The 72,089-nt window shown below is 35.9% G+C and overlaps 4 protein-coding genes across 4 annotated transcripts; 2 read left to right on the top strand and 2 right to left on the bottom strand.

The window, feature by feature from the left end:
- Positions 1-7,970: 7,970 nt before the first annotated feature.
- LOC145039103 (phosphoglycerate mutase-like protein AT74) lies at positions 7,971-9,335 on the top strand. The gene is made up of 2 exons (XM_078987229.1): positions 7,971-8,539; positions 8,788-9,335. The coding sequence occupies exons 1-2, from the start codon at positions 8,077-8,079 to the stop codon at positions 9,204-9,206; spliced, it is 882 nt and encodes a 293-aa protein (XP_078843355.1). The 5' UTR covers positions 7,971-8,076; the 3' UTR covers positions 9,207-9,335.
- Positions 9,336-9,690: 355 nt separating this feature from the next.
- On the bottom strand, positions 9,691-10,797 carry LOC145040608 (uncharacterized). The gene is made up of 3 exons (XM_078988515.1): positions 10,701-10,797; positions 10,090-10,334; positions 9,691-9,981 (listed from the first exon to the last, which is right to left on the bottom strand). Exons 1-3 carry the CDS (start codon positions 10,795-10,797, stop codon positions 9,691-9,693), a joined length of 633 nt encoding a protein of 210 aa, XP_078844641.1.
- Positions 10,798-11,979: 1,182 nt separating this feature from the next.
- Positions 11,980-13,026, top strand: LOC145040609 (uncharacterized). The gene is made up of 3 exons (XM_078988517.1): positions 11,980-12,357; positions 12,460-12,697; positions 13,010-13,026. Exons 1-3 carry the CDS (start codon positions 11,980-11,982, stop codon positions 13,024-13,026), a joined length of 633 nt encoding a protein of 210 aa, XP_078844643.1.
- Positions 13,027-45,846: 32,820 nt separating this feature from the next.
- Positions 45,847-46,680, bottom strand: LOC145039104 (putative GPI-anchored protein At3g06035). The gene is made up of 2 exons (XM_078987230.1): positions 46,563-46,680; positions 45,847-46,481 (listed from the first exon to the last, which is right to left on the bottom strand). The coding sequence occupies exons 1-2, from the start codon at positions 46,642-46,644 to the stop codon at positions 45,979-45,981; spliced, it is 585 nt and encodes a 194-aa protein (XP_078843356.1). The 5' UTR covers positions 46,645-46,680; the 3' UTR covers positions 45,847-45,978.
- Positions 46,681-72,089: the final 25,409 nt, after the last annotated feature.

Raw genomic sequence — 72,089 nt, forward strand, 5'->3', positions numbered from 1 at the left:
ATAGAACCATACTCGTAAGTTCCCAACCTTCCAAGGTACCCCATAAGTCAACTTGTCAACTCATGGTCAAAGTCAAAGTCAACAGTCAAGGTCAACAGTCCATGTTAAACCCAACTCGTCGAGTATCCTCAGCTACTCGCCGAGTTCTTTGAGATACTAGTCCACTCTCCGAGTCACCAGAGTGACTCGTTGAGTTCCTAAGGCTCGCGATCGAAGCTCTAAGACAACTCATCGAGTTTTCCTTCTTGCAACTCGACAAGTTCACACGCATCCAACTCGTTGAGTCTGCGACAATATTCATCGGACTCGCCGAGTTGTTCATCCAACTCGTCGGGTTCATGCTCATCTTCATATGACTCACTGAGTCGACCATGCGACTTGCCGAGTCCCTTCAGTCCTTTAACCATACAGACAGTTTTTAAACCATGCCAAGGCTCCAATTTGCAGATCCAACTTCCTTAGGCATGTTTATCACGTAAAGTTGCAAACTTTACGTGCATGCAAGGCTTTTAAGACCCTAAAATGACAAAACTAGGCTTGCAAGAAGTTACACACTTGAGGGAAGGCTCATACTAAGCAAAGCTGATGACTTTATGAATCTAGAGGCCAAGGGGAGTCCAGATCTGAAGTTACAACTTCAAATCTTGGCTTAAGCACACAAAACCTTTCTTAAAACTCATGCTAAAGAGGGTTTAGGTAAAAATGAGCCAAGGAAAACGGTTTAGTACCTTCAAGAGAGTGCTTATTGATGTACATCTTGAATCCCACGAACTCTTGCTTCAATTAGCTTATTTCCCCAAGTGTTTCCTTCACCAAAATCCGTCCTCCAAGTTTAATCTCTCCGAATGAACACACACTCGAATTAGGGTTAAAGAGAGACAGGAGGTTGTAAAAGGGAGGTTGGGGGGGGGGGGGAGGCCAATGATCCGTTAAATATGGTGCAATGCCCCGAAACTTAGGGTTTCATTTGCCAACTCCTACTCGTCGAGTCCCTTCTTGGACTCGGCGAGTAGGTTACTAAAATGTGTGGACCATCCGACTACTATTCGATGAGTATGGCGACCAAGTCGTCGAGTACACCCAAAGATCAAGAAGGATTCATATATAATTCAATACCTGAGAATCGGGGCATTATAATTCTCCCCCACTTGAACTAGACTTCTCCCTCAAAGTCTATAGAGGTAAACAATGCCGGGTAATGATCTCGCATCTCAGCCTCCAGCTCCTATGTCCACTCGGATCCCTTCTAATGTTCCCATTGCACCTTCACCAAAGGTATCTCCTTGTTCCGAAGAATTTTCTTGTTCCTTTCCAAAAAGGCCACAAGCCTCTCCACGTAATTCAGGCGCTCATCGACCTGAATATCATCCAATGATACTACTGACTCCTGGTCCATAATGCACTTTCGCAACTACGAAACATGGAATGTGCTGTGAATCCGGCTAAGCTCCTCTGGTTGCTCTAGTATGTAAACTATCATTGCCACTCCTGGCAATGATCCTGAACAGACCAATGTAACGGGGACCCAATTTTCCCCTCTTTATAAAGCAGATCACACCCTTCCAGGGTGAGACCTTCAGTAGTACCATATCACCCACCTGGAACTCTAACTCATATCGACGTCTATCGACATAGCTCTTCTGCCGACTCTGAGCGGTCTGCAATCGCTGCCTAATCTGCTGAATCTTTTCGCTAGTCTATCGACTCTGAAGTTGTTTAAATAGGGCGCAAACCCTGAAAATTAGGGTTTCACTCTGGCAGCCCTACTCTTCAAGTCGAGGCCCTCTTGACTCGTCAAGTAGGCTTCAATTCCGCGTCCAATCCTTCATTCCTACTTGACGAGTCCGGGGCCTCCTACTCATCGAGTCCCTTTGCAAAAATGAAAGTTTTAACTTAAAATACAAAGCAGGAACCAGACTTTACAATCTTATATGTATTCAACATAACACCATTCGTATTTAAGCATACACTCATACTCTATCTTTGTTTCTAATTCTGGTAGCCCTTGTTTTAATAACTGGAAATCTTATTACAAGGATGATACCTTTGTATTTTAGCTACAATCAAGCCTACCACTTGGTCCAATATTTCTGATGCAATAGGCGTGCCATCATCCATCTTTATGCTACAAACAACTCAACATGCCTATATCTTCCCATCATCCTACATCTCCTCGATGCCAAACTCTCCGGATCCCTTTAAGGCTTAAATACCAACAATATCGGATGCACATATTTCCTTTGGTGGTTATGTAACTAGTTAAAAAGAACTACTTTGTATACCGATTTAGCTTCCATTTTCAATAATTTTTTATAAAACAACCACAAGACAATAAATATGACATGGATTCTTGTGAAAGATCTCATATGATATTCAACCAATGTAATATGCTTTCCCTAATTTTGTGTAATAATTCTAAATCTATTATGGTTGGAAAGGTGCCCTCGATTGCATTCAGGGTACTCTTTCACATGATCTTCATCTTCACCCATCTTGTGCCGACCATTTAGTATCTTACATTGATGCTGATTAAGAGGTTTGTCCACAAACTAATTATTGGTCCACCTCTGGGTTCTGTGTTTGCCTTGGTAATAATCTCATCTGATGGTCTTCCAAAGAAAAACATGTGGTCTCTCATTCCAATGTTGAATTTCAGTACATAGGGTAACTAATGTTGTTTAAGAAACTACATGTCTTTGACACCTCTTACTTGAGGTGTCTTGTCCTCTCCCTCATACCACATGTGTTTTTGTGAAAATGCCAATGTAATGTATTTATCTTTTAACACTACAAAAAACATATCATTTAGTGGCATACAAAAAGTGCCACTAAAAGCCCAAAAAAGTGCCACTAAAGGCTTCTCAAAGAATCAACAACAAACTTAATAAATACCACTAGAAACGCTCCCACTAAAACCTTTTAGTGACACTTTTTGTTTTTGCTGCTGCAGTTTTTAGGCTTTCAGTGGCCCTTTTTTATTTATCACAGTAAAACAAATTTCTTTTGTGACACATATTTTGTGCCACTAAATTTGATTTGATTTAATAATTTATGTTACTTTTAGTTACACATTTTAAGATTTTAGTGGTTTTTTTATGTACCACAATAAAAAATAGTGGCATTTTTTATGTGTCGCAGCAGAAGAAAATTTTTTATGGCATATATTTTATGCCATTAAAAGCTCATGTGATTTAAAAAATTCATACTACTTTAGTTACATATTTTAAGATTTTTGTGACAATTTTATTTGCCACAATACAATTTCATCTATAATATAAAATAAACTGAATAATTAAATTGTAGCACATTGAAAATAATCAAAATTTCATTGTTTTTCATCAATATTTTTTTAACTTTTTGAATCGAATATCTAGGTAAATATCAAATATGTCTAAGTACATGCTGAACATAAAGTAATGAACAAAAGTTAAAACATGCATATAAAAACAAAATAAAATAGAAAACAAAGACATGATATGTTGAATAACTTGTGGTATCTCATACTCTAGAATCAATTCTAGCAATTCCCTATGCAAAAAACAAACAAAGATAATCCAGAATCCAGTGAACTAAGGCTTAGTTTAGAAAATAAATAATATAACACTCAACACAAATAACTATATTTATAAGAAAAACAGTAACAGAAAAGCTCATAAAATGATTACCATCATTATGATGACTTTTAGAAGATGCTCTCTGGTTAACTGAATTAGAGTTGTGTGGAACTGTAGAAGTGCTGCCTGGCATCTTAAACAAATTAATGAAAACATATATCATTAATGTCCAACTCTTGATACCTTATACTAGTCTTGTATAAATAAACAAGAAGAATGTGTTTAAGAAGATGCATATGTGCACCAAGAAGGTTATTCAAAAGGGCAAAAGTGGTCAATTTTTAGTCCAATTGGAAACATGATAATGGAATAATTTTAATGAATGTTTTTTTTTTCATAGGGTAATTGAAATGGAACAATGCAATTATAGATGGCATATGTACCTGTATGTTCATATTGCTAAGAATTAGAGACAAGTTTGCATTTGGGATATGTTCTTGGATGATATTCGCCATAACGCTCACCATAGTTTTTAGTTGTTCGACACTCGGATCATTAGAACAAGAAACAACATTCTCTTTTACGGTAGGCATCCTTCCAACACATCTGATACACCCTCTTTTTTCAAGAACTTTAACTTTAGAGTAGTCATCATTTGAAAATCATCTACAGATCCTAGGGTACTTGATCCTTGGGTATTTGAGGAATCGCTTGCAATGGCTTTTAGGGAAGTCTGCATATTAGCAACATACAAAAAACATGACAAGTGTTTCTCACCCATTGTTTTTGTCCCACTTTCAAATTCATAGCAATATACTTTGAAAGTGGTTGCTATACTATCATAGTATAGCAACCTACTTTAAAACTATGTTTCTAATACTTTGAAAGTGGGACAAATAACAAGGTTTAAAACTATGTTTCTAATATGATTTTATATGATTAAAAACATGTATTTATAATGTCTAGGGAAATCATTACCATAACTTGAGCGACCTTTTTATTCACAATATTTCCATTTTTACGAGTGCGAATTTTTACATATATTTGTCCTCGTGTTGGGTATACACCATTCTTCAATGCCTATAACAAGATGTAGTTATGTTTGATGAAAAATAAATAAATTAATAAAATAATGTAAGTCAAAATAATAAAATATAATAATACCTTTTCGTGAGCAAGTCGAGCAAATGATTTTGTCCCAGAAACATTGAGACATGAGAATAATATTCCATGTTGGATGGTTCCATTGATTTAGTTTATGTGATTTCTAGTTTTCAGTTAGTGGGTCCCGTCCCGTCCCGTCCCAATTCAGTGATTTGAGATTATGGAGATGGAACCCTAATATTTTCTGGTTGTTCGTTAGTATTATCATCTGGATTACATTTTAAATTTAAATCATTGTTAAGCTAAAGTAAATCAGTTTTTCAAATTTCATTCCAATTCAGTGTTGCTTACCGAGGATCAGGTGGATGGAATCTTGTGAAAAAATAGATGGTATAAAAAGTTGTCTACCAGCAGAGGCGATGATCAGCAAAAAATGGTTACCAAACGGACTAATGAAACCCTTCCCACAAAACTGCATTTATCTAATGACCATTAGTGGTGCCAAGGGTAGTTCGGTAAATTTCCAACAAATACCATTTTTACTCGGTCAACTAGAGTTGGATGGGAAACGGGTGCCCCAAATGGTTTCCGGGAAGAGTTTACCCAACTTTTCACCTTGGGATTTCACCACTCTGGCAGACAGTTATATCATCATTGACCAGTTTTTGACCGGGCTCCACCCACAAGGATACTATTTTAATGTACATATGTTAGAAATGTGTCCTACATGTCTAGTTATTTCCATGTGACATTCTTAAACATTAAAAGAAGGAATGTTTGATAAGCTCCAGAAGGAAGAGCACATAAAAGTTGACAAATCTTATTCTGTGGTTGATCCTCATAAGAGGTATTAACATACTTGTGTATTTTTGTTTCTTTGCTTGGGTTGTTTTATCAAAGTAGAAAAAGAAAAAGTATGTAATGTTATAATGTGCATGAAAAGATAGGGATGAGAAGCTTGAGGTAATGGAGGAATTTGAGGAAGAGAGGGAGAGGCTGATGAAATCAAGGCTAGTCATTGGAAAGAGGAGAGGACTGAAATCAAGGCTAGTCACTGGAAAGAGCAGAGGACTGAAATCAAGGCTAGTCACTGGAAATAGAAGATTGAGGTGGAGAAAGGGTTTGATGCTGTGTTGCTCAATTGATGGACAAGTTCACCAATAAACTTGAATTATTTGAGCACAAACTTTACTCATTCTTGCACTTAGTTGAATTTTAATTTTAACCGTCTCTACAAAAGTCAATTGATGTTGGGATATTAGCAGAGGTTATGTGATATGTTTTTATGGAGTACATGGATTATAGTTTATATATTTTTTAACCTGAGAAAGTCAAAATGCAATCACCAGTTCTAATAATCGAAAACTATTAGACTTTTAAAGGTACTAGTGGCAGCCTCTCATAAAATCGATAAACCCTAGCAGTTTGGGCAATGATTTTGCAACAAATCGAAAAGTATACAACTTCAAATTTACCAAAAAATGAAATTTGTAAATACGCTTATTTGAGCAGCAAAAATACCTAACCGTGAGTTTCACGATGTAGCGGCGACGATCGAGGAAGTGACGGCTATCAAGGAAGCGATGGCGATCGAGGAAGTGGCGGCGATCGAGGAAGCGACGACGATTGAGGATGCAACGGATGCAGAGGTGACGATCGAGGAAGTGGCGGCTATCGATGAAGCAACGACGATCGTAGAAGCAGCGACCCACAGGCCGATGACAGGGTGATGGTCCGTCGACGAAGAGAGGGTGGTGATAGTACGTTCAAATCATTCGTCAGGGGTGAGAGAGTGGGATTTGGTTGCTGTACATGTATTTTTTTGACTTTCGTATCTCCAAATAACGTTGTGATGATAATGGTTATCTAACCCAAATTATTATATTAGAATCCATTTTTCAAACAAGAAAATAGATAAATTAATGGAAATATTATAAATTAATCCCAAATATAAATCAATTTTAGTTTTCAAAATAATAAAACAACAAAATCAAAATTTAAAAGTATTAACATAATAAATTTCAATAAATATGTAATACCGGATTTAAATGAGAAATATAAAATAAATTGTTAATATTATAATTAAAATTTTTAGTTATTATAAGAATTATTTATACGGTATCTTTAAAATAAATTTTTTTTGTGATATATCAAATCATTATACCACTAATAACTATGAAATTTAGTGATAAAAAAAATTAAATGTGATTAAATATATTAATTTTTTATTGGCATATAATAAGTGTCACTAAAAACAATAATATAGTGGCACATTAACCATATGCCACTAAAAATATATGTTACTATATGTTATTTTAATATGCCACTAAAAATATGTGTTACTATATGTTATTTTATTTGTAGTGTAACCTCTTTCAACACCAAAGAACCAAATATATGAAAATCGATTTACATTTTGTTAAATAACGATTTGTGATTAGACATATACATGCTTAAATGTTTCATTTGCTCATCAGTTTGCAAATATATTTACAAATGTCCTTCATACGCATTTATTTTTGGATTTTAAAATAGTTTAATCCTTTGACAACCTCCCACTCAAGCCGAAGAGGTGTGTTAAAGTATATTATATAGTGATTTTATTCATTAGTTCTAAATGTTTAGAGTATAAGGTCTATTTTGAAAATTATTGTTTTATATATTGATTGCATGCAATACAAAGGGATTATTTCCATATTAAAACAAATGCAATTGCATGCAAGGTTCTAAAAAGCTTGCTACGGCTCCGTTATGATACGCCAAGGCTTGTATGTGCCGCCAAACTTTATCAAAACGCCGCATTGACTTATATATGTGTATAAAAATAAATAATAGTTAAAAATACATATAAAAATATGAATCATGTATAAAATTTCCGCCTTAAGTCACGCCTTACAAACGACGTGGCTCGCCAAGGCTCGGAAAACCTTAAGGCTTGACATTGCCGCCAAGTCACGCCTTACATTATTTAGAACCTTGATTGCATGTGATCACCAGCCTAGCTGGTTGTGATGCATCATGGGTTATAGGCCTCAGTGGGTGAGGTCAAGAGTTCGATTCTTGGCTAAGCACATTTGGAGGATTTTCCTTGGATTGGCGTGGGTTCGATTCTTCGTTCCCCTTGGTTGTGATTGGTGCCCCTCTTGGTGGTCCGCCAGACATTCCTGATCCATCGGGTCGCGTTATCCTCTATCTATCTATTTGCATGTTAAAAAAAAAAAACAAATGCAATTAATACCACAAAAAATAATGTGAGACACTACGATATGTCGATAAAAACATTATTATTTCTTACCTTTAGGCGTAAAATAACATGGATTTACTATGATTTCACATTTGGCATAATCGAATCATCGAATGATATCATTCGCTTCAACGTTAATTTCATCATAAAAGTTTTGATTGTTGAGATTGAAGAATGACGAAACCTGGAGTGACAGATCAAATCAAATTTCTTCCAAAGAGAATAATATTAGTCCGCCATGGCGAGAGTGAAGGTAATATCGATGGCTCCGCCTATTCCACCACCCCCGATTACAAGATCCCACTTACAAAACAAGGAATGGAACAGGCAAAGCTCGCCGGAAGCCAGATCCGAAGTGTAGTCTCTGACTCCGGCTCCACCAATAATTGGAAGGTTTACTTTTACGTATCACCTTATGCACGATCCCGATCGAGTCTACGTGAGATTGGAAGATCGTTTCCTAAGAAGAGTGTGATCGGCGTTAGAGAGGAATGTAGAATCAGAGAACAGGATTTTGGGAATTTTCAGATTACTGAGCGGATGAAGATTATTAAAGAAACAAGAGAGAGATTTGGTAGATTCTTCTATCGAATGCCTGAAGGTGAATCCGCTGCCGATGTCTACGATCGTGTTTCGAGTAAGTAATCTGATCATTCTTCTTCAGATCATGTTATATTTCCATAACGATCTTTATAATAATCACGTATAACTATAAGATGCCATCATATCTTCGTATTACAATCTACATTGAAAAAAAACTAACTGTTGACACTCAAAATCTTCAAGGGTTTCGTTAGTGTCATCATATATAATCTAAAAATATCATCTTTCGATGGTAGAAAAATCGCAGTTATATCTTGTTATAACACGCATCAAACTATGCAGGTTTTCTGGAATCTTTATGGCGTGATATAGACATGAACAGGCTTAACCATGATCCATCTACTGATCTAAACCTCATAATCGTGTCACATGGGTTAGCTTCACGTGTGTTTCTCATGAAATGGTTCAAGTGGACAGTCGAACAGTTTGAGCACTTGAACAATCTAAACAACTGTGAGTTTCGCATACTGCAGTTGGGAGACAAGGGCGAATACAGCTTGGCTGTTTACCATTCCGATGAAGAGATGCAAAAATGGGGATTATCACCGGAGATGATAGCTGATCAAAAATGGCGAGCCAATGCTACTAGTGGGGAGGGGAATGAGAAATGTCCATGGTACCTTGAAGTGTTCTTTGATGGTCTAGGGGCCGACTCTGATGATGGTGACAATGACAATGACGATAAAAAAGTTGTTTCATGATTTTTCAGGTGATCTACTTGCAGAGAAGGTTTGGTTTTGAGGTGTTCGGTGTTCCGCATTAAGTTTTGACATTCTAGAATCTTGCAATTATTTGTTTTAAACATTCTGTCAAAAACCGTATACCCATTGAATCGAATCAAATACTAGTGATGTTTGTTGCTCCATCTAGTTGAAATAAAATATGAAGCTTCTTGCAACAACTTTTGCTTGAACATGCTTCTGGTTGTGGCAGCCATAAATTCATACGGATTGTTTTTGTCACAATAACTTTCTTTTAATTCAACTACCTAACAAGACCGATCTAGTCTGGAAGTCAAGTGGGGTGCATAGTTGACCGTTGACTATGTAAATTAATAATAATAATAAATACTTAAAAGTAGAATAAAATTAAAACATTCAACTTAATGTCATTTTACAATTAAAATCTACGATGAGACATAGCTAAGAAACGTTTGATAATACTTTCATTGGTAACCTTGGAAAATCATTCTCTTTCAAGCATGCAAATTACACAATCATTTAAAAATTCATCCGAAATCCGATTCCGCAAATCTGACTTGACAAGCTTCATCGCCGAAAAACATCTCTCCACCGTTGCGGTTGCAACCGGCAAACACAATGAAAACTTCAATAACCGGTAAACCAAAGGAAAGTTAAGATGCATATTGCTTTCCACCATCACTTTAGCAAGGTCAGAAATACTCTTCAAAGTAGCAAATCTTTCATCTTGTTGCATAAGAGTGGGGTAAACCGAAAGTTCATTAGAATATTCAACCTATCTTTAAAGCTAAAATCATGTGGACAGAAATCAATCAACTTCCGTAACATTGATAGGTCAAAGTCACAAAATGAATCATGTGGATTCAAACCTGTTATAAAATACCGAACTCTTGAATTTGTACATCCAAAACCATGTTGGAAAAAAAAAATCGGTGTACTGTCTTCGGGCTCTTGGATTAACATAAATTTCCTTCATGTTCACCATTTGAATGTTATTATTCTCACAAAAAGAAGTGATATCCAATATAAGTGCATCAAACCCATCATTTCTCATCTTTTCTAATGTTGCAGTGGTTGATTTCACCAAACTTATAGCATTCACAATATCTTGTTCATTTCTTTGTAGAGCTTGTGACAATATGTTTATGATCCCCAAAATTTTCAACATAAAATGCAAGTGGTATTCAATGTATGGGAAAGGGGGGGGGGGGGGGGGGGGGGGTGCATGACCCTCACTTAAAAATGGACCCCAATAGAAATACATATTAAAAAAATCTACTGGTCCCCACTCAAAATAGATTGGTCGCCACTACTCCCACTCATCCTCACTTCTCTCTCTTCTGATTTTTCACTCATGATTTTTCACTTATTTCTTTAGGGTTTTGACCTAACATAACAAATGCACTGAGTCACCAAATGCACCGAGTAAGTGATGCAATTTAACACTCCGCAACTACCTAAATTTAGTACTCCATAATCGTCGGCACCGACTACAATCGTCAGAACTTATCACTGCTACACAACACCGCTGCAACACTGCCAACGCAGTGACAGACTTGCTCACTACCAGCTGACCAACACCATCTACCATAGCGCGCAAACAGACCACCATCTTCTGATTTCACTCGCCACCATTGTTGTAAGTTTATTCCCTTTATTTAGATTGATTTTCCAAAATGGGTTTGATTTGATGAACCGATTTGAATGGTTTATGAATTCCGATTTGGGATGTTTGGTTTGTAAACATATTTTATTTTGCTTTAACACTCTTAAAATATTAATTTGTGCCATGGATTTGTTAGTTTGGCTTGGTTTGCTTTCGATGGTTATTTGGGATAGGGGAAACGAACTAAGCTTAACAGAGATGGAAAAAATTAATTTTCTTTAACTATTTTGTTTAATGGTGTTCTCTTTAAGTGTTTTGTTTAATGGTGTTTTCTAATTGTGTTTAATTTGTGGTATGGATTTGTTAGTTTGGCTTGGTTGGCTTTATTTAATATTTAACGGTTTTGGTAATTCTATCTAACATTGTTTAATGTTTTTTTTTGTTTAACCCAATAACATGTGCAATTGAAAGATTTTACAGTAGAACATCCACATCAGGACCATCTTCAACTCAAATTCCGCAACCTAGTTTTATCCGATTGATAAGATTTTTTTTTTTTCTTCAGATTATCACCCTAATCAAAGAGAAAATATAAGATAAAAATATTTGATTAAAGGACCTTGTCAACCGCGTCTTAAGAAATACCGTGTAAGAATGTTTGGAAATAGGGGAAGACGTTTTAATCCAGCAAGGTATGATGAATACGGTGATTGGTTAGAGTATCGTTCAAGAGCAGATGAAGCCTTTCTGTTTGTGTTGTTATTTATTTAAAGATGAACAAAATAAAAGGGGCGGGGGTGATGCTTTTGTGACAAAAGGCTTTACTAGTTGGAATAAACCGGAAAGACACTCATGAGGAGGAAACTGTTAATAGTTCCCATTATATATTGCACTTAAAAAATGTGGAGACTTAATGAGACAAAATCAATCAATTGCTACACCTCTTCATAAGCAAAATGAGGTTGCTAAAAGTGAATATCAAATTCAATTAAATGCTTCAATTGATGCTTGTGGATGTTTATTGAAATGCGCATTACCTTTTCGTGGTCACGATGAGTCTGGAATTTCTCTTTTAAGAGGAAATTTCTTAGAAGTATATAATTTAATTCAGGATGAAAATGAGAGTGTATTTAAAGTTACATTACAAAATGCTCCGGGGACACTCAAATGGTGGCTCCATGTATTCAAAAAGATATTGCTCATTGTTTTTCACAAGAAGTACTTAAATCAATGTTTGAAGAAATTGGTGATAATGTTTTTACTTTATTAGTTGACGAGTCCATCGATAAATCAAAAAAGAAACAAATGACGGTAGTTTTGCAATATGTTACATGTGGGATTGTTAAGAAAATGTTTATTGGTCTAGTTCATGTGAAAGAGACATCTGCGTTATCTTTAAAATCTGCTATTGACTTTTTATTTTCTGAATATGGATTAAGTTTAACGAAGGTCAGGGGTCAATGTTATGATGGAGCAAGCAATATGAGTGGGAACTTTAATGGTCTAAAATCTTTAATCATGAAAGAAAATAACTATGCATATTATGTTCATTGCTTTGCTCGCCAACTTTAGCTAGTTATTGTCGCGGTTGCAAAAAAACATCACGACATTGGAGTCTTTTTTGATATGATAGCTGTTCTAATGAAGGTTGTGTGTGCTTCTTGTAAACGAACATATATGTTGCGTGAAAGTCAAAAAGATAAACTAGAAGAATCTATCGGCCGTGGTGAAACTGAAACCGGAAGTAGATTAAACCAAGAACTTTCTCTTACTAGAGCCGGAGATACGCATTGTAATTCTCATTACAAAACTCTATCGCGTTTGGTTGGTTTGTTTTCATCTGTTACTGATGTGCTTAAATATATTGAAGATGAAGGCTTTAATGGTTTTAGTCAACGTCAAGCAAGTGGTCTTCAAATATATATATATATATATATATATATATATATATATATATATATATATATATATATATATATATATATATATATATATATATATATTCGATCATTTCATTTTAATGATCTTGTGTTCCACTTGCATCATATTTATTTTATCTACGAAGTGAATAAATGTTGCTTGCTAAGGTGCGCAACACACCGTTGTGGATCGAGAACGAAATCTAAAAGGAGTTCATTATCAACAAAAAAAAGTATAAATCCTGAAAATTTAAAGTATTTTTGCTTTTTTTTTTCAGTAAAAAATATGAATTGAAGTATTTAATGTAAAAATAGTTGCCAAAAACACCGACTTTTAGTAAAAACAACTTTTTGAATAACTTTTTATAGTAAATGGGGTGGGACTCATCCGCAAGGGTCCATGGACACAACATGAATTAAGGATGTGGAAAACAAAACTTCAAATAAACAAGTTTAATTTGCTTTTAAAAAATCGAAATAACAAATTGATGATTACCTGATAGATTTTTTTATCTATTTTTTTTTTATCTCATCTTACATTTATATTATTGATTTTTTGTTAAATTATTTATGTTTTTCTAAATCCTACCCCTTTACATTTTTAGTATTATTTATTAATCCTACCCATTTCACTTATTAGTTATTAAAACTTATAGAAAAAACTAACAATGTGTGTTTTTGTGTATGAGTGAGAGAAGGAAGCACAATCGTCCACCAGAGAGGAAAGAAAGTATCCATCTCTTTCCTCCACAGTTCGACGTTCTGACCAAAAGGAAAGTGGGGAAAGATAAAGAGAGCATGAAGGTGAGAGTCCGTAAGAGCCAACACACACACATAGTGGGGATATATATATACATATATATATATATATATATATATATATATATATATATATATATATATATATATATATATATATAGGGTCCTACTAATTGGATCCCAGATTTTCTTAAAGGACCCCTCATTAATGATCTTTTAGACATAAAATTCCGTGCATTTATGATATCAATAGCTTTTATGATTACTAAAAGTTAATTTTTTTTGAAACTCGTACTTATCATTTAATTACTATAAACTTTTTATTTATTATATATTTTACTTTTTTATAATCAAATAATAATGCAAACATATCAACGTTTTCTATATATTTTAATATTTATATAAACCAAAAAATAAAAATAAAATGATATTAAATATTTAAATGAAAACTAAGTATTATTATTATATCATATTTGAAGTCACTTATTATTATGCTTACGTATAAAAATGATTTTAATAAATTGCATTAAAAAACCAAAAATAAATTAAATTTTTTTTTGTTTAAAATATTTTATTTTATATATTTGAAAAAATATATATGGTTATTTTAATACTTTTTAATAAAAATAATATTTTTTTTTCTATACACAAATCTTTATATTGAGCCATTTTATTATGTAATGATTCGTTTTATTTAAAGTAAAATATAAAATAATTATGAGGGTCTAATATTATGCAATGATAATTAATAAAAAGATAATTATTTTGTAATGATTAGCTTATTTTAAGAAAAAAGTTAAAGTAATTATTAAAATAATTAATAAGGGTCCTTTAAGAAAATAATAAGTATCCAAATAGCTGAACTCTATATATATACGTTAGCTTGGTTAGGCTTCTGATATGTTACTTTCCTTTTTTGTAAGAACTTTTCATGACCTTTATATGGGTTTTTGGGGTGCTAAAGTGTGAAATCATAAACCGTGAACTTAGTAATCAATAAATGAGACATTTTGGCCAAGGTTAATGGTTTAAAATGAAAGTTTTATCATATTCAAGGAACCATGATCATAAAGTGTCGCTAACTTGTTGTGTGTATATATATATATATATATATATATATATATATATATATATATATATATATATATATATATATATATATATATATATATATATATATATATATATATATATATATATATAGTATAAATGAAATATTTTTCATTTCACCATATCAATTTGAAACTCCCAACTATTTATATTTCATATAATTTACTTAATTTATTAACTTAAATATGTTGTTACTTATAAACATGATGACAAAAGAAATACATCTTGAGTTATCAATGTGATATACTAATTTTGTTGACTTCAATAAAGTGTAAAATACATAACCCAAATTAATATATTAAATAAACTTAAAAATATAGTGTAAAAATTAAAACCTAAACTAAAATATCAAATAAAGTTTTAAAAATTCAACATATACTTTTTAAAATATTTAAAAGGAAAATATTAGATACGATAAATATAAAAATCTTAAATCTAAAAGTCGAATTAACTAAAAGATGTTCAAAAATATTTTTTTATAATAACTAAAACTCAATTAAGTTATTTTTAAATTAAATTATAATAATAATTAAAAATAACATAAAGTTATAAATTAAATTATGTTACATCATAAACAGTGGTTGATAATCTATATCATATTATACTTATAAATGAGAATTTTTTTTCCAATCATCTCATGCATTTGAAACCCCACAAAAATTTCTAAGAACCTCATGCACATTAAACCTCCATACATTTTCAACTTCAAAGTAATTAATAACACATCACACTTTATATAACTAAAATTTTGAAGCTACGAATGAAACTATGGATAGTGAATTTAAAGCATGACATGAATGAATGATTGATTTTTCTCCTATGTACTTACAAATACGTTTTCAAATGAAAATTTGACAAGAATGATGAAACAAAACCTTTTCCTGCACGGTAACTAAATCATTTTATATCATTCTTTTCATACCTTCCACTTCTTTAATTTGCTCCTGCTGCATGGTAATTAAATCCGTTTACATCATTCATTTCATAACTTCCACTCCTATAGTTTGTACAATTTCGAATACTCTAAATGGATTATGAATATATGGCATGTGTAATGGGATAATATGGACTCGAGATAAACTAAAGCATATACTATACCCCAAAAATGAATCTAAGTTTTCCGATCATCAACCGATAGAATAACAAAACCTTTGCATTTTAGATATGCTTCCAGAACTATATTTTTTCCAATCTTACTAAAGAATGCAAGAACAGGAGGTCTACCCACAATTCTTTAAGAATCTGAAACTCCAATAACGAAAGAAGATTTAAAACCTGTAAAATGAATGAGAAACTTGAGAAAAAAAAAAAGACAAAACTATATGTCTTAAATTACCAAACATTGCGGGCAATATGTAAGTTCTTTAATCCTATTTCAATAATTTTCAACAAATGTAATTCAACAAAATTTTAAACTAATAATAATTTTGCATTATTTATTATCTAATAATACTAATGTGTACATAAACATTACATTTACAATTTTAAACTAATAATAATTTTTTTTATTTATTAGTATAAATTATTTGTAAATGAAAAAATATACATACTATTTACCCTTATGTACAACCTATTCTAAATAGATTAGATCATATCAATTATAATGTAATAGTTTTGTTAATTGCATTATGTTAGCATCTTATTTTTTTAATCATAATTTCTCAATTAATCATATGCTTAAAATAATGTTAACTATTTATTTTGCCATAATATATATAACAATATTAAACAACATAATTATTCCACGGCGTAATGTGCGGGCATTCGCCTAGTATGTATGTATGTATGTGTGTGTGTGTGTGTGTGTATATATATATATATATGTATATATATACACACACACACACACACATCATAAATCTTCATCAGTGTGTACAAATCATGCCGGCACCTTCCCGTGATCCTCGCTAGTACCTAAAACACATATCACATAACACGGTAAGTATAAATGCTTAGTGAGTTCCCCAAAATACCACATACAACACATACGCCACTCAAGGCCATATGTGACAATAGTCAATTTCGGGTCAAGTCAAAGTCAACAAGTCAAACCGGATGACTCAATTAGCCCTTGTGTAACGTCATAAAATTTCTAACCAAAAATTTTCATTTTTACAACCATCAAAACATGAGTAATAAGTTTAGATTCCAAAGTAACAATGTAGTCACAACCGATTACATAACAAAAGATAACAGGATAGTTTCCCCGAGTGTGTGTACGGTCACGCTGGCGCCTTCCCACGGTCCTCACTAGTACCTGAAACACATAATGCAACAACTGTAAGCATAAAGCTTAGTGAGTTCCCAAAGTACAACATACGCACATACGCCTTTCCAGGCCTTGACCTTCCGGTCCATGTGTCTCAGGGGACTTCCGTCCCGACTGGGTAAACCTTCCGGTCCTACCCACATCAACCCTTACAGTCCAAATAACCACGCCTTCCGGCCCATATCATGTTGCCTTCCGGCCCGGATCAAACATATCATACATGACACATATAACAAATAACTTAACACACATAAGGCATATATTTCATATCATATTCGACCTTCCGGTCACACAGTCAAAACCCTTCCGGGTACAGTATAGTGAGAAGACTCACCTCGAATGCCTCGCTAAGTCGCTAATCGTAAATCCTGAAATCACTCGGGCTCGAACCCTCGAGCTGCAATCCTCCTATGATATTATAAATCTATAATTATTACTTGTACCACAAAGGTGGGCCATCCTTATCAAGTCAACACAGGTTAACTTGGTCAATCGTCTTTAATCAATTTGGACCGGACTCGGCGAGTGCACACTAATGACTCGGCGAGTCTACGCATTTTAATCAACTATCAGGGTTATTCCCCTTTGACTCGTTGAGTACTCCCCCGACTCGACGAGTTCCCCTGGGCCTGAATCACAGGGCCACCGCGACTCAACTCGCCGAGTCGAAGGTCAACTCGGCGAGTCCCAACCTGACTCGGTCCACCTATCAAAACCTTTCCAACTCTCTGCGACTCACTGAGTCGCCCACAACTCGGTCCGGACTACACACAGGATGGTCTCAAGGACAATCTTCAAGCGACTCGTCGAGTCTGTTCTTCAGACTCGGCGAGTCCATGCCATGCACCAGCTAAAACTGGCTTTTACGGTCAGATCCGTTCCATACATACATAGATCTGGCCTTCCCAAGCTTATTTGTCACGTAAAGTCTCAGTCTTGGTTGCCATGCAATGCATACAAGGCTTATTTTGAAGAAACAACCTCTAATATGGCAAGTTTAGCTTCTAACTCAAAAGAATGGACATAAAGCTTGTCATAAGGGGTCTCCTGGACCTGCTAAAGTCCAGATCTAGGTTCCATATCTCCATGGGACCTCTCATACTTCTTATTCAAGCCAAGAAATGCAAGAAGAAACCCTAGATTTGGCACATCAACACAAAACACGAAGTTTGGCTCTGAAAATTACCTCAAGAAGACTCCCTTGATGAAATAGCAACAGATCTAAGCTCCCCAACACTTCAAGCTTGCTCCTCTCCCTCCTTTCCTTGCAATATCACACAAAATGATGAACAATGGCCTTCAAACACACTCACAAGGGCTTACAGACGTATGGAGGCTCTTAGGGTTCAAGGTGGCCGCAAATGAGGGCCATAAGGTCCTTTAAATAGGGCTTAGGACCGGGAAATTAGGGTTTCATTAAACAGCACGGACTCGTCGAGTCCATCCCTTGGACTCGCCGAGTCCAGACGCGAACCCCCGCCCAAAACCGCGACCCGACTCGGCGAGTTCGACCTCCAACTCGCCGAGTCCCCTCACAGAATGACAAAAATATATGAAATGAAGATACCTGGGGATCCGGGCGGTTACAATTCTCCCCCACTAAAATAAGACTTCGCCCTCGAAGTCCCGCTAGGAAAAAAGCTCCGGATGCTGCTCCCGCATCTCACGTTCCGGCTCCCAGGTCATCTCTGATCCCTTCCGATGCTGCCACTGAACCAATACCAGGGGTACCTCCTTGTTTCTCAAAACCTTGATCTTCCGATCTTTGATGGCTACAGGTCTTTCAGCATAATTCAGGCTTGCATCCACCTGAATATCCCCTAACGGAACCACCGCTGATTCGTCGGCTATACATTTCCTCAGTTGCGACACATGGAAAGTATCGTGAATCTGTCCTAACTCTGCTGGCAAGTCTAAACGGTAGGCTACCCGGCCCACCCTTGCGATCACACGGAAATGACCAATATATCGGGGCCCCAACTTGCCCCTCTCCCTGAACCGAATCACTCCTTTCCAAGGAGAGACCTTCAGGAGTACGAGATCACCAACTTGGAACTTAAGCTCGGACCATCGCCTGTCTGCATAACTCTTCTGTCGGCTCTAAGCGGTCAACAACCTTTGCCTGACCATCTGAATTTGCTCGATCGTCTGAAGTACGATCTCCGTGCTACCCATAACCTGCTGTCCCACCTCACCCCAACAGATGGGGATGCGACACCTCCGCCCATACAACAGCTCAAAGGGCGGCATACCAATGCTCGAATGATGGCTGTTGTTATACGAGAACTCTGCTAACGGTAGATAGGTGTCCCAGATCCCTCCGAAGTCCAACACACATGCCCGAAGCATGTCCTCGAGTGTCTGAATTGTCCGCTCACTCTAACCGTCTGTCTGAGGATGATATGCCGTACTGAAATGTAACCTAGTACCCAACTCTTCATGGAATTTCTTCCAGAACCTGGAAGTGAAACGCACGTCGCGGTCCGAAATAATCGAGATCGGCACCCCGTGCCGAGATACTACTTCCCTCACATATAACTCAGCCAACTTCTCCGCAGAAGAGCTCTCGCTAATGGCTAGAAAATGAGCGCTCTTTGTCAGCCGATCCACGATCACACAAATCGCATCGAATCCTCTCGCCATTCACGGTAACTTGGTGATGAAATCCATAGAGATTTGTTCCCACTTCCATTCGGGAATCTCTAGCGGTTGCAGCTTACCGTGCGGTCGCTGGTGTTCGGCCTTGACCTGCCGACAAGTCAAGCACCTCTCGACGAACCAAGCGACATCCCTTTTCATACATGGCCACCAGTACTCCTTCTTGAGATCCAAATACATTTTCGTAGCACCAGGATGAATCGAGAATTTCGATCGATGTGCTTCCTCCATCAAAATAGTGCGCGCACCTCCCACAAACGGCACCCAAATCCATCCCTGAAAAGTCATAAGCCCTCTACCATCCGTAACAAATCCTGATACCTAACCTACAACCCGTTCCTTCTTCTGGTGTTCTGGCTTCGCAGCCTCCAACTGAGCCCCTCGAATAATATCCAGAATCGGGGTCAAAACCGTCAACCTCATACAAATATCTCGGATCGGGGCGCTATCCGCCCTACGGCTCAATGCGTCGGCTACCACATTAGCCTTGCCCGGGTGGTACAGGATCTCACAATCGTAATCCTTCACCACATCCAACCACCTCCTCTGTCGCATATTCAGATTTGGCTGATCCATCAAGTATTTCAAGCTCTTATGGTCCGTGTAAATCGTACACCGAACCCCGTACAAATAGTGTCGCCAGATCTTGAGGGCAAACACCACCACCCCCAATTCCAGGTCGTGCGTGGGATATCTCGACTCATGAGGCTTCAACTGCCTCGAAGCGTAAGCTATCACATGACCCCTCTGCATAAGTACAGCCCCCAAACCCGATATAGATGCATCACAGTATACCACAAAATCCTCCAACCCTTCCGGGAGTGCAAGCACTGGAGCCTCGCACAATTTCTGACGAAGCGTCTCAAATGAAGACTGCTGCTCCGGTCCCCATAAAAATGTAACACCCTTCCGGGTCATCCTAGTAAGTGGCACAACGATCTTGGAGAAATCCTTGATAAATCTGCGGTAATATCCAGCCAAACCCAGAAAACTCCTGATCTCGGTGGGCGATCTCGGCACCTCCCACCTCAACACCGCCTCAATCTTGGCCGGATCGACCAATATCCCCTTCTGGTTCACAAGATGCCCGAGGAACTGGACCTCTCGTAACCAGAAATCACACTTGGAGAACTTGGCATACAGTCTCTCTGATCTCAAAACCCGAAGAATCTCCCGCAAATGTTCCTCATGTTGGTCCCTAGTCCTCGAATACACCAAGATATCATCGATGAATACGATCACCGACCGATCCAGCATCGGTCGGCACACCCGGTTCATGAGATCCATGAATGCGGCCAGGGCATTGGTGAGCCCAAAAGGCATCACCACAAACTCATAATGTCCATAACGAGTCCTGTAAGCAGTCTTTTGGATATCCTCCTCGCGAACCCTCATCTGATGATATCCCGACCTCAAGTCAATCTTGGAAAACCAAGATGCCCCCTGCAACTGATCGAACAGATCGTCGATCCTAGGTAACGGGTATCGGTTCTTAACCGTCAACTTGTTCAACTCCCGATAATCGATACACATCCGATGTGAACCATCCTTCTTCTTGACGAACAAAATCGGCGCTCCCCAAGGCGAACTACTCGGTCGAATGAATCCCTTTCCCAACAGCTCCTGAAGCTGCGAGGATAATTCCTGCATTTCCGGTGGAGCGAGGCGGTAAGGCGCCTTGGCGATGGGTGCCGCTCCCGGAACCAAATCGATACGAAACTCCACTTGCCTCTCCGGAGGCACACCTGGTAACTCCTCGGGGAATACATCCAAAAACTCGCATACAACCGGAATGTCATCAATTGAATTGGGCCTCTCCGCGGTCACACGAGTATCCATCACATAGGCTATGAATCCATCACAGCCCTGCTGCAAACTCTGCCTTGCCCTGGCCGCCGAACAAAACGCCGACCCACACCGGGTCCCCTCGCCATAAACCGTGAGCACTCCCCCACTAGGGTCTCGAATCATCACCAGCTGTCTCTCGCAGTCAATGACTGCTCCAAACTTGCTCAACCAATCCATGCCCACGATAAGACAAACATCCCCCATAGCTATAGGGACCAAGTCTATAGGAAACTCGACCCCAAAAATCTCGAGCACGCATCCTCGAATCACCTCGGTGGCGTATACCGCTCTCTCATTCGCTATAGCAACTCGCAGGGGACGACTCATCGTCTCCCGATCGGTATCGATGTGCTGGCTAAAAGCCAACGAAACAAAGGACCGACTCGCACCTGAGTCGAACAATACCAAAGCAGGCACATGATTCACAAGAAAAGTACCTACGCAGATAGTAATATAAGCATAATATCTCAGCATAAATGTAAATACATGAAAGAATACATATCGGCCACAACATCAGGTGCCGCGCGGACCTCCTCCGCAGTCAACTGGAAAGCTCTCCCACGAGCCTTCGGAGCCTCGGTCTTCACTGGCTGAACCTCAGGAACCCTGGCAGCAGGCGAAGATCCCTGGCGAAGCTGGGGGCACTCAGCCTTCTGATGGCCAGTCTGGTTGCAATGGAAGCAAACCATAAATCCCTTGGGGCAATCCCTCGCAATGTGCCCCTCCTTGCCACACTTGTAGCAAGCACCCGATCGACATGCCCCCTCGTGACCCTTGCCGCACTTCCCACAAGTGCAGCTCTTCTGTCCTCTGGATCTCAAATCAGCAGACTTGGTCCGCTTGGCTGCCGGCTGCGACTGAGCCGGCCGCCGATCCACCCGTTGAGACTCGACCTCCTCCCTGGCCTGGGTCTCCAACTCGATCTCACGATTCCTGGCATTCGCCTGAAGCTCAGCAAAAGTCTGATATGACGAGTTCGATACGAACTCCCGGATGTCTCTCCTCAGCACTCCCAAATACCGGCTCATCCGAGCCTGCTCCGTGGACACCTGCTCGGGGCAGAACATCGCCCTCTCATGAAACTTCCGCGTGATCACTGTAACCGAATCATTACCCTGCTCGAGGGTCAAGAACTCCTAAACCAACCGTTCCCTCTCCACCGGGGGAACATACTCGTCTCTGAACATAGCAGTAAATCTCTCCCAAGTCATGGCTGAAACCTCCGCAAGAGTGAAGTTCGCCGTCACGAACTTCCACCAATCCTTTGCTCCCAGGCGGAGCTGGTTCAAGGCGAACCGCACCCTCAGATGCTTCGGACATGAACAAGTATAGAAGCATCCCTCGATATTAGCAATCCACCTCATCGCAGCAATCGGATCCTGCGTCCCGTCAAACTCTAGTGGTTTCGTGTTGCTGAACTCCCGGAACAGCAACGAGTCACCTCCCTGTGGTCTGGCAGCGGCCACAGCTGCGGTAGCTGCAGCGGCGGCAGCCTCAGTCAACACGGCGTACCGCTCATCAAATGTCTCCATCAGCGTGGTCTTAATAGACCCAAACATCTCCGGAATCTCGGCCCAGATCGCTGCAGATACCTCCTCATGAATCATCTGACGAAGCTCCTCGTCAGTCACTCCACTCGTACCAGGTCTGTGTCGTGGTCCAACCATGATGTCTCTGAAATACAACATAAAAATATCAGAGACTCTATCGGGCAGAATCGCACTCGATAACGCAGTCCTACTCAGTCTCCGATACTCAGGGATTCTTACTTGGGCTGCCCACTGACCCGGTGTCCTTGGTAGTACGGGCCCAATAATACCAATTACACCGAGTCGGTATTCACCCCAAGTCCTCCTCCCCAAACCCCGAATCATGAGTACTCTATTCTTGTCATACTCTAGTTACCCACTCGCTCTCGAGCACCTCATAGAAGCAGGTTTCCCTAGACTAAGGCATCACAAAATCAGGCCACTCTAGTCCTAATATGTATACCTAGTTTACTAGCATGCGTATCATATCATATCATATATCGTAACACATATAATAAGGGTATTTTGGGGATTTTTACCGTTCGGGCGCTGGCTGACCGTACACACTTTTTCTTCTTTGGTCGTCTCACTTATCAAAAATTTATTACTTATTTATTTTTTTATTATTTTTTTTTAAAAAAATTTCTCAAATCCCCGGTTTGAGTTCAGTTACGCCCGAAGGTGTACCCGAATCCCTCAAACCAAGGCTCTGATACCAACTTGTAACGTCATAAAATTTCCAACCAAAAATTTTCATTTTTACAACCATCAAAACATGAGTAATAAGTTTAGATTCCAAAGTAACAATGTAGTCACAACCGATTACATAACAAAAGATAACAGGATAGTTTCCCCGAGTGTGTGTACGGTCACGCTGGCGCCTTCCCACGGTCCTCACTAGTACCTGAAACACATAATGCAACAACTGTAAGAATAAAGCTTAGTGAGTTCCCAAAGTACAACATACGCACATACGCCTTTCTAGGCCTTGACCTTCCGGTCCATGTGTCTCAGGGGACTTCCGTCCCGACTGGGTAAACCTTCCGGTCCTACCCACGTCAACCCTTACAGTCCATATGACCACGCCTTCCGACCCATATCATGTTGCCTTCCGGCCCGGATCAAACATATCATACATGACACATATAACAAATAACTTAACACACATAAGGCATATATTTCATATCATATTCGACCTTCCGGTCACACAGTCAAAACCCTTCCGGGTACAGTATAGTGAGAAGACTCACCTCGAATGCCTCGCGAAGTCGCTAATCGTAAATCCTGAAATCACTCGGGCTCGAACCCTCGAGCTGCAATCCTCCTATGATATTATAAATCTATAATTATTACTTGTACCACAAAGGTGGGCCATCCTTATCAAGTCAACACAGGTTAACTTGGTCAATTGTCTTTAATCAATTTGGACCGGACTCGGCGAGTGCACACTAGTGACTCGGCGAGTCTACGCATTTTAATCAACTATCAGGGTTATTCCCCTTTGACTCGTCGAGTACTCCCCCGACTCGACGAGTTCCCCCTGGGCCTGAATCACAGGGCCACCGCGACTCAACTAGCCGAGTCGAAGGTCAACTCGGTGAGTCCCAACCTGACTCGGTCCACCTGTCAAAACCTTTCCAACTCTCTGCGACTCACTGAGTCGCCCACAACTCGGTCCGGACTACACACAGGATGGTCTCAAGGACAATCTTCAAGCGACTCGTCAAGTCTGTTCTTCAGACTCGGCGAGTCCATGCCATGCACCAGCTAAAACTGGCTTTTACGGTCAGATCCGTTCCATACATACATAGATCTGGCCTTCCCAAGCTTATTTGTCACGTAAAGTCTCAGTCTTGGTTGCCATGCAATGCATACAAGGCTTATTTTGAAGAAACAACCTCTAATATGGCAAGTTTAGCTTCTAACTCAAAAGAATGGACATAAAGCTTGTCATAAGGGGTCTCCTGGACCTGCTAAAGTCCAGATCTAGGTTCCATATCTCCATGGGACCTCTCATACTTCTTATTCAAACCAAGAAATGCAAGAAGAAACCCTAGATTTGGCACATCAACACAAAACACGAAGTTTGGCTCTGAAAATTACCTCAAGAAGACTCCCTTGATGAAATAGCAACAGATCTAAGCTCCCCAACACTTCAAAAATCACTTTTTGAAGTCATTCGGGTCATTACGACCCTTAACCGAGTCAAAAATCACTTAAAACGAGGTTAGAATGGGTAAAATACCCCAAAGGACCCGGAACCTCCCCTAGGGCCGAAGCCTCTTAGAGGTCGGACCCTCTTGGGCTGGAACCACAACGTGCGAGCCGCAGCAGCGAGCCGTAGCCACGCCCACATCAGGACCCTCGGACCGCAACCTCCTCCCCCGGATCCACACCTGCTGTTCGATTCTTGGCTGCTGAGGCCGAGACCTCACCCAAAATTCCGAAATTTCCACTTTTTCGCCCGGTTTTCGACCACGACTCCGTGTTAAGCCTGTTTTTAATTATTTGAACGTGGGACTTTCTCCAAAAATCATATTTTAACATATAAGACCCTAAATATTCATAATTTAAATATATTTTTATGGAAATAATTATTTAAGAATAAAATCTATTAAATGAGATCTTGAGGGGGAGTGTGGATCTTTCCATAATAATTGGCACAAACAACCACCCCATGCCTATTCCTTTGACCAACTATTGTACTCCCCACTATTCCTAGTCACCTCAAGGCACTACCTAACTCATTTCCCAGCAAAACCATGTCCAAATTGATGGGTTTTGAGCATTCTAACACTTTCTAAGTGTACATGCAACCCTAATAACCTTGGATCTATGTTTGTCTAATTTGTCATGCAAAGTTGATTTCCAAGGTTATATTCCTATCTAGCATACATGGGGAACAATTTTAACATAAAGTATAGATAGAATAACTTACCTTGTTGTTGCTTGTGTTCCTTGAAACCTTGTGAGCCTAGCACCCCAAGTGTGATGCCTCAAATGCTTCACACAACACCAAATGCTCTTGGAAGAACTTATGAGAGAATACTCACTTCTTCAAAATCGGCCAAGCCCTCTTGTTTCTTTGTTGCAACCGATTTTGGTGGAGATTATGTTTCTTATATAGTGTTGACACATCTAGGGTTAAACCCTAATGTGTCATGACTCTTCATTTCCATGACCCATGGGTTTGTAACTCCCATGGAGCACCCATGGAGCATCCTATGGGTGGAACCCAACTTGATGATCCATGGAGCCTTTTAGCCCACTATACAAGATATGGATGATTTACTTAATCAACCCATACATTTAATTAGTTATCTTTTGATCACTTAATTAATTCTAAATTAATTCTTGATCAAACTAATCAAATAATATTATTAATATATTAGAACTTATAATATATTAATAATCTCCAAGCGTTATTTCTCTCATTTAGTCTATCCAATTGCATGGTGCCATGCAACCCAAATGGACCATGCCGGGTCGGGTCAAGTACATACCAGAAATAGTTATGGACTTAGACACCTTATCCAACAGTCTCCCACTTGGATAAGTCTAGTAACTCTTACTGCAAGTATGACTTCAGGAACCGATCGGCAATCGTAGCTCTTTACAAGGTTTCTCGAAACTTGAGAAGATGATGGTACGCCATTTAAGATAAGTGATCATATAATCCTCTGTTCTAGACATCAGTCGGACAAATACATGGAACAATGTCTTACTTATTGTCCAACATTTGTTTCCCGATTTCCGATTTATTTGACAAAGAACTTTATTGAACACATCAATTTAGTTCTGACCGGGCCCGGTACATAGGTCAAAACAAAATCATCGAAGGGCCCAGATATCAGCTTCTAATCCAAAAAGGAACAGATAAACTTCGACTCATATGTTTGTTCTACTACTCATTGAATTACACATAAGAGCACGATTTTATAACATCGAGTTACCAATGCGTTTTTCGTACAATCAATGCCTAACCAACTTGTAAGTAACAAATCATATCTCTAGGTTTAAAGACTTATATGATATTACCGTCTCACGATCACTCGAGATAGAATTCCATGAAGTGATTCCAGTGAGCGTGGGTTGAGTCCAATGCTCAGAACTTATGAGCACTCATGATTGTTGTAGCCTTGTCCCAGACCTCTACAACCAAACATGACAGTCTTGATTCATACCTACTTCCGACATATGACCGACTGTGGAGGTTTGAATAATATGTTATACCAAACAAAATTATTCTGGAAGTCAAAACATGCAAAAGAAATATAGTAAACGATCGACAAGAGATAGCAACACTTTACTCATAAATAAAACACTTTTATTCATCATCAAATGTCAATTACACTTTACAAATTTCGAGATTATCTAACTACTAAATCTAATATCATCCTTCAGCCCTATGCTCCGAGCATGCTGGAGATGCTTAACCCGAGTCAGTCCCTTCGTGAGGGGATCTGCCGGATTCTCATCTGATGATACCCTCTTTGCCACGAGGAGTCCTTCTTCGATCCGATGTCTGATGAAATGGTATTTTCTGTCGATGTGTCTGGATCTCCCGTGATCCCTTGGTTCCTTGGCTAAGGCAACAGCACTTTCACTATCACAGAAAATTTCCATCGGCTCTTTAATAGCTGGTACAACTCCAAGGTCTCCAATGAAGTTCCTCAGCCATAACGCCTCCTTTGCCGCTTCGCTAGCTGCAATATACTCTGATTCACAAGTAGAATTTGCCACTGTCTCTTGCTTGGAACTCTTCCAAGAAATTGCTCCTCCATTTAGAGTAAAGACCCAGCCCGACTGAGAGCGGAAGTTATCCCTATCAGTCTGGAAGCTAGCATCACTATACCCTATAACTCTCAAGTCATCACTCCCACCGAGGGTAAGGACCCAGTCCTTAGTCCTTCGTAGGTACTTGAGAATATTCTTTACCGCAATCCAGTGTGCCTTGCCAGGGTTCCCCTGAAACCTGCTAACCATGCTCAAGGCAAAGGCTACATCAGGTCGAGTACACGTCATAGCATACATGATCGAACCTACAGCCGAAGCATAAGGTATTCGACTCATTTCTGCTATCTCAGCCTCAGTGCTAGGGCTTTGTGTCTTACTCAACTTGGCGCTACTCTGGATGGGCAACTCTCCTTTCTTGGAGTCTTGCATTCTGAATCTCTTCAGAATCTTCTCCAAGTAGGTACTTTGACTAAGTCCAATTAGTCTTTTACTCCGATCTCTCAAGATTCTTATCCCCAAAATATAGGCAGCTTCACCAAGGTTCTTCATAGCGAAACACTTTCCAAGCCAGGACTTTACTTCCTGCAAGGTTGGAATGTCGTTTCCTATGAGTAGTATGTCATCCACATACAATACCAAAAAGCTAACTATACTCCCACTAGCCTTGACATATACACAAGATTCATCTTCACTCCTAGAAAAGCCAAATTCCTTGACCTTTTCATCAAAGCAAAGATTCCATCTGCGAGGTGCTTGCTTTAATCCATAAATGGATTTCTCAAGCTTACACACTCTATTAGGGTACTCGTTGCTGAAAAAACCCTCTGGCTGACTCATGTAAACATCTTCAGCCAACTTCCCATTAAGGAAAGCGGTTTTGACATCCATTTGCCAAATTTCATAGTCATGAAATGCGGCTATGGCTAACAGAACCCGAATAGACTTAATCTTGGCTACCGGAGAAAAGGTCTCATCATAATCCACTCCAGGAATTTGAGAGAAGCCCTTTGCAACCAGTCTAGCCTTATAAGTGTGTACTTTACCATCCATGTCGGTCTTCTTCTTGAAGACCCATTTGCACCCTACAGTCTTTCGACCTGGTACATTCTCAACCAAGTTCCAAACTTGATTGTCATACATGGATTGTATCTCGCTATCCATAGCCTCTTTCCATTTAGCAGACTCGGGGCCTGCCATGGCTTCCTCGTAGCTGTTAGGGTCATCTTGACTTACTAGTGTCTCATCACTAATAAGTGTCTCACCTTCTGCAGTAATATGGAATCCATAGTAATGCTCAGGTGCACTCCTAACTCTCGTGGAATGCCTCAGAGGTACAGATTCGTCAATTGGCTCAACAGGAGTTTCCTCATCAAGTTGAGGGCTAGAGTTTGAAGTTCCTTCACCACTTGACTCTTGAATTTCTTCAAGATCAACTTGCCTCCCACTGTCTCCTTGGCTTATAAACTCTCTTTCTCGAAAGACTCCTCTTCTTGCTACAAAGACCACATTGTCACTAGGTCTGTAGAAGAGGTAACCAAAGGATTGCTGTGGGTAGCCGATGAAAATACACCTCTCGCTTCGGGGTTCGAGCTTATCATGAGTCTCGCGTCTCACGAAAGCCTCGCAGCCCCAAATCTTGATGTGGTCTAGTTTAGGTACTTTACCAGTCCACATCTCGTGAGGAGTTTTGGCAACTTTCTTTGTAGGGACTAGATTAAGGATATGGGCGGCTGTCTAAGGCATACCCCCAGAATGAGATTGGTAGCGAAGCTCGACTCATCATGGAACGAACCATGTCCAACAAGGTTCGATTACGCCTCTCAGCCACACCATTCAACTGCGGTGTCCTGGGAGGTGTCAATTGTGAGACAATCCCACATTCCTTTAGATAGTCGAGGAATTCTGAACTAAGATACTCACCACCTCGATCGGATCGAAGCATCTTAATGTTCCTGCCCAATTGATTCTCGACTTCGTGTTTAAATTCCTTAAACTTCTCGAAAGTCTCTGACTTATGCTTGATTAAGTAGACATATCCATATCTACTGTAATCATCGGTAAAAGTCAAATAATAACGATTAGCATCCCTTGTGGCATGTTTGAATGGTCCACACACATCCGTGTGTATAAGGTCCAACAAACCTTCACCCCTTTCACATGAGCCTGTGAAGGGTGACTTTGTCATTTTTCCAAGTAAGCATGATTCGCAACTATCATTTGACTTTAGGTCAAACGACTCCAAGACTCCATCCTTTTGGAGTTGGCCTATGCGTTTCTTGCTTATATGTCCAAGACGACAATGCCATAATGATGCTTTTATCCAAGTTATTATTAGTAGAATCAATACACAAAACATTATTTCCTAAGTTATCTACAATAGATACAGCTTCATACACACCATCACAAGGTAATGCTTTAAAATAAAGTACATTATTAAAGAAAGCATTAATCGAACCAACTTCATTATCAAACGAAAAGGTGAAACCTTGTTTGTACAATGCATGAAAGGAAATAATATTTCTTGCCATTTCTGGCGAATAACAACATTTATTCAAATCTAAATTTAACCCACTACTTAGCGATAAAGTATAAACTCCAATCTTGGTGACAGGTGTAACTTTCCTATTCCCCATGATTAAGTTTATTCTTCCTTGCTCCACATTCTTACTTCTTCCTAGTCCCTGCAAGTCACAACAAATATGAATACCGCAACCTGTATCAAGGACCCAAGATTTCGAATGGGGTGAGTTATTAGAAATGATAGTGTAAATACCTGCATGGTTGGGTTTGACTTTCCCATCCTTCACATCTTGCTGGTACTTTGGGCAGTTCCGCTTCCAATGAGCTTTTTCATGGCAATAGAAGCATTCAGCCTCTTTTGGATCAGAAGAAGGAGTAATGAAACCTTTCTTGGTTCCACTTGAAGAAGAGCCATCAAGGGTCCGAGCCTTGGTACCCTTTGAAGATCTCTTTCTCTTCCTCCCTCGACTTTGCCCGATTGCCAAGACCGGAGTTGAGTCTGGAGTAGGAGTGATAGCAACCGACTTCCCCTTAAGACCTGTTTCTGCGGTCTTGAGAAGTCCCTGAAGTTTGCTGAGGGTGACCTCTTCCTTGTTCATGTGATATGTCATGCGGAATTGATCATAGCACGATGGTAAGGAGTGCAAAATGATATCTATTGCAAGCTCCTCAGGGAAGTTCACATTGAGCTTCAGCAAACGATCCACATACCTTTGCATTTTCTGCATGTGGCTCGTGACGGACTCTCCGTCCTTCATCATGGTTGTTATCATGGAGCAGATGACTTCGTACCTCTCTTGTCGTGCACTTTGATGGTATCTTTCCATCAAATCTTGGTGCATTTCATAAGGGTAGAAATCTTCATAAGACTTTTGGAGTTCAGCTGTCATGGTGGCTAACATGATGCAAGCCACCTTGGTTGCATCTCTTTCATGAGTATGAAAGTCAGTGATCTCCTGGGGAGTTGCAGTGGACTCGTCAATTTCCTTAAGCTCCTTGTCAAGGACATATTCTTTGTCCTCGTAGCGGGTAATCATACTGATGTTTCTGATCCATTTATTGAAGTTGGATCCATCAAAGGTGACTTTTCCGCACAAACTCATAAGAGTAAAGGAGCCATTAGGATTCGAGCCAGAAGCATTATTTGAAGACATCTGAAAAAGAAGAACAAATATAGTTTAGATTTAAGAGAGTCCTTAATAAAACACCCAAATGTAATATTAAGGCTAGGATCCAATCACAATATAATATAACTTAGAAGAGGTATGCCGTAATCTAAGCTATACCATATTTGAAAGGTAGGTGAATGACGATTCACCAATTTCCACCACAAAAACCGAAATATTTAAATATTTAGTTTTTATTGGTTTTAGAAATTCCTAGATTCTTTGAGATCCAATGAACTTTTCAAAGGCATGTTTCAATCTCGGGAGTGCCCTCCAGGTTTTGTGACTGGGATGCCGAGGATCACAAAACGAGGTGTGAAGTAACCATGCAAATCACTTGGTACCCTTAAAGTTTATCACTCAATCGATGTGCCGGTAAACCACACACGCTCCACCGATACTATAATAAACCTTAAGTCACCCTTTACCTACCTTGTTAAGTCCAAGTTAGTGTGCCGGTTAACCACACACGCTCCACCAACGACTTAGACAAAGTGTAAAGTGTAATTTCATGGATTAGCACCTTATTCACATTTTTCCTAAAGTAACTAAGATTGGGAATTTAATAAACATTTAGTTACTTTATTATATTCATCATACTTTGAATGAGTATTTATAAGTCCTTGTCTTACCCGTTCGGCTAACGACCCTCCATCAGTCAAGCAAGCGGTGGGTGAGAATATTCACCCATTAAGTCACCATTTTATAAGCAACAACCTTATACCCACCTTATAGACCGGCTTCGTGAATGAGGCGTACTAGCGGTAAGACGACTTTATTCTTATACATATATATATAATTATTAAATTATCATAATATAAGTATAAGGGTTGAATTTTAACTTTTAAAATTCTAGGGGTTGGAACTAAAGTTTTAACTTAACTTTACTTGTTCCAAAACTTGAGGGCAAGTTTTGTAACTTTCAAAACTTTTCATTTCTTGTAACTTATGAGTTTAATAGAGTCATAAAATGAAGACTCTTCATTTTTTATAACTCTTGTGTTTTCTTAATGGTTTTAACTCAAGTGTGACTCTTGGTTTTCCATAACTTAAGGATAAGTTATGGACTCCATTAAAACACATTATGATCAAGAATTAAACTACCAAATAGGTTACAAATAATTCCTATGATCACCTTGAACATCATAAGAACAAGAACATGAATATGAACACAATCAAAAAATTACATAAAACTTTGTAATTTTTGATAACTAGTTGTTGTAAATGAATTAGCAAGACATTACACCACCAAAAACAAGTTTACATTTCCTAAAACAGTTTAGGGTAATGTTTCTAATTCATTTCCAGCAACTGAATCGAAATTCTGCACTCATTCGACCCTACTCGCCGAGTGCATGAACATGACTCGCCGAGTTGGTTGAAGATACACATGGACTCGACGAGTCCCCCCTATAGACTCGACGAGTCCATTCGCAGAAAGCAAATTTCCGATTCTGTTTTTCAACTTTTAAGAACAAATAAGAACAAACAAGCCTACGCTCTGATACCACTGATGGGTTTTGAGCATTCTAACACTTCCTAAGTGTACATGCAACCCTAATAACCTTGGATCTATGTTTGTCTAATTTGTCATGCAAAGTTGATTTCCAAGGTTATATTCCTATCTAGCATACATGGGGAACGATTTTAACATAAAGTATAGATAGAATAACTTACCTTGTTGTTGCTTGTGTTCCTTGAAACCTTGTGAGCCTAGCACCCCAAGTGTGATGCCTCAAATGCTTCACACAACACCAAATGCTCTTGGAAGAACTTATGAGAGAATACTCACTTCTTCAAAATCGGCCAAGCCCTCTTGTTTCTTTGTTGCAACCGATTTTGGTGGAGATTATGTTTCTTATATAGTGTTGACACATCTAGGGTTAAACCCTAATGTGTCATGACTCTTCATTTCCATGACCCATGGGTTTGTAACTCCCATGGAGCACCCATGGAGCATCCTATGGGTGGAACCCAACTTGATGATCCATGGAGCCTTTTAGCCCACTATACAAGATATGGATGATTTACTTAATCAACCCATACATTTAATTAGTTATCTTTTGATCACTTAATTAATTCTAAATTAATTCTTGATCAAACTAATCAAATAATATTATTAATATATTAGAACTTATAATATATTAATAATCTCCAAGCGTTATTTCTCTCATTTAGTCTATCCAATTGCATGGTGCCATGCAACCCAAATGGACCATGCCGGGTCGGGTCAAGTACATACCAGAAATAGTTATGGACTTAGACACCTTATCCAACACAAATGAGCTGGGAAACTCTCTTTCACTCTTAACATTTCTCATTTTCCTCATTTCCACCAAGTGACAAACATCACTTTTCTCTCAAATCCTCTCACTCAAATTTTGAGCTTTAAAGGCTGATTATAAAACTTTCTCTCATTTTTGGTAATTTCATCACTCTCCTTATGATTATTACATTCCCTCTTACTCAAAATCATAGATTGCTTACACAAACATCATCACATTCATGTTAGATCTTCGAAAATTCAAGTGATCCTTCAAGTGTTCTTGAGTTGAAAACTTCTCATCTTCAACATTCACCCACTGAAATCACTCAAGGTGAGTTCATACCCCTACAATTTCGTATTTTCTTAAGTTTTAAGGGGGGAATACAAGTTAAAATCACTAAGAACACAACTAAATACTTCTAACAGCTTTCATCAAAAAAGTTGGGCTCCATTCACGGACTGTTTTGGTCGACTTAAACATTTTTGTTTTCAAAACTATATTAGATGCAAATAGTTCAGGTTTATAACTTTAAAATTACTACTTGCACATCTCCATACGATTTTTCGACAATTTATGGTGATTTTTGCAAAACTGCCTATCATTTCAAGAGCCAATCCGGATCAGTCTGTATTTATGGACGTTTTCACCTAAGTTGGAGGTCACTAAAAATCATGGAAAAATTTATGAACAAACTAGACTCATTTTCCAAACTCCTAGAATTTATGTAATCGGATTTGAATATGTTATGAAGTTTTTATAAATTTTCTAATAACAGTGATCGAAGATGTTACAAACAGAAAAATGCTAACAATTCATTATCACCTTATAACATGTTAAGCAAGGTGTATATCTTTATGTGCATGTATATTATTGCAAATGAATGACATTTTATCTTAATATATAGACATGCATGAGTAAATTAATGGATTTTGATACATATACAAAGGATAACAAATTGTTATAATCAAAGTACATCCATTTCATACAAACATTTGAATAAACTATGTTAAATATAGTTTATGTACGTTACCACTACTACCTTTTGTTTTGTTAAACTATAATAGGTATAGCTTATGATACATTACATAACACACTCATACAAAAAGGATACATTTATACAATAAGTGATTTTCATTACATTACACATAAATTTGTTAAAGACTTTGTAAGACATTCGCTTCACATTTACCAATAAGTCCTGTATTGTAACCAGAGTCTCCTGGAGGGAGAGAGTGATAGTTGTGTATAGATCTATATTGGGATTGACAAACCCACACCTGAGCTGCATGCAACAGCTAGACCGGCAGGTCTGAGGTGACAAATGTCATAATATTTCCGACGCCTGAAGAACGTCGTTTCAGGCCCACTAGGTCATAGCATGGTTATAATAAACTCACAGAAAGTATTAACAAACATAAGAATTTACGGGAATTTCATTTAATTCAAACTCGTTTATGTCGATTTAAACACAAAATTTTTTCTAACAATAAGAGAGGTTACTTATACATTTTGGTCTTCAGATATAAGACTACATTACACATTTTAAGGAAAATATCGTATTTTCTGAAACAAACATGACATTTACAAGAGTAAGACTTTTATCAAGATTTAAAACAAAAGCTTATGAACTCACCAACCTTTGTGTAGACACTTTTTCAAACAACTTGTATTCTCAGGAAATCACTAAACAGGTATCAAAGTGCATTTTGAGGATGGGACGTTAAGGCGTCAACATTTCATGTTTTGTCAACATATTGTAATTGATTTGGAAACATGTAACTCATACAATGATGTAACTCTTTCAATTATATATATGTTGGTTGTGTTTGCTTAAATTACTATTGCAATTGTGGTTATGATACTATACATGAAGTCCTCCACCCCCGGACATTTCCACCATCCTTGGTTTGGGGGTGTGACACCATAGCTCTATGGGACCTTACGATCCATGTGTCTCAGGGGACTTCCGTCCCAACCTTGGTAGACCTTCCAGTCCTAGACGTAATGACCTTTCGGTCCTCCTCATCGACCTTCCGGTCCGTCTCATCTTGACCTTCCGGTCCATATCATGATGATCTTCCGGTCGATTCCATGTTACTCATAACATAACATAACACATACATATCACATATCAACATATATCACATACTCTGCATAGCATATAAGACCTTTCGGCCACACATAATTACCACTCTAGGTAAATTATAGTGAGAAGACTCACCTCGTATGAAGTCAGATAAACTCTCATGCTTGAATATCCCAACCTAGCCTCCTCCTATCAATAGGATAACATCTCTAATCAAAATCCTCTCATGTTCTCATCTCTAATAATGGGTAGAAGACCATTCTACCCCTCTCTGACCTCTCTTGAATTAGCTTGACCAAAACCCCAAGGTGAACTGAAATCAACTCTAGTCAACAGTCAAACTTTGACAAGACTCGTCAAGTACACATGGGTGACTCGGAGAGTCCAAGCATATCTTATGGATCCTTCTAAAGCCTCACTCGACTCGTCATGTGAACCTTCCACTCGACGGGTTACCACTGGTCATGAATCGCAGGGCAACCCGATCCGACTCGTCGAGTTCCCTTATGGACTCGGCGAGTTTCCTCCATGGCAACACTCATTCGACCTTCTAAGGTCAGATCTGTTTCTCTAACTTATAGATCTGGCCTTATAGCACCCAAAAGTCACGTAAAGGTCTGAATCATAGGCTCATGCATGGTGTATTTTGCTCTATACATCATTATGACTCCATTGAAGCTTCATAGCTTCAAAGCTCCAAGGTTACTCCTTCATGGCTACCTAATTTCAGGTTCTCTGGACCTCACAATGTCTATATCTACAAGATAACTCGAAAAAGGGTTTGGATGCACCCAAAACCCCATCAATAAGGTGATACAAGCCCCAAATTAGCCACCAAAGGAAATCTACTCAAACACAAGGGAGACAAGAGCTTGTACCAGATTTGAAGCTTGAAATGAGGATGAAACTGATCCACTAACCCTCCTCTGAGATCCTTGCAACACCCTTGATCTTCTTCTTAAAAAAATGACCTCTAATTAGGCTCTCTTTCCTCTTTAGATCACAATTAGCTCTAGGGTTTCCCTCAAGGGACGAAGACACTCATGGGAAGGGGCCAAGGAGGCTATAAGTGCCTTTAAATAGGCCCAGGCCCAAGAGAATTAGGGTTTCTGTTAACAGTGCTGACTCGGAGAGTCAGCTTGCCGACTCGTCGAGTCCATTCATTTTCCACGTCACCAAGCTGCGATCCTACTCGACGAGTTAAGGCGCTAACTCGTCGAGTAACTCCTCATAACTTCGAAAATAAATACTCATTTTATCATACCTGGAAATCCGGATGTTACATCTTCTTCATCTGCTACTCCCTCGGACACAGATCTAGGATGTTCATGGAGGCTAGGGTTTCATGGATGTCATCGTCGGAGATAGACGAAGCCACTACTGCCTCTACAAACTCTAGGAAACCTAGATCTGGTGACGAACAGATCCACTGGTTGAGAAGATTATGGTTTGTAGGCTGTGATGGAGGGATAAGGGTGGAGAAGATGATGAGTGGTGTTTGGTTGTGTCCGACGGTAGTATATTAGGGTTTGCAGAGCCGCTGCCATTGATTTGGATGAAAATGGTTGGATTAGGGTTGATTGGTTTAGAGTTCGAGTTCTTCGTGTAGCTGAGATATCATTTCTATTTTTTCCAATGCTTCCACCTTTACGATGAGCTCAAATTGGCTGTAAATCGATTTTAATGGTGGTTGAAGCCGATTGTGTTTTCTATTCAGGTTACTGATCTTTCTTACAATCAGATTTCAAGGGAGAAACCAAATGTTGTCCAGTGGATCCTCTTAAATGGGTGATGTTTCTTGATCGATCCCACAACACAAATCGATTATAAATTTGTCTTCTGTTTTTTAGTTCCAGAAATAATTTTGAAGAACATATGATTCCATATTCATTTTTTGGGTCTTTTTGGTGCTTCACATTCGATTTTACGATTTTTTGTTAATCTAGTTTCAGAAATGTTTCAGATTTATGATTTTGTTTGTTCTGTATGTATGTCTTTTTTTTTGAAGAACTTTAGAATTATGGTGTATTTTGGATTGTGTTTGGAGAGAGAGAGAGAGAGAGAGAGAGAGAGAGAGAGAGAGAGAGATTTATTTTTAATATTTTTTAAATTGAAAACTAGAAAAACAATTAAGAAATAAAAGGAAAATCATATTATCAAGGTCAAATCCGTAATTTTAAAAAGAATCATAAAAGATTGAACCAAACAAGCAACAAAATGAAAACTTTCGACCTTTGGTGCTAGTCCAAACATTTTTGGACCAAAGTGACAATTTTGAGCAAACCACATGGACCATTTTTGAAGTTTAGTCTATATTAAATTATTGTTTTCTTATAAGGATAATTTTGTAATTTAATATTTTGTCCATTTCTGTTTTACGTTTGCCAAACGCCTATACAGCTAATTTGTTTTGTTTTGTTTAGTCCATGTTCAGTGCAGTCCAGTCAAATCCAGTCAAGTTCTATCCATTTTTTATACCAAACGCTACCTTAAAACCTTTGAAATCTAAAAAACATCACTTCTAAAAAGCTTATTAAAACCCATCAAATGTTTTTTTTTCGGAAAACACTTATAAAAACCCATCAAATGTTTCATTAATAACCCTACTTAATTAAATGATTTATGTTGCTTGTCAACAAGCATAGGTGATCTGGATATGATTAGAACAGAATATGGTTAGAACGATGGCCTCATCGCCACGACAATGAGTCCACTGACATACAATGAGTCTATCGCCACCGTGCATATATATGTAATCAATTTAACATCCACGAATATCAAAAAAGTCATGTGGATCCCGAATCCGTAGGGATCCAATCCCATATGGAAAATATTTGTTAAAAAAAACGAAAGCGAAGGCAAGGACGGGGTAGAAAGTCCCGTCCTGAACCCCCTATTGAGGCAACGTTAATATATATATATATATATATATATATATATATATATATATATATATATATATATATATATATATATATATATATATATATATATATATATATATATATATATCCTTCCTAATAAATAAAGAATTTTTTGTCACATGTCATTATCTCCTTCATTTGGACACATGACATTTTTTAAAATTTTTGAATCTTTTCTATTTTCCACTTGTCATTTTATTGTATTTTTCATTTTATTAAATTAAAATTTCATATGGTAATTTCTATGTAAGGTATTTATTAGAATTGATTTATATATATATACTACGTTATAACCCGTAGAAACAACGGTTGGTGATTTGTAAGATGTTGTAATAAAAATTTAAAAAAAGTAATTTCTATTTGTGTTATCCGGAAAAAGAAAAATAAAAATTAAAGTACGATGTTATAGTAAACAATTAAAAGGAAGTATGTTGCTATTTTTTTGTTATAGCATTTTGTTTTTTTTTAATGATTACTATACGTTGTACTTTTCAAATCATAAGTATAATACTACTTACAATTAGAATATTATAACAAATAATGCCTAAATAAGAAAGCCCCTAAAAGTACAATGTTTAAATATGAAAAACAAAAAAACAAAATTAGGATGGTGCAACGTATAAATAAATGATAGACCGTTGCTATATATCTCTTGCCTTTTTTATTACAACCTTCCACTTTTATTTCATCATATTACAACATTGTATTTTAAAATTTTACCCAATATAGAAACACCATCCAAAATACAGTAATTTTTATTGTGATAATGGGGTAGCTCTGTCAAATTACAAAAATTATTTGAAGTAAAATAACACTAAAGTACAATGTTATAATTAACCATGCACAAGATCCATAGAGTTACCATTTGTAACGCCTGTGTTTCTGGGCTTACCATTTTTAGCAATATAATAGTCTAAGTTAACCTTTGTAACCCGTTTTGAAATAATATAAGTGTATTATTTATGTATTATGTGTTTTGTGCTTAATTGCTTAATTATGTGGTTTGATTAATTAAGAATAAAAATAAGCGTCAAAATTTAAGTGTAAAATAAACTTGAACGAAGAAGTTATGACCTGTCGAAGTTTCGCGACAGAACCGGCAACGCTGAACGACGTAAAAAGTGAAATTTACGTTAGAGCGATATTTAACCTTAGTAATCTAAACGAGAATCGAAGATCTTGTTGTTAGTATCAAAGCGATAAAAAGTTAGGCAAGAACGGACGTCAAACGAAGAAGTTATGAATTTTTAACGAAATTTTATGTCCCAGCCTATTAAAAATAAATAATAAAAATAAAGTCAAAATTAGCTGACAGAGTCTAAACGAAAGTTATAGAGCGTAGTCTCACCTTCGTGTGGATATAAAGAACGTCGAAAACAGAGTTCGTATGAAGAAGATATGAATTTCCAAAGTTTATTAAATAATTTGTATTTAATTTTAATTGGAAAATCCAGCCTTATCCGAAGGCGAGTCACCGGACTCATCCGGAGCACGCCCCGCGTACAGAGAAGATGTCGACATTCGCACTCGAGGACTTCGGATGACGCATGCAGTGACGTTTCGGAGGCAGTACGCCTCGTGTACTACCGTACGCCCCGCGTACTCCGAGGCATCAGCCTCCTATAAATACGATGCGAGGCTGCCGAGTTTCTTTGCTGTTTTTCTCCATTCTCTCTCCCGTTTTGCCTCGATTTGCGTGCCAGAAATACTCCGAAGCCCCGGTAATATTCCCGTGTCCCGAAGCAAGTCCCGAGATCCCGAAGATCCCGAGAAGTGCGGTTTCCGAGCCGAAGCTCTGCCCGCGAGAAGTTCGATTTTTGTAGAGATCTTCCAGATCTGCTGAGGATTTCTACTTTTGCGAGTCGTAGTGCTGTCTGATCATCTTCTGATCAAGTGAGTGTATACTACCTTTCATAAACGCAATAATAATACAAGTATGGTTTGAGTGTATTAAGTATATTGTTGTTTATACGTGTGAGTGCGTTGTTACTTTCTCCTAACGTATAATTATGAAGTATTTTATACGAGATACGTGTTATGTGTATATTTTGTTGTTATGTGTGTGAATGTATATTCACTTTCTTCTATCTTACAGATCTGATTATTTCTATATGAAATACGTGTTATGTGGGTGTGCCTCATCTGTTATATGGAAAATGTATTGATCAAGCATGCTATATAGGTTTTGAAAATATGTATAAAAATGTATGTTTTTATCTAATAATATGTTGGGTAGAACATGGGTAGATAGTTGGTGTGTAATAAACAGATGAGAGGCCTCGTTGTTGTTTTGATCCAGTCATCTAGCGGAATTTAGATGACGACCACGGACTTTTTCTAGACAGTCCAGTGGAACGCTAGCAGGCTTATAACCTGTAGGTGTTAATGAACTTGGGTGTTCATTCGCTGTATTTCATCCCCCTCATTGTTGCCTTATTTGACTTATATTGCTGAGGAACCCCCGCAGCATGTGTTGTCACCCCGATGAAAATATTCTTAGATTAGGTCCCTTGTGTTAGTTATTTTAGGGACGTAAAGTGAGAATAACGGGAATGGGTAACTGTGTTATTGTTGGTTGATAATAATTAATTTAATTATTTATTATGGGTTGAAAACCCTATATGCTCACCAGGCTCCCAAGCCTAACCCACTCAGTTTTATTTGTATTACAGGAAGTGGAGCAAGGGCATAAGATGGATGAACCATCAAGTTGTTTTGTTTACAAGTCTGTATATGTATATATTTGTTGAATGACTTGTAATGTTATCGTTTATGCTTATTGGTCTGTATCGGAACATGACACCCCGAGTTTTGATTATATAATGAAAATACATTTCTTTTATGAAATGCTTTAGTAAACATTGTTTTATCACGTTTTGTTTTTGGGAACAAATTCCACAACTCTTTCAAATCAAAAGGATTTACTCTGAATTTATTTTAAAAGCATAAATGAAAATCGATTTTTTCTGGCCGTGATTTTGGGGATGTCACACCATTTCACACCATAAAGATTAACCTAATAAATACTCATCATGCTTACTTTGTAAGTTGTAATAATGAGTTAACCAAGACAACTCAAATTTGATAATTGTTTTACCAATAAGAGATTGAATACCCATTAAACTTGATCACATAGAACTTGATCACATAGTCTTAATGCTGAAACAATACGATGTTTTGTTAGTAATTTATGTTTTTTTTTTCAAAAAGAATGACATTGTAAGAAATATTCATAATGAGACATACCCTAACAAACACTTTCCCAAGATGCTTGCCAACCATTTTGCTCCCAAGATGCTAGTACTCACGCTTTGTTTTCCTAGCAGCTATCATGTCAACACGCTTTTTAATATTAGCTTGAGATTTAATTACGTATATGATTTTCTGCAATTTATAATAATTTTGTATATATGCATAAAAATTATAACCAATGCACTTTTCTCAAAATTGCACCATGTGCCCATATCGTAAATACTTATGGTACTATTTTTTTTTTTTTTTTTTTTTTGGTCCAAAGGAAAATGGTTGTTTAAAAAAATGAATAGTTGAGCATTTAGCTTAAACAACCCAATGACCAAAATTCTGAAGATAATTCAATATAATGACCAAAATCATATTGTGGGACTAAAACTGAATACATATTAACTTCGTGACTAAAATTATTATTCTCTTTTACCTTGATATTCCTCCTAAATGCATCTAGCTCATAGGATCTAAATTTATGATTTTCTTTAAGAGCTGCCATGATTTTATTAGGTCGATGACTATTATTAGTTAAAGAAATCAATGGCTACCCTTAAAATTTTGAAAGGAGACATAGTCCTATACAATAAAAAGAAATTATGAAAATCGATACAGTATCTTCCATCCATATATCAAATAATGATTGGTAGTAAAGAAAGACATTTTACATTGTAAAAATAGTAATAAAACACCCAAGTACCTTTTTGTATTGTTGAGCAAATAAAATCGGCGTCTGCTTCTTTGCAACTATCAAGTTGTGAATATGACACGTCAGATTTTATTTTCTTACATCCTTGGCCATGAAGGTTGCTGCACTTTTAGTTGTGCAAGCCATAATAGTAAACAATGATTGGCATATATATAACCAAAGTATAAACAAACATAACATGAAGAAGAAAAATTTTACCATAAAAATACATTAATGTAATGGAGATAATTGGTTTGCATGTGACAAAAGAAAAAAATGATTAAAAATATCGGTTGCAACTTACAATTATTTAGAATAGCTCTCCACCATTGACATATTCCAAAACTGTAAATCTTGCTTTATGAGCTAAAATAGGCATCAGAGAAAATAAATCAATGTGATAAGTTATATGATGAATGGAGGTTCATATTTTCACATAGGCATAATGCTTAATCTCCATGTGTAATAAAACCACTTGCAAATATAACTCCTAAGAAACTATTGTGGGCATCTTTTCTTTTCCGTATAATGAATTGTAGGTAATTAATTATTTAAATTGGGTGATTCATCAATAGGGTTCTCATGTGACTGAGAATCCATAATATTTTAGAAATTAAGTTTTAATAAGAGATACATGATAATTAGCTTTTACATGTGGAATTTCGATTATGTAAGTCGTGGAATACGTTCTTTTCTTGCTTTGTGATGCTATATTGTGTATGTTCCTAACAATAAATCAATTATTAATTTCTATTTATAATAAAACTAATAAATGACTCAATTTATGATACATATCAGTAAAGTCTTTCTCAAGAATACTCCATTTCTTTCCAAACCAATAACCTGTGGTGACAATGTTTTTTGATTTATATGAAAATTATACAACCAATAACTTCTTGTGATTAATCCAAAAACCAAAATCCAATTTTTTTTTTATTTATATGAAAAGTACACAACCAATAACTTATTGTGATTAATCCAAAAACCAAAATCCATCATCGACTATTGTCATTACAGAAAAAAAAAATCTCCAAAATTAAAACCTAGGCATCCAGTTTTGTTCCACAAAAAATAACGAAATTAGAACTACATGCACATAAAAAAATCAAAACAAAACATAAATACCTCGCATGAGGAACCATTATGGGGAGCCTACTGGAATCATGGTCTTCGTAACCAATTTTACCTTAAAAACATTTATGAAAAAACCACAACCTAGAAGAAGATGGAATAACTCAATTTTGCATATCAAGAATGACGAATTCATATCAAACTGAAATAGAAAACAATAACTAATTAATCAATGAGAAACAATAAACTTTACATTATGTAGAACATCTATGCAGTCATTGCAGGCGAGGCTTCGAATATCTTCCCCGTCTAATATGTAGTTGAAGAGGAAGATAAACGATAACGATATTAGTGGCGAAGAATAAGAGCAGCAACGTCGTAGGAGTGGTGGTGACGAGGGAGATTTTGATCTTGAATTTCAAAATCACGGATTATATTAGCAATTTGGTTTTCAAAAGATATGGGCAAAATTTTGGGAGATATTTTCGTGATTAGGGATAACCGATGAATCAAATTAAAAAAGATAATCAAAGAATCTTTTAAAATGTAACTAAATTATCCGAAATCTTTTAATTTCAATTTCAATTATAAATATAAATATATTAATACGGAAATTAATTATTAATTAATTGTCAAATATATCTTTAAAATTGTTTTGGGCAGGAAAATAAAAAGAAGTTGGAATAAGAAAGTGCCATGTGGGATAACTTGAATGTAAAAAATGGACATGTGTCATATGGCATATGAAGGATTCTTTTATTATAAGAGGGAATAATGTATTCAATATATTAAATTCTCATTAATTTTAATAATTCAAATTTTTTTGTTATGTTTCTTATAAATTCATACTTTTCAAATTGTTAAAATTTTATATTTAATTTTTTAAATAAACCAATATATATATATATATATATATATATATATATATATATATATATATATATATATATATCTTTACTACTTATAAAAGAAATCTAACTATTTCTATAAATAGATTGAATATAATAATATTATTTTTTTAAGACGTCCAAACTATTAAGCTTGAAGTACAACCCATTTATAATATAATAATATTAAAACTTTAACCCTATCTTTTATCCCCTAAAAATCTGGTATCAAATTAATATAAGAATTCATTTGTAAATTGAACGCGCCAATCTCAACACTTCAGCCATTTAAAGCGGTCAATGACAACAATTTATATAGGATCTCTTCATCTCACATTGGTAACAAGCCATCTCATAATATCTATCTTCATAATCCCTTCATAGTAAGAAATATACGCACACTCTCTGGAAGAACCCTAACCAGTAACCAAGACAGTATAACCACCACCACCACAGCCGCTCTGCCTCCTTCCGCCTTCAACTAACAACTATCATGACTACCGCCCTTCCTCTCACCCACGACATGAACTTTCTTTTGGAACATAACATTTTTCTTTAAAAAAAATATCGTTGAAAGAAGCTATTTGTCCCCGCTGCTGTGCGCGGGTGACGGCTAGTATATATATATATATATATCTCGCTAATAATAACAATGATTTTGTGATTCCAAAACAAAAAATCATATTTATTAGTATATATTTATTAGTATAACGTTTTCGAGATATGATCATGGTTTTTTTTAAAATATAAAATTATATAATAACCAACTATTTTAACCAAAAAAACTATAAAATAACTTTTTTCAGTCAACAAATCTTTTAACACAATATAAAAGTATCCCAAAAATCATTTTAATTTATTAATATAACGTTTTTGAGTTAAGATACTTTTTGTTTTAAAAAGTAAAATTATGTGATAAATAACTATTTTAACCAAAAAAATTAAAAAAAAAAATAATTCTTTAACCAAAAGAAATCTTTTAACACAAAGCTTTGAACACAATATAAAAGTATCCCAAAATCAAATGGATGCAGGATGAGAAGGCTGAAAAGTTCAAGAAGAGGGACGGAAAATGGGAAATTTTTCAGGGTAGTAACGAAACCCGTCTCGTTGAGATCCCTATCCACTGACCGCCAACCTTTTTGTTGTAAGTATTTTATTTTCAAACTATTTTTGTTGCCTATAAATTATAATGCCACCAAAACTTAAAAACGCTCGTTACATTATAACAAAGACAAAAAAGATTTTTTCTTACTTGATTTAATTATTGATCCCAACATTTACTTCAAAAAAAAAAAAAAAAAACTATTTCATCAAAAGAAGGCTATTCTAGATGCGATCGGTTTAGTTTATCCTATGTGTCACTTATTAACTCCGACTGATATCGAAAGATATGTTGCTCGCAACTCGCAAATCCCAATCACAATCTACTACAAAAAGAAAAAACACACTCTTTCCTTTCCATCATCTACCACCACCATGCACTTAACAAATTCCAAACCAAACCAACATCAAAACCAAAAAACACCGAGTTAATTGCAACATCGAACCGACCTTCGGTGCAGCCATGTTAGAAAAAGTTCCGGCAGGAGTGTTGGTTGTGAGCACCACCACCATCCAGTCATCTTCCTTACCCAAACCGATTCCAGTGTACCTAGAATTATTAAGATAGCTAGCGTACGAAGACTGCGTGTAATTTGTGAGAACAAGCGTCGGAACCCTTTTAGGCACACAAACCGGCAGTATAACTCCATCAGCAGTCGTGTTGGAATCAAGGTTGCATTTCTTTATGACGCTTGGATAGTCGGCGTACTGAGGTCGGGTGCTTGTGACGGTGCTTGCACCGGCCATCGTGCTACATGGTTTCTTTTCCAACGCCTCCGCAATTTCATCTGCCACACATCCGGCATTCTCGTTCTTCGTCAATGCTGCCAAGTTTCTGGATTGCCGAAAGCTGTTAATTCCTTGAAGAAGATTGTCCTTTTCATCTGCAAATTCACAACGTCATCATACAGAAACTATAAGAGAGAGAGAGAGAGAGAGAGAGAGAGAGAGAGAGAGAGAGAGACCAGAAGAGATGGCTGGATTCGGTAGCAAAAGCAAGGCTTGTAGAAGCACACAGGCGTAAACGCATACTCTTGATGACACCATTTTTGCAAAATCTTCAAATTTCTAAGTCTAAGCCTAAGTGGTGTTGAGATGGTGTAATTAATGCTTTTCGAAAGGGTCTTGATGATAGAGATGAACAAGGTGGCGATGACACGTGGCCAACAGGCGTACTTTGACTGAGACGTGGCGAACATGCATGGCTGTGTTGCCCATTTATCTCTAAGCACCGATCGATAAAGCCGTTGCATGCTCATCCTCAAAGTACACCCTCACAATTACATCAACTAAAGTAATACTTGTCACCAAGTTTGGATATATAATGATGTAATCGATCTGAATATATATATATATATATATATATATATATATATATATATATATATATATATATATATATATATATATATATATATATATAGGATTCAATTGACAAGAAAAAAAAAAAAGTTGAGAATAGGGGAATTATTTTTATCGAAAAATGATTTTAAATAGGGGAATCTATACAAAAACATAGTTTTTTCGATTTTTTAATTTTTAAGAAGTTATTTTTATCGAAAAATGATTTTAAATATACCAAAATTTATGATTTTTTATTCTCTACAAATAGACATCAATATTGATATAGTTTTAAGATAAAATAAAAAATTTATATTTTTTATATTTTCAGCTATCGTTATTCATAAGTGAATAAAAATGAATCAGATTTTTACTACAGTATATTCGTTATTCAGTTATGAATAAAAACTATGATTATTTTTTTTTTTACAGTTTAAGTATCATTCATATATGAATATAACATATAATAAACATAGTATATTCATATTTAAATATTAGACGATGCATTCACTTATGAATATTACATAGTATATTCACTTGTGAATATTAGATGGTATATTCACTTATTAATATTAGATAATATTTAAATTTTCATATCTGAATATTACATAGTATTACATGGTATATCACATGTGAATATTACATAGTATATTCATTTGTGAGTATTAGATTATATATTCACTTATGAATATTGCACAGTATATTCACATATGAATATTACAAGGTATTTTCAAAAATATATATAATTTTTATATGTTATTCACATATGAATAACATACAAACTTGCATATTTGGTTTTTTGTTTTAATAATCATATACTGAGAAAACATATTCATATATGAATATAACGTGCTAATTTAGTTCATTCATTTCATCAAACAGTTGGAGTGCATACAATTTAATTTTTTTTTAAAATGTTAGAAACATGATATTTTGACTATTTAAATCTACAAAAGAGTAGATTGATAGAGAATTATATGAAATTTAAAAAAAAAAAAAAAAAAAAAAAAACGATTTGATATTTTTCTAACCTCAATTTTCAAGTTTTATTTGATAATCGATGTTGAATGAATGATATGAAGTGGATTTTTGTTGATTATCGATGATGTTGATCTAATAACGTTGGGAGTATAATTACTCATAGATGTTAAAGATCTGATCGTATTTAAATACAGTTGAAGGTTGAATTAAAAGAACCAAAAATGAATTTTTGTTGTTAACTGTTGAATCGTGTTGATTATTGACGAAGATCGATGATTGATTAGCACTGGATGATGTTGATTATGGTTTAATTGAAGAAATCTGGATGATTGTTGAAAGTTGGAGAAGAAATTTGGATGATGAACGATGAATGGGTTTGAACTACAGATACGTATTTGAGATTGAAGGTTGTTCTCATATTTACAAGTTTATCACCGTGTCTTTTTATGCTTGAATAAAATGAGTAGCTGAGAATGATTTCCCCATTCTCAACTTTTTTTATTTTCTCAATTGAACCCACTTATATATATATATATATATATATATATATATATATATATATATATATATATATATATATATATATATATATATATACTAGTAGCATATCTGCACGATGCAGCGGTGACGATCTTTTTCATTCCGTCGATTAGTTTCCGAACGAAAATTAATGTCATTCCAGCGGTTTTCAAATTGTTTCCTTTCGATTTGTTTCATTTCGGCGGTTTGTTCACTTTGGCGACCATCTGTCCCTAGGCCGGCATCATTACTCTTTATTTGGCAGTGTACCTTCAAGAGGCGGCACCAAATAATTTCTTTAGTAAATAGTTTGCATGTAGCGATTGTTCCTTTTCACGAATTGTTTTGTATCAAATAATTATTTTCGACGAATTATTTCTAGCTAGGTATATAAATATAGCGGCGTAACAATTTTCTATATATTATCTATTATTTAAATTTAAATTAGCATGGTCAAAATAGTTTTATTTTAGAAAGTATCCTCGATACATAATCTAATTTAAATCATAACCATCAAATGTTTTAAAATTTTCGTTGTTAAAAAAGTTTAAATTATATTTTATAACTAAAATGTAAAATACTTTTTTTTCTAAAAGTTTTATTGTTATAAAAATCAATCGTCTTTTAAAATTGCTTATACATAATATTTATATTATATGTTTAATATTTATATTATATCTTTGTAATTTTATGTTTGAATTTAAAATATAAATAAAAGATAACTATTTTATTTACAAAAGGAGTAATTACATTTTATTGAATTTGAGGTTATGTTTAAAATATATATTCGTTTAACATAAGTTATAATAAACACATCAAATAAAAAGTTATTAAAAAATAAAAAATAATAATAATTTAAGAACCGAAGGGTTATTTTGAAAACAATCGATGCCATTTTTTTTTGTAACTAGTGGGTGAGACCGTGGTGAATCACATATCACTTTTGTTGTTGTTGTTTGATATTAATTGAAGTCGGTAGTATTGAATGTGTCTTGTTTTATTGAACACGTTTATTAATTATGGAGAATTTCATATATGTCTCTCTTAAACTTCAAAATATTATGTTTGTCCAGTTTAATTTCTCAATATCATATTTACCCGTCATAAACCTTCAAAATATCATATTTACCCAAATCCTTTTTTATAATATTTTTAATATACCTTAGAATTATTATAACTAGTGTACGTGCCCATGCTTTGCATGGGTTGGAATGGTGTTTGTAGTGACACAATAAAATTACCTAGAGATGGGTTTGTAATGTCTTGTTCAAGAGTGGTAATTCAATAATTTATGTTAGAATCCCACACAAAAAGGCATATGAAAACATTGAACTGAAAATCTGAAAATTTCATGGTGTTAATGGAGTATATGTTATGTGTTTGTCCTTGCTCATCTTTCTTATCCAATAAGCTTTTCTCTCTTTATAGTAACCAAACTTATTGAATTTTTAAATGCTTTCCTCCCATTAGTTCCTGCTTTCATCATTACTTCAAACTCCCCGTAACTAATTTTTCCAACCTAAAACCATCAAATTATCAAATTAATTGAATAAAATGTCACAAAAATGTCTTGAATAAACAAAAACAAAAAATGGAACAAATACAAACCTTAGAGTAATTGCAGCAATGATCTCCTCATTGTCAGTTTCAGTTTCATCAACTAAAGTCTCACTAGGATCTTCCTCAATTTTCTTAAGTGATGATCATCACTACCCAGTTTTCTTAAGTGAACATAAATAACAACTGACCATCTTTATCAACGTCACCCTTTACAAAGTAAATATATTTAGTTACTTTTTGTTTTATGACTATGCTTCTACAAACCCATTTTTTAAGTCAAATCCAATAACAATAAAAAAAATCGGAGAAAATAAGCACAAGGAATCTCCATTATGCAGCAATCAATAAGAAATTTTAGACTACCGTCAACAATATAAGCACAAGGAAAAATATTTAACCCATAAGGTTGCCAAGGGTAAAGCCACCTATTCTCCCTATGACATCCCTTCTGGACCTACACATGTTATTAAACCTCCGATAAGCATCCCCAACCTTACTCAAGACCCATGGGTAAAATTGTCCATACAACTCCAAAACTTCCCCATACTATAGCGATTGTGGGTAATAAGGCAGTAACTTTACAATTACATGACCACATTTAAAGTTCCTAATGTGCAAACTGAAGATTAAAAAAAAAACTAATGCAAAGACCATAAACACACACATAGTGAACTTAATCTTACTGTGTTACAGGCTCAGTTCATCCCGTAGAGAAAAGATTAGACTCAAAGTGAAGTCTATTTCCATATTTCCAGCAAAATCCCCAGCAAAATATCAACAAAATGGATTATCTAGCAGTAAAAAATTACTTCAAATACATACCTGGCATCTTTTTGTCCTACAAAATTATCTAAATAAACCATCAAAAAGCTATATAAAAACAGAACCCATGAAAATTTCGACAATCTTCCTTTAAATCAATGAAATATTTAGAATCCCTACAACATTTTTGAGAAGATAACAATTTCGCAACTATTGAAAATCCAAAAAGTCACATGACCATTATTGATTTTTAACGACTTTATATTTTATGGTTCACGAGGATTCAAGAGAAAGTTACTATTTTGATAGCAAGTTCTTTGTCAACCTTATTATAAACTTGCCACTTAAATTGAGAAGGGTATGATACATATATTGTTTTTTGAGATGGTTAACAACATGTAGACAATAAAAATGTAAATGAAGCATGACGAAGCTTAGTAAAACAGTACCACCATGAAGGGATATTGAAGTTATGCGCAAAGGGTGCTGAGGAATTGGTCAAAAAAATCCCACCAAACTCTGATCTTATTAATAACTAAATCATAATATAAACATAGTAATCAAAATCATACAATGTTTAATCAATAACATGTTCCAGTAGTTCTAGATAGTTTAAAAATATTTTCTATATAAAAACAATAAGAGTACAAAAGGCAAAGGTTTACTAAATGTCTTACATCATCTATTCAAAAGAAATCAAACGGGGTACCATTAATACCCCTTACTGAAGCTTTCAAATGTCAATCGTCGTACATTTAAAATGAAAGATAATTCAATCATCACAGTTAATTGATTTTGGTGAATAAACAGAGCTAAAACACAGTACCTTCAATCGAAAATTAGCCATTGTTACCGGTTTAGTAGGAACCGGTTTGTAGAACGTTTAAGTTGGAAGAAGAAGAAATTGATTTCTTGTGAAGCATGAAATCGGTGTTTTGTCGGTGGTAGGTTGAGGTGGATGAAAGCGAAGAGTGAGAACTGTGCATCATTCGATGACGACCGACGGATTTTATGGCTTCTTGACCGATGACGACCGACGAAAGTTGAAGCTGACAGTCGATGTAGGTGAAAAGCAGATGGTTGCATAGTTGTTGACTTCATTATCGAAGCGAAAGAACCCCGATTGATAAACCTGGAAGAAGAAACTCCAAATTTAAAACACAAAAAAGTGGATCATAATTTGAAAGTAACGAAATCAGAAGAAATCGGTAAACAAACGCACCATCCATCTTCTATTATTTACCTTCACAAACGGGAAAGAAATTAAATCCCTACACCACAATCAATAAAAATATGAACGAAGACGAAGAAACCACCGGCCAAACGACGTATGTCGCAACAATAGTAGGAACCGGATCGATTCCCAGGTGGTTTTGGAAAAACGGTGGAAGGAACTGGAAAGTTGTTCGGTACAATCGAGAAGATGAGAGGTGTAGGGTAAGGACCCGATATTTTAACCGAATTATATATGAGACGGGTGACCATGGTTGAGGAAGTAAACCCGATGAACAGTACCCCGGTTAGGCATTGTTCATAAGGTTTTTGTGATTTAATCAGTATATTAATAATTAAGAAATTTAACCATATTATCTTTACATCTATGATAATGAAATATGAACTTCTAAATTGTTGGAATGTCGGCCTCTTGACAGACAAAAAGATTAATCTTCAACCATTTCTATGGAATGTATATTTTGATTATTTAGTTTTTGTTGTTGTTGATTATTGTCATGTCGTAGATGGAGGATATTATAGATATCACCATTGATATTTTGATGTTTAAAAAGTGCATATACGATGATTTGATATTTAAGAAGGGCATATATGATATTTTTGTTGGATTAGTGTCTAAGTTCATAACTATTTTGGTGTGTACTTCACCCGATGGTGCATGGTCCTTTTGGGTTGCCTTCACCAAAGCAACTTGATTGGAGAAATAAATAAAGAGAGAAAGGTTATTATGATTTATTAATATGTTATAAGAATAATATATTAAAGGAGAAATCATATTTGTTTAATTAATATTGGTCAATAATTAATTAGGAATTAATTTTGTGATCAAGTGTAATTAATTAAACTAGAGGGGCTGAATTGTAATTATGTGATAGTTACAAATTATGGTAATGGTTATCCTAAATATGGGTTGAACGAATTCAAGGAGATAAGGATCCTTGAAATCGTCCAAAGGATAAAGGATAAGGGTTTTCAAGGCTTATCATATGGTTGCTTTGTGGATAAGAAACTAGATAAGGATAATGACTAAAACCCTATCTCTACACCTATATAAAGACCCTAAGGCCTTAGAATTCGTGTACTGGTTCCCAAGAAGTCCTAAGGACGAATTCTAACCTCTCTCCTCTCTCTTTATACCTTCTCCATTTGCTCTTGGTGTTTGTAAGCCATTAGAGGAGTGACACTTGTGACTCTAAGCATTCCAAAGTCAAATCAAGGAGATTTAGGATTGTTATTGGTACATAACAATCAAGGTAATATCTTAAACCTAATTATATGTTAATATCGATTTCCATATGCTAGAATTAGGGTTTATAGTCTTGGATTCAAAGCATGTACAATAGAGAAACCTAGATCCAAGCATTAGGGTTTGTATGAGCACATAGGATGTCTTATGACTAAAACCCATCAGTGGTATCAGAGCCATTGGTTTGGTTTCAATTGTATGAACTTGATATATTAGGGTTTATTGCCAATAAACCCTAGGAGGTTAGGGTTTTTTGAGATTAGGGTTTGCAAACCCTAATTTGCAAGAGTTTGAATAAGATCTTCAAATCCTTTCCTTAAACCCTTAAATTTCGAAATCTAGGGTTTGTTATAATCCCTTGATTTTCAAAATTTGCCTCCTCCCCAAGATAAGATCCTAATTTTTAGGGATTTGGATTATCCCATATCTTGTAATTATCCTTTAATTGTTATATATGGTAATTCAAGATCTTGCATTATCCATCCATATTTTCGAAATCTATATAGATATTTAAGGGATTAGGATAACTTAAATGTATAAATGGTTATTATCCTCATTATTTAGATAATCCCTTATGATTTAATAATTAAATTAATAGTCTAATTCAAGATAATTATTAAATCAAGAGTTTTAATATTTAAAATTTTAATTTAAATGTCATAAATTCGAAATTTTAAGATAGATTAAAACTAAATTGTTTTGAAATGTTTCAAAACTTGCCCTCAAGTTTTGGAATTTAAAATTTGATTAAAAGTTGATTAGGAATGTTAAATTCTAAAACCCTAGTTTTGAAAAGTTCAAATACACCCTTATGGTTTTATTAATTAATTAAGGAGTATAACTAAAAGAGATTTAATAAATCCATAAAAGTTTAGGTTAACCATTTAATTGAATTAAAAGTGTAATTGTTAAAGTTAACCACATAGTATTTTAAAAGTATAAAATGCACCCTATACTATATATATAACATTAAAAGTCTAACATTATATATATATATATATATATATATATATATATATATATATATATATATATGTATGAGTAAAAGTCAGTCTTACCATTAGTAGGCCTCATTCACGAAGCTGGTCTATAAAGGGTGTTTAAGGAAATTGCCTATAAAATGGTGATTGAATGGGTATCCACTCTTGCCCACCGCACTCTTGACTAGTGGAGGGTCGTTAGCCGAACGGGTATGATAGGACGAAACCTTCCATTATAAGTATAATGAAATACAAAGTAACTAAATGTTTTTCTAATTCCCAATCTTAGTTACTTAGGCAAAAGTGAATTGATGCAATTCCATGAAATTACACTTTGTGCCCTTGCGAAGACGTTAGTGGAGCGTGTATGGTTTACCGGCACACTAAATGGTTCTAAGCAAAGGTTGCAAAGGGTGACTCAATGTTTGTCATAGTTCGGTGGAGCGTGTGTGGTTTACCGGCACATCGAATGGGTGATTGTAACATGTGAGGGCACCATGTAAGTTTGCATGGTTATTCACACCCGCTTTGTGATCCTCGGCATCCCAGTCACAAACAAGAGGGGCATATCGAGATTTAAACATGCCATTGAAAGTTCAATGAATCTCAAAGGATCTAGGAGTTTTCATAGATTTAAAACTTAAATTTCTTTTTCATTTTTCATGGTGGAAATTAGTGAATCGTCATTCACTTACCTTCAAATATTCTTCAATTAGGGCTACGGCATCCCTTTCCCGAGTTGTAGAATGTTGTGTTGGGTCCTAGCCTTAGTATTTCATTTGGGTGATTTACTAAGGACTCAATCTATCAACTAACTTGAATTTGTTTTTCTCCCGTTTTGTAGATGTCAAAGTTCGACAACTACTGTCTTCTCAAAATCCCGTGGAACAAGCATTCCACATGAAGATGATATTCCACGATTCGATCGAGGAACAAGAAATCATGCTTCACTTCCTCCTCCTCCTCCAATTATTCTCCCTAACCCACAAGATTGTAAAATTGAAAGGTTCAATATTACTCAAGCCCTGTTGGCAAGTAAACATAAAGAAGGAAAGTCGGTGTGTGCACATGTCTTACGGATGAAGTCACACATTGATAGGTTAAGAATGATGGGATCCGTTGTCGGTGAAGAGATGGCTGTTGATTGGTTTCTTCAGTCACTTCCTAACTCGTATAGTGAGTTCGTAAGAGAGTACTATATGATGAACCACGGCGTAACCCTTATTGATCTCACCTATATGCTTATTGCTGCTGAATCAGCAATGGTTTGGCGCAATAGAAAAGTAAAGTTGATTGGTGAATCTTCCTTCAAGACCTCTATGGATATAGATAATGGCAATGAAAGACATGCAATGATCGAAAAGTTTGATCATAAGAGAAAGGCGATGTCTGAAGTAGTTCCATGTGTTGTTCCAAAAGAGTCAATTTGCTTTTATTGCCAAGAGAAGGGGAATTGGAGACGAAGTTGCCCTATTTACCTAAGAGATCTAAGAGATGGGAGAGTCAAAAGTATGACTACGCTTCATGTAAAATCCACTATCTAACTCCATTAAGTTCCTATTTATTGATTCTTAATACATGATGTGATAAGATTGCATTTGAATGTTTTGAAGGATCGGTGAAAAGAAAGGAAGAGAGCAAGATGAATCTAATCACAAGAGATGGATCTCGATCGCATGGACTTGAAGATTGGATTTTGAGCTTAGATAGTTATGATAGAGTTGTTAGAAATTTTCCTTTTACATAGTTTTCAATAGATTTTGCATTGTAAGGACAAATGTTTTTCCGCTGCTTTTATAAATAAGATAAATTTTGTTTGACTTATTTATTTATTTGTTTACTTCCTTGCAATGAAATCGTTATGAAAATTGATGTTTGCATATTTCTACAACGAATGGATATGATTCTTAGTTATGTTATTTATGGAAATGTCGAGAATTTACCAAATAGGGAGAGTTTCTCATCGCCCAAATTTCAATTTGGAATCACGCAACTTGGTTGCATGATGAATGAGAAATTTCATATTTGGAAATTAGACAAATTCGTTGACAAAGTGTCAAGTGAAGGACTAGGAGATCAAGTACACAAAGTTGCGTGTTGATCAAAGTCCACCATAAGAGTAACAAAGATAATTGTCATGATTTACTAATGGCTTAGTAAATATGATTACACTTACAAGATTAAGTGTAATTCTGAATTGATTAAAGGGTTTAGATCAATAGTAGAACGAACAAGAAGAATCAAGTAGGCAAAAAGATAAAAGTTTCTCCATTCTAAGAAGAAGGGAGAGTAGCTTTTATGCTTTTATAATGGGTCTTAATGATTAAGAACCATGTCTCAATTGATCCTCTAAGTAAGTCTTAGTACAATTGTATGTTTAAGAAGAGGACTCAATGATTGAAGAAATGGTTAAATCAAGAAGTCGATCATACTTCGTTCCAATAACAAGTCTTAAAGTTAAGATTGTGGCAATGAGTGAAAAGTATTAAAGGTTTATAACATTCATAAAATGTGGAAAGTTGTGATGTCTTGAATAAGACAAAGACCAACTTGGACCAATTTATGAAGTGTTTTGATAAAAGCTACACTAACCCTTGAATATTTGGTTGTCAACAAATGTTTATTGACAAGAGAACCTTATATGTCAAGGAGTCAGTGGGAGTCTTAATGGTCTTGAAAAGTTTCAAGAACAAATCAAATAAACCTTATCGATCATCACTAGCACACGAGTTGAGTTTTACAACCTATCGTGTTGACAATATTTTGATTTTGTGCTATTCCAATTGAGTTAATTATGCATGTGAGTCCTATGAGTACTCATTTTGAACGCATAAAAGGCAAACCATCTTGATCAATGAAAGGTACATTGATAGGAAACGGGTGAGATGCTTAACTACTTGGAAGACGTGGTGGGCAGCTGTGCTACCATAAGGCAAGAAATCAAGATTAAAAGAGTTCGGTCCATATGAGTTTGATTTTGTCGTAAACTCTGGTTTTAACAAATTCACATGGATAGGAACATATACACCATTAAAATCTAAGTGTCATAAGATTTCCTCCTTCATGAAAATGATTGTGAGGAAATGCTTTCACTAAGAAAGATTTTAAGAAGATAGTGATTGTAAAATTGCATTCTCGAATTCGATCATGGTTATGGTATCCCTTTCCATAATTTGAGTTGTGAGGTTTGGCAATTAGTCTTAATTGTTGAGACACACATATGAACTATCTAAAGGCAAAGGTGTATAAGTTCAAGAAGCCTTGATAAAAGATTATCAAAGCACTAAGTATTAGAAACATGGACTTAAGAAATTCAATAGGTATTGTCTTTCTGAAAGTTAAGATGTTTATGAATACATGTCGAAGCTAGTGGGAGCATAAGTGTTATGTTTTATAGTAATCATCATGATAGTGGGAGCATAAAAATTATGATTGTATGATTATTATAGAAAGTATTGCAAGTTGGCAATATTAATTATAGAAAAACAAGAGTTATACCTTGCAAAGTCGTAAGGGTTGTAAAGTTGTTTTGCTATAATTAAGGGAGAGAATATTATGCTTCATTTCAAATCTAAAGGATTAGGTTGAGAAATGTTGATAAATTTAGTCAAAGGTACATAGTGTGTTCTTAAAATTTCGATTATGATTACGACATTCCTCTTCACAATTCGAATTTTGAGAACATAGCAAATAAAACATTATGCGTCGTGTCCCATACGCTTCGGGTATAGGATCGATTGCAAATGCTTTAATGTTTGACCATTCTAAAATTTTCCAAATGTCTAGCGCATTTATAGGGAAAAGGGACTAGAATTGGTTTTGACTAAAATAATTAAACAACTATCAAAGGACAATCCAAAGTTCGACGAGGATTGGTCGCTTGTGAGTAGTTGGAAGTATAGTATTGGAAAATATGGAAATGTTTCCATATTGGATGGATCATATCGACATCATTACAAATAGAAAAGATTCTATTAAGAATGAGTTGTCATGAGGAAAATATGGAAGCGTGTTCATATTAGGAAGTAAATATTGAAAATCTATGTCTAGATTAGAAACTTTTATGCAAAAGGATGTTCAAAGGAATGTACTTTGAGTGAGAGACATCATATCTAAGGAATTGTCTTGTAACAATCTAATTTAGAGGACTTTGTAATATCATTGGCAATAGTCTTTGAGACTTTGGTGCAGTGACATTACAAAAGGATCGTTGCATAAAGTGTTAGAATCTAGTATATTCTATAAGTAACAAGAATTTGATATTCTTACACTTAAGAAAATGGATTTGGAGTTGTAAAATGAGAATGATTGGAAATGTGTTCAATTTGTCTATTTCACAAAAGTAAGAACCATAGGTAAACATTGTGTGCATGCTAAGTGCATGGGACAAGTGTAATAATTCAAGTAAGAAGTTGATTACCCGAAACGACAAAAAATGAGTAATCGATATGGTGATAAATAAAACGTGTTTTATTCATGCTCAAAGGGTTGAGGCCATATGGGATTAGTATTATTCTTGTGTTTCACTTTGCATGTTTTGACTTCCAGAATGATTGAGTTTATTAAGAATAATCGAATTATTCAAACGGGCCACAGTCATTCATATGTTGGAAGTAGATATGAATGAAGATTGTCGTGAATTGGTGTGTGGATTGTCTAGAAGAGTATTTGACATAAGCAAATGTTTGCTGCAACATTCATGAGTGCTTATGAATATGATTTGAGCATTGGATTAAACCCACGCTCACTTGGATCACTCCATGAATTGTATTACGAGTGATTGGTGAGACGATAACATCTTATATTCTTGAAACCGAGATGTGTGAGTTGTATCTTGCGAATCGGTTGCACATTGATAATATGTAAACGCACTAGTAACTTGGTGTTATAAAACATATTGTTGTGTGTAATTCGGTGGGTGAGTGCAAGCGAACATTGTATCAAAGTTTATCTGTTCCTTTTATCCAAAGAAGGATAAAAACGATATCTTTGGGCCCCTCGATGGTTTAGTGATGACAAACGTAAATGCTCGGCCGGGCTAGGGCTAATTTGATTTGTTCAATTAGTCTGTCATCATAAATCGGAAATCGAGAATTAGTACAAAGAGAATGATTTGAAATCATATCTCATACGATATCTAGAATGGAGGAATATATGATCCCTTATCTAAGGACACGCGTATCTGATAGGATCAGAGTTGACAGCGGCTTTGGAAAGCTACGATTGCAGATCAGGATCTGAAGTCATACGCAGAATAGTTATTAGACTTATCCAAGTGGGAGACTGTTGGATTAGTGTCTAAGTCCATAACTATTTTGGTATGTACTTGACCCGATGGTGCATGGTCCTTTTGGGTTGCCTTCACCAAAGCAACTTGATTGGAGAAATAAATAAAGAGAGAGAGGTTATTATGATTTATTAATATGTTATAAGAATAATATATTAAAGGAGAAATCATATTTGCTTAATTAATATTGGTCAATAATTAATTAAGAATTAATTTTGTGATCAAGTGTAATTAATTAAACTAGAGGGGCTGAATTGTAATTATGTGATAGTTACAAAATATGGTAATGGTTATCCTAAATATGGGTTGAACGAATTCAAGGAGATAAGGATCCTTGAAATCGTCCAAAGGATAAAGGATAAGGGTTTTCAAGGCTTATCTTATGGTTGCTTTGTGGATAAGAAACTAGATAAGGATAATGACTGAAACCCTATCTCTACACCTATATAAAGACCCTAAGGCCTTAGAATTCGTGTACTGGTTCCCAAGAAGTCCTAAGGACGAATTCTAACCTCTCTCCTCTCTCTTTATACCTTCTCCATTTGCTCTTGGTGTTTGTAAGCCATTAGAGGAGTGACACTTGTGACTCTAAGCATTCCAAAGTTAAATCAAGGAGATTTGGGATTGTTATTGGTACATAACAATCAAGGTAATATCTTAAACCTAATTATATGTTAATATCGATTTCCATATGCTAGAATTAGAGTTTATAGTCTTGGATTCAAAGCATGTACAATAGAGAAACCTAGATCCAAGCATTAGGGTTTGTATGAGCACATAGGATGTCTTATGACTAAAACCCATCAATTTTGACATTTAAAATTGACATAAATGATATTTTGAAATTTTATGAAGGATGAATATGATATTTTGAAATTTCATGAAAGGTAAATAGGATATTTAGAAATTAAGTTAGATAAATACGATATTTTGATGTTTAAGAATAGTATATATGAAATTCTCCTTATTAATTATTACAAAGAAAGAAAAGACCTTGCAATGCCGATGAAGTTGAAGAACAACAAACACGTATGCCAATTATCCCTAGCTAAGAAGCCAACACACACAATGGATGAGGGAAAGAAAAAGAAAACAATAATTCAGAGAAAAACAGAAAAAATAAGAAAGAATAAAATAACGGAGCAAAACAAAAAAAAAAAAAAAAAAAAAAAGCGAAGGATAAAATCTTAAATAGGCGCAGGGCCTTAATAGCAAAACAATAAACTTCTGTGGCTAATATGAAATAACAAAAAACCTCACTGTAGCTAACATCCATGTATATTAATAGAGTATAGTAATATAGTCGGGAGAATTATATCAGAATCATAAATCATAAATATTTTTGTATGATATATTAAATAAAGAAAATAATAGCACAACCCTAAAAATAAAAGTGATTCAACAAAATCAAAAACGACAATATAGACTTATAGAGTTTAAATGTTTTACTTTTTCAACTTTTCCTATTCCTTTTAAATAAAAGATTATTTTTCTTACAATTAAGATATTCAAGGTACAATACAATTTAATGCTCAAACCACTTAACGATTTGTTCCAAACACAAATATAATCACTTTCTCTCTCGTAGATTATATGTTATTCAAGTAATTAATTGTTTAATGTTTACTAATTTCGAAGATTATATTGTTTTATTTATAGGGTAATTACTAATCTAACCAAATTAAGGGAGTGATTATCAATTTTTAGCCAAAAATTAGTAAATGTTCACATATAGCCCACGAAACCATAGGTTTTTAAAATCGTCTAATGTTTCGTCATATCGTCTACTGTTTCGTGTTTTGTATTTTATATATATATATATATATATATATATATATATATATATATATATATATATGGTTAGGTTCATTTGAGACCACCTATATTTTGTGAGACCGTGAGACGCATTTTTTTATTTTTTTTATTTTTTTTTTTATTTTTTTTAGTTAATTCATGTTCCGAAAATAATATTTAAAAAAAGAATTTTTTGATTTTTCCATTTATTTTGCATTTTAAAATTATTTTTAGAATATGTACAGTGTAATATTCTATTTAGAATATTTCACGTATTTTTCAAAAAAAATAGAATTTTTATTTATTTATTTTTTATTTTGTTTAGTTAATTCAAGTTCCGAAAATAATATTTAAAAAAAGAATTTTTAGATTTTTCCATTTATTTTGCATTTTAAAATTATTTTTTGAATATGTCAGTGTTATATTCTATTTAGAATATTTCACGTATTTTTTTAAAAAAAAAACGGAATTTTTTTTTTATTTTATTTTTTTATATATTTTTTATATTTGTTTTAGTTAATTCAAGTTCCGAAAATAATATTTAAAAAAAGAATTTTTGGATTTTTCCATTTATTTTGCATTTTAAAATTATTTTTAGATTTGGTCTCACGGTCTCACAAAATTAGAATGGTCTCAAATGAACCTGAACCTATATATATATATATATATATATATATATATATATATATATATATATATATTCATTTGTAAGCTACAAAACCGTAGGTTTTGGGAAACCTACGGTTTCCTCTCGGTTTAGCTACAGTATCCCAAACCGTAGCCTACGGTTTTGGGGGAAAAATACTTTTTTTATTAAATATATTGTTTTTAGGGTTTTGTCTACTATTTTGTGAAAAAAACCTACGGTTTTAATTTTTTTAATTTTTTTTATAAGATGTACAAGTCGATATTGCACAAACTGTGCATTGGACACTTGTACACCGTAGGTTTCGTATGAAACCTACGGTTATATATATATATATATATATATATATATATATATATATATATATATATATATATATATATATATATATATATATATATATATATTTCAATTTTATTCAAAAAAAAATTAACCTCATATACAAAACCTACTCCTAATCACAAACACGGTAAAATTTTGATGAAAATTAGACAATTCGAGTTGTTCTTCGGGTGTTCTATTGAGAGAAAAAAGTAGTCAAACCAAAGAAAATAATAGGAAAAATGACTAATCTGAAAAAAAAAATCATTATATATTATGGGTTAATGGGCCACGAAAAAGTAAACGGGTCCGCGAAATAGTTGACCATTAGCACGAAAGAGTACTTTTCGGCTTAAAACAGTAGTCCGTAGTCAACCATAAGTTGACTACTATTTTGTGGGCTATTTTTGGCTAAATTGTATTTTTTGACTATTTTTTGATAAGTAATTAAGAAAAAATGCTAGATTTGTAATTACCCCTATTTGATATACACAAAATAATAAAGTAATTAACTAAAAATATACAAATGTCAAAATTAACTTAAAATAAAATATATGTAAAATCTAAAAAAACATTCAAAATATTAAGAAATTAAGAAAATACAAATAATCGCCAAAACCATAACATAAACAATATTTTTCTTCATTAAACAGGAATCATACACAACTTTAGGTTTTTATTTTTTTGACTATCAAAATACTTCTTTCATCAAATCCTACAACACTATCTTCAACCTAAGAAAATCAAGCAAACACTCATACTATCTTCAACCCATTTTTATTTTTTCCCCTAAAAATATAATAAAAATGAGGTAAATTGTGTTTCATCTCCGACACTACTCCAATTTTTACCCCAAAAAAGTATATTCCTATTATATTTCATTTTTCCAACTTATATAGATTGTTCATCATACCCCTTCTACTAATTTGGTTTTAACAAATATATAGTTTATATTTTTTTATTACAATACTATTAAATAAATAAGATTAAATTTATAGCACTTAGTCATAAGCTTTTTTGTAAAATACGTTGTCGTATTTTAAATTTTCAATATGTATTTAAATTGTCATATGAATTTGATAAACAAATAATGAACTTATATTTATAATTAATTAATATAATTTAATATATAATACAATATTATAAGTATTAAATAATACATTTAAATTATAATTAGTAGATAAATATAAACTAATAATGTATAAATAGACAAAAAGATGAACTAAAACCGAACTCAAAGTTTATCCCCATTTGGAAGTAAATGAATAGTGTAACACCATATTTAGTGGTATACTATTTATTTCCCCCAAAATTGGGGAATAAATGTGGTAGGGTTGGAGAGGAATGAGGAAAGAAATGGGAGAAAAAAATGGAAAATAGGAGTGGGTTGGAGATGATCTCATAAGTCAAAACATTTTAGATCTTTTCCTCAACATCTACATAAATACTACAAAAGCCTATAAAAGCTTTTATACAATACCCAATTAAACAAATACAATAAATATTATAATACATAAAAAAAATTGAATAAAAAACACAAATGTCGTGTTCCTTACTCTTGTTTTCTTTATCAACATGAATATTTACACATCTACACATTGAATATTTACATGACATAATTAGAAATCGGTCAACAAAAAGAGAAAGTTCGATTTTTGGAAAAAATATATCTCCATTACCCATTCTCATCTTTGTCTCATTAAAAGATTTTCGGTTTTCTCAAATCTAAATGGGGTTAATGATGTGGTGAGGGTTATGGAGGTGTCTATGTGAGCAGTGAAGGTATATGTGACCGTAATTAGAAGGAAGGTAGTTAAGGGTGGGTGTAAAGGGTTTTTACATCTAAGGTTTTCAGAAATGGTTAGGAGAGCAAATTTGGGTGGTAGAAGGCAGAAGAATGATAGTTAAAGATGGCTATAAACGGTGGCTGTTGTGTTTGTCCGATGCTAGGTAGTGGGCAGTTTCTTGAAAGGGGAAAAGAGTGGCACCTTGAAAACAACAGCATGTGAGGGAGTGACGCCTAGCTGGTAAGGCTTAGCAGTGACGATGGTGATTGTGACGGTGCAAGGCAGTGATTTTGTAACATCCCAAGTTCCAAAGCAAGAGATCGGGGGTGTAAAGTGTAAATGGAGGTTTGGACTCGGTGAGTTGGAAAGGTAACTCAGTGAGTCGAGTCGCATGTGGATCGCGTGAATAAGTGACTCGACTCAGCGAGTCGGTGCTGGAATAGGAAACCTTATTTTCAGGGTTTGCACCCTATTTAAAGGACATCATGTCCTCAATTCGGCCCTATTCTTCCAGAAAGCTCCAGAGAAACCCTAGAAGTGTGTGATTCTCCTTTGATTGAAGTAATTGAAGCTTGGAAGAGAAAATTGGTAAAGAAAGGTTGAGGAATTCGAGGATAGCATCAAGAGATCATGTAGATCTGAAGTCTACATCAGATTAGACTCATCTTTGGGGTAAGAAGTCACCTCCTTAAGCCTTTTTCCTTATTGTTCATCCATGGTGGTTGTTTTGGGATTCTTTAGCATGATTGAGATCTATTTTGGGTATACAGACTAGATCTGAGGTTGCAACTTCATATCTAAGTTGTATTAGAGCCATGAGGGCATAAAGCATCAGCCATGGGGCTTGATTGAGAGTGCCTTTGTCCCAAAACCTTCTTGTAGCTTGGTTGGAGCTTGTTGAGCCTTGCATGCACGTAAAGTTGGAAACTTTACATGTGAATCTGGCCCTAGGAGTCCAGATCTATGTATTGGAAGCAATGAAATGGCCTGAAATTGTCTGAGTGAAGATGTCACGTTTGGACTCGGCGAGTTGGAAGAACAACTCGGCGAGTCTGTTGAAGATTGCCTTGGATTCGGCGAGTCTGTTCTTGGACTCGGCGAGTCTGGTTGTGGAACCCTAACCTTTTCTGTTTAAGCCTCGAATCGATGAGTCGAGGGACGACTCGATGAGTTAAGCAGGATGGGACTCTGAGATTGTTGGACTCGACGAGTCTTCGGGCGACTCGGCGAGTTGAGTCGTATTATGGGAGTTTCTGAGTAATGGAACTCGACGATTCGTCGGGTTGACTCGATGAGTAGGGTCAACCAGGAAGGTTGACTTTGACTTTGACCAAGGGTTGACCAGTTTGACTTCCAAGGGTATTTTGGTAATTATTGGTAATTATTGGATTTGGTTAATTGGTAGTGTTCAGTGGTGGAGTTCGTGTCAGTGGTCGGAGCAGCGTGATCTTATCTCTTCAGTCAGCTACAGCAGGTGACTTATCCTCACTATATCGATAGTGTCTAAAGCACTAAGGCCAGCCCTTTATCATATGGGAATTCGGGTAGTTGTTTGTTATGTTATTGCTTCCTATGTCTGCATCCTGGTAGTTAGGATGGTATATGTTAGAGACCTGGTTAAGGTCGGTATCCTGGTATATAGGATGATGCTATGTTAGTGACCGGTTAGGTCGGTATCCTGGTTAGGATGTTGCTATGTTATGTGATCTGCTAGATCGGTTGATTAGTTATGAATTGCTATATGATTATATGTTTATGTGCACATGGTTGTTGGACTGGGGTTAGGTTGAGGCGTGTCCTGCTTTGTGTTGTAGACCAACATACCCACGGCGGATCGGTTAGACCGAAGGCCCGACAAGTGGTCCGGATAGGCTGAAGGCCCCAACAGGGCGGACCAAACGTGCCGAGGCTCGGAGAGTGGACCAGACAGACTGAAGGCCCGGTGCGGGCGGACCAGTCATATTGTAGACTCGGAGAGAGAGTGGACCGGGTGGACTGAAGGCCTGGTGCAGGCGGACCAGTCACATTGTAGACTCGATATGCATGACTATTCTGTTTATGATATGATATGATATGTGTATGGTATTGTGGTTGGTATTTTGGGGGTAACTCACTAAGCTTTCAGGCTTACAGTTTCAGTGTATTGTTTCAGGTACTTCAAGAGATCGTGGCAAGTCGAAGGCGTGATCGTACCACTCCTTAGTTTTATGTTGATGTTCTGGGATACTCTGATAATAAAAGAATTGAAAACCTTTTTGTAATAACTTAATGAATATAGGTTGTTTTTGAAAAGTTTGAATTGGTTGTAAATTTTTTGATGTTACAAGTTGGTATCAGAGCCTTCGTTTAAGTGAATTGGAGGAACATTCGTGTGAATCCAGTCTCAAATCAAGGAGAGTTTTCAATGCGGAATTAAAATGGTTTTCAAAAAAATGAGTATAGGAGGATGCGGAGGTACGATCAGCCAGAGCCAGTAAGTAGACTCCAAAATACCATACAAGTTATTTGATTATGTGATACGTTAGAAAAGCATGCTAGTACTAGGCTAGGGATCTTTAGGAATTGCATGATAGAATAGCCAGATTATATGATGCCTGCTAGCCTAGGGTTTCCCGTTGTGTGAGGTAGTTAGCAGTTCCTCTAGAGGTGAGGATTGAGTGTTTACCATGTATATGTTTATCGCTAGGGTGTTGTGGTGATACTTAATATAAATATGGGTAGGTGTGGAAGGTAGTATGGGCCCGTACTACTGAAAGCACAGGACCCATACGCGTGTCAAGGAAGTCACAACCCCTAGGGTTGGGTTGGGAGTTGGTTCCCGGGTTATTAGGAAGCATCCGATGTTCTTGCAGTGTGATTTCAGTATGGTGGTTACGAGGCATGTCGAGAGCAGATCCGGATCTGGATCGGGATCATGAGAGGGCGGTCAGGGTGGCTCAGCGCCACCCGAAGTAATTGGTTAGATGAGTACGACTGAGTTGGATACCAGGATTTGCGAGATCCTGCATGATGAGGTTGTTGCTATGTTCCGAGCTGAGTTGTCGGAGATGTTTGGGTCGATCAAGACCACGATGGCTGAGTATTTTGATGAGCGTTATGCAGCTCTTGCAGAGACAACTGTTGCGGCAGCTGCAGCGGCGGTGGCAGCGGCAAGGGAGGAGCCGATCGAGGTTTTCAGTATCGGGACTTTGATAATACGAAGCCCCCTACTTTTGATGGAGTTTAGGATCTAATCATTGCTATGAGATAGTTGTCAGATGTGGAGGGTTGTTTCTTCACGTGTTCATGCCCTGCGGAACAGAGGGTGAGGTGTGCTCTGAACCTTTTGAGGCTCGGGGCGAAGGATTGGTGGAGGCTGACAACAGGATCGTATTCGGATGCACAGCGGGCTGTGATTTCTTGGGATCAGTTTTGGGAGATGCTCAGTACCCGTTACGTTCCGCGAGTTGAGAGAGAGAGAGAGAGAGAGAGAGAGGCTGGCTCAGGAGTTCTTGGATCTGAAGCAGGATTCAGAGTCGGTGACGGAGATCACCAGGATGTTCATTGAGAAGGTGATGTTTTGCTCTGAGTTTGCTTCGGAGCAGGCTCAGATGTCCCGATATCTAAGTATGCTCAAAAGGGATATCAGGCAATTTGTGTCTACGCAGAGGTGTGAGACCTTGTTGGAGTTGCAGGAGGCCGCTCGACGGCGTGAGTTGGAGATTGAGTTACAGTTGCGAGAGCAGAGGCGGGCCCTGGTGCAGTCGCAGCTGATGCCGAAACGGTCCAAGACCGTTGATTCCAGGTTGGGAGGTCAAGGTAGCCACACTTGTGAGAAGTGTGGGAAGGGTCATACCGAAGTTTCTAGGTCCAGTGGTGCGTGTCGCAAGTGTGGGAGAGAGGGGCATTACGCGAGAGATTATCGTTAGTCCGCCCCGGTTCCGAATTTGAGGATTTGTTATCATTGCCATCAGGTTGGTCACTTGAGGGCCAACTGTCCACAGCTTGTTTCCAAATCGGTGCAGGTTCCAGCACCGTCTACTGTGAGGATTTTGTAGAATTGAAAACCTTTTTGTAATAACTTAATGAATATATAGGTTGTTTTTGAAAAGTTTAAATTGGTTGTAAATTTTTGATGTTACAGATTTTGTAGCTGAAAGCAACGGTTAGGGTTTTTAGACAGACGAAGTGAAAGTGTTCAGGGTTTATACAATTTAGATCAAAAGAAGAAATAATGTAAGAATAATTCATAATAACATTATTTATATAATGAAAGAGTATGCTTTTTTGTTTAAACTTTACATTTTGATTGGTTATTTTTTTTACACGGATCACAATGTCCACCATTCAAGTTCATCTAAAGGCTTAAATTCAATCTTCTTGTTTTTAAGACTTGGCCTTAAAACTTTTCATCTTCTTATTATGTATATGTTATAAAGTATTATATATATATATATATATATATATATATATATATATATATATATATATATATAGAGAGAGAGAGAGAGAGAGAGCTAGGTTATAATGTGGATGGACAATTATTGTGCGAACGTGTGGACAATGTTATTCTATGATAATTACTAAGAGAATAAGTTGTTTAGTAATGCGAATACGTTAAACCTTACAAAAATATCGTCATTTTCATGCATTCTCACTAATTCTTATTCATTTTTGTTCTCAAACATCGTTTTTCACTCATTTTCATTCTGACAGAATACGATTCAATAAACATTCTGACACAATGACAATAATAATAACAAGTCTATAATAACCTTATATACGATTTAATTAGTGAGAATGCATGTTAATGACAATAGTTATGTAAGATTGAACGTATTCATATTATCAAACAACTTATTTTCTTTGTCATTCTCACAGAATAGCATTGTCCACAAGACCACACAGTAGATGTCAATCCACATTTGAACCTAGCTCTCTCTCTCTCTCTCTCTCTCTCTCTCTCTATATATATATATATATATATATATATATATATATATATATATATATATATATATATATATATATATATATATATATATATATATATATATATATATAACTTCAATAGATAACCATTATTAATTAAGAAACCAATGAACCAATCTAAAACGTCATAATTTAAAGCGATCAACAGTAAAAATAAAGGTTGTAGACTTTTACAGTGGATGCACATCCACCGAATTATAACCAAACTCACTTTCTCTTTTTTCGTTAATTTTTTTTAGGCCATGTTTTTTATCGGAAAAAAAAATGAATATACCATTGTTCATGATTTTTCGTCTATTTTCTATAAAGATTCATATTGATATACAAAAAATGATTTTTTTTTCAAAAAAATCCTGTAACATCCCAATTTTCAAGGCCAAAAATTTCATTTTTAGTTAAGTAATTTATAACATTGTTTACCAAAACATTGCCAATGTTACATCAATTTATAAAAACCATAACATCGTGTCCCGAAACCATATCATCAAAAGTAATGAAAATCAGAGTACAATCCCAGAAATTTCCATGCAGAAATCATGTGTGTGTGATGCACTGCTACACCGCCGGCTCCTTCCCCTTGGACGAAGAGGTACCTAAAACCAAAACTCAAACTGTAAGTACAAAGTTTAATGAGTTCCCCCATCATACCGCATACCATACAATCACATAGCATACATACTATCGAGCAACTCTGGGGTGCCTGACCTACCCATGTCAAGCTATTCTGGGGTGCTGACTACCCGTGTCAAGCCATTCTGGGGTGCTGACTACCCATGTCAGACCATTCTGGGATGCCTGCCTACCCTCCGGTCTATCTCACCCGGTCACATGTACTATTTCACCCCTACTACTATCACATAATAACATATCATAAACATGCTGGCAGACATATATGGAGTGTCCGACCTACCCTTCGGTCCTAACAACCGATCGGGGGACTATTCCCATCCTCCTACGACTATCATATAGAACATGATATACTGGCACATAGAACACATCAACTAATAGCAAACCAGACAATTATCACAAAGAAAATCATCTAAACTATAATCAACTACTAGTGGGTCGGCCTTGGTGCCTTAGACCACTTCTACTGGAAGGTAACTCACCTCGATGTCGTGTAGTATCTGAACTGCCCTCGGCTGAACCTGGACTCCTCAATCCCTACACGACAACCCCTCTAAGTTATCAATTGGTACTTGTAACCCTAACCAGGGTCAACTCAAATCATATCAAAGTCAACTTTGGTCAAAGTCAACATTCAGCTAACTTGACTCGCTGAGTTGGTCTACTAACTCGTCGACTCCATACTCTTCCAACTCAATACCACCCTCGACTATACTCGTCGAGTCTAGCAAGAACTCGACGGGTTCTCCTTCAATCATACCATAGGGACCATCTTCAACCTACTCGCCGAGTTTATCCTTCAACTCGTCGATTTCATCTCCATCATATGAATGTGTCCAGTCTATGACTCGTCGATTTGTATAAACAACTCGTCGAGTCCATCTTCATAGGTTGGGAGATTGCCTTGGACTCATCGAGTTTGCTCATGCACGCGCTCGTTGAGCCCCATGACTTACAGGTCTATAATCTCGTCCATCTTTGTTGAGTCCTTCTCTAGACTCAACCAGACCCCCAAAACAGCAAAGGTTGGGGAACCACTACCCGACTCGCTGAGTCCACTAAAGTGATGGGTTTTAGGTAAAACAAATAAACTAGAAAACAATTCCTAAGTTCACATGCAACCTACTTTGGATCTATGTTTTAGCTATTGAACATACAACTTTGAATTGCAAAACAAGAATCCTAGAGGAGGAGGCTATTTTCGAAAATAGTAAACTAGGGTTAGGAGTTACATACCTTTCAATTGTTATAGCAAACAATTGATAATTCCCTTGATCTTGATCTTGATCTTCTTGGAAGCTTAACACCACAAGTGTAATGCCTCTAATGAAATCACACCCAAACTAGAAAGAAGGAAAATAGAAGAGAGAGGGGAGGGAGTATGTAATTCGGCCAGGGTTTCTTCCAAAGAAATCAGTGTCCTCAAATGTGAACCAGGAGGCTCCTTATATAGTTGAAGGATCTAGGGTTTAGGGGAAACCCTGGTTATCCTTTGCTTGGGGCCTAAGCAAAACCCAAGGGCCTTATCTTGGACCCCCTTGGACGAATTCTCTAGGGTTTCCCCTAGGATTTTCGTCCACCTCCTTCCAAGGGGGTTCTGGATCCTTCCATTCAACTATCAGTTAATTGCAAACTAGTCCCTGCACTTTATAATTAATTCTTTTAACCCCAAAATTGATTCTAATTAATTTCTGGTTAAATATTAATTAAACATAATGATTTCTAATTAATATATTAATCTTTTAACATATTAATAAATTCATTTATATTAATTTATTAACCTTATGATAAATTAATATCTCTTATTTCATAATTTCCTTGTCCGGTTGCTAGGTTTGAGAGCAACCCAAATGGACTGTGTTGTTATCAATTCAAGTACATACCAAATTTTAGTTATGGACTTAGACACCTAATCCAACAGTCTCCCACATGGACAAGTCTATAACTATAATTGCTAGTATGCCTTCTAACTTTGACCAGCAAATTGTAGCTTCCAAAAAGTTGTTGCCGAACTCTGACCCAGTCAGTTACGTGTCTTAAGATAAGAGATCATATAATCCTTCGTTCTACAAGATATCCCTAGACAAAAGACATGGAATGTAATCAATCTCTTTGTCCAGAATCTATGTTTCCCGATTCCTGATTTGTGATGATGTAGGACTTCTAATTGAACACATCAATTTAGTCCTGGTTGGGCCCAGCACATAAGTCAACACCAAATCATCGAGGGGCCCACAGATATTGCTTTTCTGGTTAGGGTAAAAGGAACGAATAAACATTGACTCATATGCTTGTATCTTTTACTCATCAAATTATACATGACATTACGTTTTATAACACCAAGTTACTGATGCATTTTCGTATCACTAATGCATGACCGACTTGCAAATTACAACTCATATATCTTCGTTTCAAGATTATAAGATATTATCGTCTC

Source organism: Lactuca saligna, chromosome 4 (genome assembly GCF_052625555.1).
Source record: "Lactuca saligna cultivar CGN05327 chromosome 4, ASM5262555v1, whole genome shotgun sequence".
NCBI lineage: Eukaryota > Viridiplantae > Streptophyta > Magnoliopsida > Asterales > Asteraceae > Lactuca > Lactuca saligna.

Coding starts and splice junctions, on each gene's coding strand:
- LOC145040609 (XM_078988517.1), top strand. CDS start 11,980: ATGGTGGCTCCATGTATTCAAAAAGATATTGCTCATTGTTTTTCACAA. Junction 12,358..12,459: donor AAAATAACTATGCATATTAT/GTTCATTGCTTT, acceptor GTTCTAATGAAG/GTTGTGTGTGCTTCTTGTAA.
- LOC145040608 (XM_078988515.1), bottom strand. CDS start 10,797: ATGGTAGATGGTGTTGGTCAGCTGGTAGTGAGCAAGTCTGTCACTGCG. Junction 10,335..10,700: donor AGTGATAAGTTCTGACGATT/GTAGTCGGTGCC, acceptor TATTGTCACAAG/CTCTACAAAGAAATGAACAA. Junction 9,982..10,089: donor TGTACAAATTCAAGAGTTCG/GTATTTTATAAC, acceptor CTTTAAAGATAG/GTTGAATATTCTAATGAACT.
- LOC145039103 (XM_078987229.1), top strand. CDS start 8,077: ATGACGAAACCTGGAGTGACAGATCAAATCAAATTTCTTCCAAAGAGA. Junction 8,540..8,787: donor TGTCTACGATCGTGTTTCGA/GTAAGTAATCTG, acceptor CAAACTATGCAG/GTTTTCTGGAATCTTTATGG.
- LOC145039104 (XM_078987230.1), bottom strand. CDS start 46,644: ATGGTGTCATCAAGAGTATGCGTTTACGCCTGTGTGCTTCTACAAGCC. Junction 46,482..46,562: donor GAATCCAGCCATCTCTTCTG/GTCTCTCTCTCT, acceptor GTGAATTTGCAG/ATGAAAAGGACAATCTTCTT.